Here is a 72089-nt window from a genome sequence, read left to right as displayed (position 1 = left end):
AGATTAAATTAAATGTTTGAATACTTGGTAAATGTGTAAATCTCGAGGTGATACTGCTAGTATAAAAGAAAACAATTATGTCTGCATGTTGCACTGAAAGTAAGCTAGTATTATTCTGATTAAGGATCGGTAATTAAGGTATGTTCGGTTTTGCAAGGAGAATTCTGTTCAGATTTTGAAATTTTGATAAGGAAGAGTTTTGTCAAGAACACTTATTCAGCTGGTTAAAGTCTAGTAGAGGAATCTTATTCCTATAAAAGATGCTTGATAGATTGAAAAATTGATGCAAGCACAGTTTTCACATTTCTTTAACTTGGGACAAAATTTCTTTTAATGAGGGGAGAAATATCACCACCTCATTTCAATGAAAAAGTAAAAATAAAAATATAAACCAATTTAGTTAAATTTAGGGGTTAAATTGCAAGTTTTCGAAACTTGCAATCCGTTTTAGAAGCTATAGGAAATTCAGGGATCTAACCCTGAATTTACCCATTTTTTGTCAGCAGAGAAAAAAAATAAAGAAACGAAATTGGTACTGCAGAGTGTCAAACTCGTGTCCCTTGGGTAAGGCTGCCCATGCACTAACCGTTTAGGCTAGGGTACTGTTTAAGATATTTTATAATTAAAATATATTTTAAGGCTTAAAATCGGGTTATAACCCAAACTCTTCTCCAATTTCCATAAATCAAATCCCCAATTTTCCCCAAATCCCAAACCCTAGCCACCCATCGCCTCCCTGAATTCCCCGTCGTCTGACCTCCATAACTGCCGCTGCCACCTCTGTCTGACTCGTCCTTATCCAGAAACCAAAAGCCCCCTTACCTCTCACCAAAAATGGCCACCGTTCGTCCTAAATAAGCTGAAGAAGCTTCACCAGAAAAACCCCTCATCACCTCAGTTTTTCCTTGATTCCGGCCAATCTAGACATCGGCTTGCCTCATTGCCACTGTTGTTAGGTTCGTTATCACCGTACACTTGAAGCCCAACCGGTGGGTTGCGTCATTGCTGTCTTCATCCCCATTCATCGTTGGAGTAAGTTCTGAATAAATTTCGGTGACTTTGGTTAAAGTTGTTGAGATTTTGGCTTGAAATTAATGTAAATGGAGTGTTTAGCTGAACCGGGGTAAATCGGTCGTCTGAAATGAGCTCTGTCACCGCCGCACGTGCCGCCACACGCCGGCAGTGCGCGTGGGGCTCTCTTACTGATCCAGGAGCCTTCTAAAACCGGTCCAGTCAAACCGAACCAGTCCAGTCAAACCAAGCTAGGTCGAGTTGAGTCCACTCGATGAGTCAACTCAAATAGAGTCAACTTGTTACCTTTGACTGATCGTTGACCTGACCGTTGACTTTGACCATAGTTGACCGTCGACTTTGACCAAAAAGTTAAATTTTATGAAAAGTTATATTTTATGTTTTTAGACATCCTAAATCCGAATCTAAAGTCCATTTTTCCAAATTCAAACTCGGTAAGCTATTTTTTGGTATTTCATCTCCCAATTCAATACGAGTTTTCACATTTAAGTTTTGTTTCTAATGTAATTGGTTTTTTCATGTATTCGAGACATTATGGGACTGGAATTAAAGTTCGAAGGGTGATGAAATGAAGTTTATTTGGTTAATCAATATGGCTCGTAAATCGAGGTAATACTCTACTACCTTTTGTATGTTTTTCGAAACTCATTGATAATTGGTAAATGCATGAATGAAAATGATTGTTCAATTAGGTGTATTTAATTATTATTGGACTCAAATTGAATATGGAATAAAGGCATAACATTGTATACAACTCAGACGGTTCGCAAAAGAAATTGGTAGACCAATCGAAAATAATTCTAAGTTCAGTGATTAATTAGTAAATAAATTAACCTCAGCATCCAAAATTATGATTAACTTCTTTAATGGATTAAATGTCGGAAATACTTGGTTAAGAAATTAAAAAATAGCTCCATGGAGTAAAATTACAAAAGTGCTCTTGTATTGTAAAAAGACCAAGATTGCCCCTGAAGGTGAAAAATAATTCAGAAAGGGCACACTTGACCGAATTACCATAAAAAGTGCATATGTTTAGATTGAAAATAATTATCGAAATACCATCGAGCTGTGAAATAACTAAATAACCTCGATTTTTAAATGATTAAAATACCTTTAAACCCTAAAGGATTAAAATACCTTTAAACCCTAAAGGATTAAAATATCTTGAACTCTAAGATGACCGAAGTAACCTCGAGTGTTGAAGTGACCTAATTATCCTAACGACTTGGAATAAGTGAATATATTTAGATGAATTCTAGAAACACCAATACTCTTAAATGTTGTGTTATCCCTAAAGGTTATAGAGCATAACTTAAGTATGCTGAGTATTCTTGATACTTATACATCACAGAAATATATAATACCATCGAATACCTGAACGTCTCCCCTAGTTCTGTTCAGTGGTGATTCTGAAAGTGACCAATTCAACCAGTGTATTCAATATTAAGAAGTGATTATTCGTGAAGTATATCAGTTCAGATTATTGACAAGTTTTTCAGGGTGGAGATCAGTTAGTACGATTTGACTCGAAATCATGATAATTCAATATAAATTCAAAATAATTCAAATTATCGTTTTACCCTTATTGGATTAAGTTACTAAGAATCCATCAAAAATTAAAATGTCTAAAATACCCCTATTTGCTTGAAAATGGAAATACTCATGTTATATCTAGATCTTCAATAATTCTGATGTAAAGGTTTCTGAGTACCTTTTTAATACACTTGAATCGTAAATTATTTTTGAAATATCAATTTCTGAATGTTGATTAGATCTGCTAAAGAATGGAACCTTTTTATAAGGACCTCGATTCTGATTTTGTCAAATCTACAGAAGTAATACATTTTTCCTTCCTGGTAATGATAAATTATCTCTGAAAAATAACTAAATCTTCTGGTGTGTTCCCTATATACTACCTTATCATTTTATTTGTATTGAAATTATAAATTGACATCTGATTGATTTACGATTGTTTTTACTGATTGAAATAATGATTTATTGGTTATTTGTTTTTATTGGAAAAATAAAATATGCCTGAAATTTGGATCATGGAACTACTGGTTACTACTTGAACTATTTTATTGGGACACTATCTGGGTAGGCTAGAGTATGGAGGTTCAACCCTGATCAAGCTGGTAGTTCCTTACGGACCTAAGGTGACCTTTGGGTAGGCTCTAAGGCCCCAAGGTAATCCCTTAGTATGGGGATTGTATTTTGGTTTATAGGTGGAGGGCATTTATATGATTTAAATAATTACGTTATTATTTTTACAACATTCTACTGGATCATGATTTTTATATTAAAATTATTGCTCAATCTGAATTATATTAGATACTATATGGGTAAGAGTTTGGAGTACGAATATTCAGTTTTGATCAAGTTGGTAAATCCTTGCGGACCTAAGGTGACTCTTGGGTAGGCCTATAGGCCCCAAGGTACTCCTTTAGGGTGGCTCATTTGCTGTGTGGTTAGGGTAAGTCATTATGAATGCAGTTATGAGGGACTGCATATGGAGTATTCGGGTGGAAGGTATTACAATGATTTTTAAAATTTTGTTTTATTGAAATAAAATGCTACTATTTTTATTCTATGATTTCAATTATTCTGGTTTAGTGGGAACACACTAGACATTCTATTTCGATCTCCTAAATGTCTTCCTCTGAACTGTAAGCTTCCTGTCTAATTACCTAAAGAAATATAAGTGGAACCTCCGCTCATTACTAATACATGTATATGCTTGAATAACTAAGGAAAAATTTATGCTTTGCTATTTATATGCTAGTCCTTTAGCATCATATGGTAGTTTTGTATCATTGATCTTCCCAAAGCACACTTTTTACTCACCATTTCAGGTTAAAAGAATCGATCCAGTGCAGCTAACAACTTCCATACTGGGAGTTCCTTCGGCTTTGCATGCAGAGTACGGTACAATGTGTATTAGAGGGTGTAACCCCCTAGACCCGGCTTGGACGTTATGCCCAGGTCTAGATGATTACGTATGACATTCAGAAATTCTTTTTATATTTAAACCAACGTTGAAATCCATATCTCAGTAATATATGAAATTTATCCATAATAAGGATTTATACGATAAACATATATGAATACATATTTTAGAAAACCGTATAAAACACATACATATCAATATACCATAAATATAAATATATAATGACGGTAGTAGCACATGTCACCAAAATATAGCAGAATGACATATAGAAATATATTGTTTTACAAAAGTATCAGTAGTCAATCTCCCCTGATGCCAAGTCTGCTAGTTTACAGTCTACAGCTATATAAAAAGGTTAAAATTTATAGAATGAGCTAAAAAGCCCGGTGTGCTCTTTGCGGTGTATAAAAACATACATATCAAAGTAATTTAGAAAAAAATCAGTTTATCAAACATGTTTTAAAAACATGAACACTACCTCATCCAATCACCAGAATGTGTAGGTTCCCCTAACCGTACACCCACATGTACACCGATAAGGGTTTACCCTGTGCACAAAGCAGAGGAGCCTGGGAAAAACTATAAGGTCTTACCCTTGCACACAGCAAATGAACCTGGAGAAAACTGTAAGACTTACCCTTGCACACAGCAAAGGAACCTAGGGAACCTGCAAGGCTTACCCTTACGCACAGCAAAGGAACCTGGGAAAACTGTAAGGCTTACCCTTGCACACAACAAAGGAACCTGGGGAATCCGTAAGGCTTACCCTTGCACACAACAAAGGTACCTGGGGAAACTGTAAGGCTTACCCTTGCACACAGCAAAGGAACCTGGGAAAAACTGTAAGGTTTACCCTTGCACACAACAAAGGAGCCTGAAATACTTCCTCCAATCATACCCCCAATGACAAAAATAAAAATATATGTATTGGAGTGAAAACGGTAATTAATCTATTAAAATATGAAAATGTTCTATATTTAGAAAACAGGTACAAAAATATCGTAACCATAAACCATATCAAAAATATGTTGTAAATCATATATCAAATAAACAGTATTTAGAACATCGGGTATTTTCTCATAAAAATATTTAGTATCCTCAAAAATATAAAACAATTCATATAGATAGCTTAAAACAGTAAGATAACACCGTTAGGAAACACACATGTAACAGTTTGAGTAATCGGATAGGGAAGCCTACTACTGAGTCTATCGATCACGATCAGCGACAGCGCTAGATCCTACGAATCAGAAAAATCCATATCGGAATCCTAATATGAATAATTTTAACCTTTATTTAAATAATTTACGAAAACCTACGAGTAATTCTCGTAGAACACGGATAGGGAGGACCTGAAAAATGGAAAACACCGGACCTAACTAACCCTCGTTCAGGTGAAACACGAGTACCTTTATAAAAATATCTTATTGGATTAATTCCATAACCATATCTCAAATAAATAAGCAAAACTGCTAAAAATAATAAGCATTTTTGGGTTAATGAGCTTGATTCGGGGTTTTTGAGTCAAAATTTGGCAAAACAGACTTCGAAATCGGACTCAGGACGTCAAAATCATAAAATATGACTTTTTGAAAATTTTGACTTTTTTGCCAAAGTCAACGGTAAAGGGTCAATGGACAGTCAAAGGTTAACATTGGACCGGGTCGAATCAGGTTGGGTCAACGGGTCTGGTCGGATACGGGTTGGGTCAGCGGTTTGGGTCGGGTCAACAGGTTTCAAAGTTATCCACCGCGCGCAAGGGCGGCGCATGCGGTGGCCTAGGGGCTTCGAAAAATTCCACAAAAATTCTTACAACTATTTTAAGGGATTTTGAGACACTTTCCAAGCTCGGTTCACAATTTTGAATGATGGAGAGCTCGATTCTAAAACGTCAAAAACTTGATATTCCTCACCCCTTCACACGCCGACGACAACGGAGATAAGAATGACACCCGTGGACTCAGGATGATGCAAGGAATACAATGGTGCAGGAGGTGTCAAAACGGAGCAACAATCGGCGACAGATCGACAATCAAAGATTCCTCTTATAAATGAAATTATGCTGGAGAGAGAGAGAAAATATGTTCAGATTTTCCCCATATTTGGGATTATATTAACCCGTTAAAAGAAAAATAGCAAAATTATGCCATAGGTTCTCCATATTTATTTACTTTGTATTTGAATCTGATATTAATCCAAAATTTCACTTTGGTCCCGAATTTATAAAAATTTATTCCTTGTTAGTCCCCATTTTGGGGTGTCACAACTCTCCCCCTTAAAAGAAATTTCATCCTCGAAAGTCACCTGATGAAAATAGATGCGAAAACTGAGCCTCCAATGTCTCCTAAGTAGCTTCTGAGGGGACACGGTTTCTCCATTGAACTTTGACCATTGGAATACTCTTATTCCAAAGAATTCGCTTATCCCTTTCTAAAATCTGAACGGGCTCTTCCTCTTATGACAAATCAGGTCTCAACTCTACCTCCTCAACCTGAATGATGTGACCTGGATCTGGACGGTATCGCCTCAACATAGATATATGAAAAATATCATGAATATGACTAAGCTGGGGAGACAACTCAAGCTGATAAGAAAATGGTCTGAATTTCTTCAGAATATGATACGGCCCAATAAATCTCAAACTCAGCTTACCCTTAAGTTCAAACCTCAATACTTTCTTCCAAAAAGATACCTTGAGAAAAACCCGATCCCCAACCTCAAACTCGATATCCTTTCATCGTTGATTTGCGTATGATTTTTGCCTGTCAAATGCCTCTCTTAGGCGATCACGGATTAATCGGACAGTATCCTCAGTCTCTCGAACCAAGTCTGGACCTAAAGTTTTTCTATCATACAACTCTGTTCAACATATAGGAGTATGACATCTACATCCATACAGAGCCTCGTACAGTGCCATGCGAATACTTACCTGGTAACTATTATTGTAAGCAAACTCGGCTAATGACAAGAAATCTTCCCAACTACCACGGAAGTTAATCACACAACCTCGTAGCATATCCTCCAACACCTGAATAACTCGGTTATTCTGACCATCAGTCTGTGGATGAAAAGAAGTACTGAAATTTAAACGAGTATCCAAAGCCTCGTGCAAAGCCTTCCATAACCTGAAAGTGAACCTCGGATCTCGGTCAGATATGATAGATAACAGAACACCATGAAGTCTAACGATCTCAAAAATGTACAATCTAGTCAGTTTGTCCAAAGAATAATTAACCCGAACAGGGATAAAGTAAGCTGACTTGGTGAGTTGATCAACAATCACCCAAACATAATCCTTTTTTGAAGGAGTCAGAGGAAGACCAGTAATGAAATCCATCGTAATACGCTCCCATTTCCACTCAGGAATCTTAATTGACTGTAACAATCCAGACGGAAGCTGGTGCTCTGCCTTAACCTGCTGACAAGTCAGACACCTCGGTACAAAATCTGAAATATTCTTCTTCATACCAGTCCAAAAGTAGCGTTCTTTGAGATTCTTTTACATTTTGTCCCCGCCAGGATGCACAGGATAAGGACTACTATGAGCCTCCTGAAGAATAACATGTCTTAACTCATCATCTTTAGGGACGTAGTAACGACCGTGAAAGCAAAAAATACCATCATGATCCAAAGTATACTTTGAAGTCAATCCCTGCTCAACTTGTTCAATAATGGGAAGCAATGAGCTATCAATGAGCTGTTTGGCCTTATTCTCCTCGGCCAAAGTGGGTTTAACTTGCAACTCTTCTAACAGACTATCTTCATCAAATAAACTCAAGCTGGCGAACAAGGCTCTCAGATCAGATATCGTCTTATGGCTCAAGCTGTTATCCACCGCATTAGCCTTCCCAGGATGATACTATATTTCACAATCATAGTCCATTAGAAGCTCCAACCAGCAACGATGTCTCAAATTTAATTCTTTCTGAGTAAGCAGATACTTCAAACTCTTATGATTAGTATAGATATAACATTTTTCTCCGTAGAGGTAGTGTCTCCAGATCTTTAAAGCAAAAACCACAGTAGCTAACTCCAGATTGTGAGTGGGATAGTTACGCTCATACGAATTTAACTGACATGACACATAAGCGACAACCTTCCAATTTTGCATTAAAACACATCCTAATCCAGAGTGAGAAGCATCACTGTAGACAGAAAAATCTTTCCCAGACTCAGGTTGAATTAGCACTGGGGCTTAAGTTAGAACAATCTTCAGTTTCTCAAAGCTAGCTTGTTGGTTCTCATACCAAATAAATGGAACATCTGTCGTCAATAGTTTAGTTAGAAGAACTACAATAATGGAGAACCCCTCAACGAAACGACGGTAGTAACCAGCTAAGCCCAAGAAACTATGGATCTAAAAGACGTTCTTGGGTTGCTTCCAGTTCAGAATAGCCTCTACTTTGCTCAAATCCACCCAAATACCCTCAACAGAAATGATATGTCTAAGAAAAGTCACTTCGCTGAGCCAGAACTCACACTTGCTCAACTTGGCTTATAACTTATTCTCCCTTAGAGTCTGCAGAATAATCCTTAAATGTTCATCATGTTATGCTTCAGTTCAAGAATACACCAGAATGTCATCGAGGAACACAACTACAAACTGGTCCATATAAGGTCAAAACACTCGATGCATCAGATCCATAAAAGCAGCAGGGGAATTAGTTAACCTGAATGACATCACTAAAAACTCATAATGCCCATATCGAGTACGGAAAGTAGTTTTTGGAACATCGGAATCTTTCACTTTAAGTTGGTAATAACCAGACCTCAAGCCTATCTTCAAAAAGATAGAAGCCCCTCAAAATTGGTCAAACAAATCATCGATCCTGGGCAGAGGATTATTTGTTCTTAAGCGTGAGCTTGTTCAGCTTCTGATAATCAATACAGAGTCTCAATGTTCCATCTTTCTTCTTGACAAAGAGAATTGGGGCTCCACACAGTGATACACTGGGTTGAATAAATCCTCTATCCAATAACTCATGAAGTTGGACTTTCAGTTCCTTAAGCTTCTTTGGGGCCATACGGTAATGAGCCATTGAAACTGGGGTAGAACCAGAATAAACTTCAATCTCAAACTCAACTTCTCTGTCCAGCGGTAATCCAAGCAACTCTTCAGGAAAAATATCAGAAAATTCTTTGACAATTCAAATGCCTTCAATATCAGATCGGGAACTCCTAGTGTCCAAAATATAAGCAAGAAATGCCTCAAAACTCTTCCTAATCATCCTCTCAGCTACCAAAGCAGACACAAGATTCGAAAGGAATCCACGACGTTCCCTAATCATTATAATCTTTCGGTTATCTGGGGTCTTCAGAACAGCTCTCTTGGTTTCACAATCGAGATTGCTCGATGTTTGTTCAACTAATCCATGCCAAGAATCAAATCAAACTCTTCCAAAGGTAATTGCATCAGGTCGGCTAGAAAGATCTCCACAAGGATCTCTATAAGACACCCTCTAAAAATACGATATAACTTTATGGACTTGCCTAAGGGACATTCAACTGTCACCGAATTCTCAGTATTCTTAACATGAATATTAAGACCCTCAGAAATAGAATGTGATACATAGGAATGGGTAGAACCATTATCAAACAATGCAAATTAGGGAACTGAATAAATAGTAACAGTTCCTACAATCATATTAGGCATATCGCGATCTTATCGAAGTATAGCAGTGTAAACCAACACAGTTTGTCTGGCCTCAGATCTGACTGGACTCATACTCTGAGATGCTCAGCCTCTACTGGCTGATCCTGGTGGTCTGCCCTGACTATGCCTCCCTACTGGAGTCTGAACGGTACTATGAGTATGAGCGGGAGTACGAGCTAGTGTCTGAACGGAATGAACTAGCTCTAGACAATCCTTCATGAAATGGTCACGAGAACCACACCTAAAGCAAGTACTCAATTTCTTTCTACACTTGCCATAATGACATTTTCCACAGTGCACACATATCGGCAAAGGTTGTAATCCAGAAGAACCACCCTGACTAGGAGGCGCCATAGCTGACGAACCCGATGCAATAAGCCTAGCACTCAAACCTCCTCTGTGAAAAGACTCACCCCTTCCTCTCTTTCTAGGGCATGGAGAAGAGTCAACAGAATACCTCCTGAATTGGTCTCGGTCTCTATCTCTTTTGCGCTCCATACCCAATCGCTCTATTTCCTCAATAGTCTTGGCTATCTCAACCAAGGCATCAAACTTCCTCTCCCGGTGGGTAAAAACTCGACTCCTGGTCTTATACCTGAGTCCATTCTCAAACCTCAAGAACTGGTCCAACTCGGTATCAACTAGTCCAGTAGCATAGTGGCTCAACCGGATGAACTTCACCTCATAGTCCATAATAGACATGTCACCCTGTTCCAGGTTCTGAAACTCCTGGCATCGCTCCTATAGGTATCTCTCTTCGATGTAGAGACCTTGAAAACGTGTCTTAAAAATATCCTACATTAACTGATTCCCCAGAATACTACCAGAAATCGATTACCACCGTCTTAAACTCTATTTTTTCAGCATAGCTAGGGCTCTCTTTAACTTCTACTCCAGACACAGATCCATTTCATCCATAATTCTCTCTGTATCCTCCAACCAATACTCATCGTCGGTCGGAGGTCCACCCGTAATACCTTTAAATGGAACTACTCCAGCAGGTACCAAAGACTTCGAAATCTTGACCGCAGACATATTACTAGGGACTCTAGCAGCTCTCCGAAACATGCAAAAGGTAGTTCTATTAATGTCGTCTTCATCCATGTCAGTATCATCGTCTTCAGTGACTCGCCCTCGACCACGGCCTGGCTTACGACCTCTAGAAGCACTCATCGGATGGATCTCTAAGGCTCTATAGAAAGAATTTAAACATAAGTCAGACTAGCATCAAGGATCTCGAATAAAAAATAACTCATAAAATAAAGTGACACGTTTTTTTGAAAATATCAAAATTTCTTAAAAATCCAGAGTTTAGGACTCATCCACGGTCTGAGTGTTTAAAATCGAAGTCTCTGATACCACCAAATGTAACCCCTTGACCTGGCCTGGACGTTATACCCAAGTCTAGGTGATTACGTATCACATTCAGAAATTCTTTTTATGTTTAAAACAACGTTGAAATCCATGTCTCAGTAATATATGAAATTTATCCATAATAAGGATTTATACGATAAACATATATGAGTACATATTTTAGAAAACCGTAATAAACACATGCATATCAAAATACAAGAAATACAAATATATCATGAAGGTAGTAACACATGTCACCAAAATATAGCAGAAAGACATACAAAAATATATTGTTTTACAAAAGTGATAGTAGTTGATCTCCCCTGATGTCAAGCATGCTAGTTTACGGTCTACTGATATCTGAAAAGGTTAAAATTTACATAATGGCTAAAAATTCCACTGTGCTCTTTGCGGTGTATAAAAACATACAGCTCAAAGTAATTTAGAAAAAAAATCCGTTTATCAAACATGTTTTAAAAATATGAACACTACCCCCATACAAATATGAACTCCACCCACCTGTACACTGGTAAGGGCTTACCCTATGCGCAAAGCAGAGGAGCCTGGGGAAAACTATAAGGTCTTACCCTTGAACACAACAAAGGAACCTAGGGAAAACTGTAAGACTTACCCTTGCACACAACAAAGAAACTTGGGGAACTGTAAGGCTTACCCTTACACACAACAAAGGAACTTGGGGAAACTTTAAGGCTTACCCTTGCACACAGCAAAGGAACATGAGGAAATTGTAAGGCTTACCCTTGCACACAGTAAAAGAACCTAAGGAAATTGTAAGGCTTACCCTTGCACACAGCAAAGAAACCTGGGGAAACTATAAGGCTTATCCTTTCACACAATAAAGAAACTTGGGGAAACTATAAGGCTTACCCTTGCACACAACAAAGGAAACTAGGGAAACTGTAAGGCTTATTCTTGCACACAGCAAAGGAACATAGGGAAACTGTAAGGCTTACCCTTGGACACAGCAAATGAACCTGGGAAAACTGTAAGGCTTACCCTTGCATACAACAAAGGAGCCTCAAATACTTCCTCTAATCATACCCCCAATGACAATAATAAACATGTATGTATTAGAGTGAAAACGGTAATTAATCCATTAAAATATGACAATGTTCCGTATTTAGAAATCAGGTACAAAAATACTGTAACCATAATCCATATCAGAAATATGCGGTAAATCAGATATTAAATAAACAGTATTCCGAACATTAGGTATTTTCTCATAAAAAATATTTAGTATCCTCATAAATATAAAATAGTTTAGATAGATAGTTTAAAACAATAAGATAACACCATCAGGAAACACACCTATAACAGTCTGAGTAATCGGATAGGAAAGCCTACTACTGAGTCTGTCGATCACGATCAACGATAATGCTAGATCCTATGAATCAGAAAAATCCATATCGGAACCCTAATATGAATAATCTTAACCTTTATTTAAATAATTTATGGAAACCTAGGGGCTCCGAAAAATTCCATAAAAATTCCTACAACTATTTTAAGGGATTTTGAGACACTTACCAAGCTCAGTTCACAATTTTGAACGGCGGAGAGCTTGATTCTGAAACGTTAGAAACTTAATATTCCTCACCCCTTCACACGCCGACAACAATGGAGATAAGAAGGACACCGGTGAACTCAGGACGATGCAAGGAATACAATGGTGTGGGAGGTGTCGAAAATATAGCAACGATCGGTGACAGATCGACGATCAAAGATTCCTCCTACAAATGAAATTATGTTGGAGAGAGAGAAAATTTGTTTAGGTTTTTCCCTATATTTGGGGTTATATTAACTCGTGAAAAGAAAAATGAAAAAATTATGCCATAGGTCCTCCATCTTTACTTACTTTGTATTCGAATCCAATATTAATCCAAAATTTCACTTTGGTCCCGAATTTATAAAAAATTATTCCTTGAAAAAAAAATTAGGCCCTATTTTGGGGTGTCATAAGGGGCATGTAGGTCACATTTGATTTTTTTTATATATATTGAATATGTAAGTTATATGATTTTAATTTTGTTTGTAATATATGAATGGTTTTCTGAACTTGTATTTTATTTATAAATTGTTTTATGATTTTACACGTTTAACAAAAAATTTAAATTTTTCCTGATTTTAATTGTGGGTCGCTCTGGTACCCTAATATGACACGTCGGATCAGATTGGGTCACCTGCATCGGTCTAAGGGTGTTAAAATTTGGATTAATATCTTGTATTTGTCAATGATACATGCATATACATATATGCATATACATATATATATATATCAAACAAGATATCTCTATTTGAAACCTTCTAGCACAGACTTTACATTCTTAAGAAATTGGATTAACTTAGGTTTCTTATGTTATAATTCTTTTTTATTTGCATTTTGGAAGAAAAACAACACTTTGAAACGTTCCTAAAATTTTTAGGTGGGACAAAAATATAATATTAATAAAAATACGAAAAATATATGGAAATTTAAAATTTTAAAGAAAAACTATCCCACGAACTCCATCCATGTATATAGAGATTATATATATCATGTACTTGATCCTTAATAAACCTTATCAATAAAAGCTTTGTTACATGTTAAGAATATGTACTTCTCTAATAAATTTAATTATTCAATAATATGTAACAATATAATCACACTATATTTCAATAAGTCTTACAAATTTATATTCCATTAAGTCTTACAAATTTGTATTTAGGTTAAATCTTACATATTTTACTTTAAGTTAATTTCTAACAGGATTTTTATTTTTTATGCAATTAAATCACATTAAAATCTTGCAATTAACTTTAAGATCTTGTAGAATAAAAAACTAAAGGGTAAAGTTCACAAATAGTCCCTTGACTATAGGGTGTTGTTTTGTTGAGTCCATCGACTATCAAAAGTTACAAAGTGGTCCCTCAACTATAAGACGTTGCTTTGTTGATCTCTCGGCTATTAAAAGTTACAAAATGGTCATTTGACTATTCATATCTTTCAACTTATCCTTTTTCGTTAAAAAATTAACGATAATCTGAGTTGGAGGTTAACTTGCTGACTGAAATATGATAAAGTCTGATCTCAAAATCTGAAACAACTATCATATCACAGTTAGTAGGTTAATATCTAGTTCAAATGTCTGTCAATTTTTAAATGAAAAATGATGTGTTTGAAACATATGAATAGTTGGATGACCATTTTGTAACTTTTAATAGTTGAAAGGCTCAACAAAACAATATTCTATAGTCGAGGGATCATTTGTGTACTTTACCCAAAGCTAAAAGAAAGAACCCTATTTTATTTAATAGTTTAGGTTAAAGAAGAGATGAGGTGCACACTATGTTTACGTATTAAGATGATATGTAGGATTATTATGACATGAATTTTTCTTATTGGCTAAGTACGAATCGTTGTTATTCCTAGAGGTCACAAGTTTGAGCATCAGTCATTGTGGCAGGGTGATCGAGCGTTCATTGTCAAATGGTTGATAGTATTTAGGACAAATACTACTTTGTAATCACCTAAACTTATTCAAAAAAAATATTTTAAATTTTAACCATAATTATTTTTTAATATTTTATAAAATATATAATTTAAAACTACTTGATTGAAGGTCTTTAAAATATATTTTTTCATAGTTTTATCAATAATAAATTTTAAATAATAAAGAGTCAAATTTAAAAAAAAAATATGATAAAAAGGTCAATAATAGATGTTTTAAGTGGGACGGAAGTAGTATAATTTTGGCAAAAAGGTATGTAAGGCCCTAGTACTTTTAAAAAAAATTCAATGTAGCCCTCGTATTTTTTTACACCTAATGTGACCCTTAAACTTAGAAAATAGAACCAATATTATATTTTGACCAACATTTTCGTCATTAACCGTTATAGTGTTGATGTGGCATTTCACGATGTTGATGTAGCAATCCAAGGTGGCTAGTGATGTGACAGATGAGGTAAAAAAAAATTGTTGAGTTTGAGGGTCAAATTGGTTTTTTTTCTAAAAGTTTATGGACTTATTTGATTTTTAAAAAAAATATAAAATACACTATGACAAATGACTAATTTAAAATACAAAATTATTCAAAAAATAAATATAAAAATATAAAAATAAATTAAAAAATTAAAAATATATTTTTTATTTTACCTCGAATTTAACTTGATTTTTATTTATATAAACATGAACTTGTCCATTCTATACAAATTTTATTTTGTATATTTTCCTATAATTATGTTAAACTCTAAATTTCTTTTCTAAATCCCTTAAGCAAGGATAGGAGTTTGAATCCTTGCAATTGTGAATGGAGCAAACTACGTTGAGAGGTAATCGGATTAGTTGATCAATAGATCGGAAACCGGTGATTATACCAAAAAAACTCTAAATGTCTTTTTAATTCGATTTCACTATATTTTTATAAAATTGAACTAAATATTATTATAAAGTCTTATAGAAAATAAATTTAAAAGTTATAAAATTAAAATTATGTATAAATTATCATAAATATATAATTTAAAAATATTATAAAATAGTTATACAATTAAAAAAGTATTTTAGTGAATACAACATGATAGAGAAGAGTAAAATTCACTAAATATGGAATCCATGAGTTTTATATTTTTTTATTGTCTCTAATATTTATTTTTAAATTTTTCAAGGAATAAAAAATTTATCTGTATAAAATAAAAATAAAAATAAACTCACATTAAAATTTATGTGTATGTCAAGCCCGTGTAATTTACAGTAACAACAACAGAAAATTCAATATGCTAATACAGACCTTCTTTTCACTCTCGTGCATCCATGAAGATTTGGCGTTGATCCATCATCACTGTCAGTGTTGTGTAGGTGGAATCTTAGATAAGGACGAATACGAAATTGTATGCTAATAAGATAATTTATAATGTTTTAAGAGACGAGTTTATAATATTTTAGGAAGTGAAAACATATTATTAATAAAAAATACAAAGAAAATATATGTAATATATGAGAATTTAAAATTTACAAGAAAATGATAACCACATTAACCTTCTCTGTCTATTCCTAACTGTTGTACCATAATTTTGTTTGAGTAGTTCAAATTAATTGAGAAGCGACCCACAATAAAAATCCAAGAAAAATTAATTTTTTTGTTAAAACGTGTAAAATCATAAAACAATTTATAAATAAAATACAAGTTCAAAAATCATTTATATATTAAAAATAGAATTCAACCTACATGCCCCTTAATTACATGACCGTACTCCCCAAGCAACGTCGGTGGGACTCCTTTACTGATGTCGGTAAAAGCATAGGATCAAATTATTTAACCTAAAATGGTAAGTAACAGAGTGAGCTTTGGAAAGCTCAGTAATACAGAACTACCAGATGAATGCAATAAGTCCTCGGGCATATGATAAAGTATAGCTTTCCTTAGTGGGATAGACATCATCAGATTCTATCGATGATTTTAGATTCCATTAATCTTCAGTTACAAATAGGGATTTATGGTCCAAAGGAAGTATTCAGAGGGACATATTCAGAATATTAAATTGGGAAGTCTAGTGTGTTCCAACAAAACGGATAAATGTGTACATATCCTTTAAAAACATTAGTAGTTTAAATTATATTTTAAAACCATAGTAATACCCTCCAACCGAACACCTATATGTAGTTTCCGTAGAACTGCATCCATAAGGACTTCCCCTAAGACTACAGCAAAGGCGCCACCCTAAGGGAGTACCTTGGGGCCTATGGGCTTACCCAATGGTCTCCTTAGGTCCGTAAGGAATTACTAGCTTGATCAGAGTTGAACCTCCATACTCCAGAATCCTACCCATACAGTATCCAGTAGAAATCAGATTGAGCAGTAACTTTAATATCAAAATCATGATCTAGTAGAATGTTGTAAAAATGACAATATAGTTATTTAAATCACATGAATGCTCTCAATCCGTACACCAAAATATAGTCCTCATACTCAGGGAGTGCCTTGGGGCCTTAGAGCCTATCTAAGGAATACCTTAGGTCCGTAAGGAATTAACAGCTTGATCAGAGTTGAACCTCCATACTCCAGCCTACCCAGATAATGTCCCAATAAAACAGTTCAAGTAGTAACCAGTAGATTCCATGATCCACAAATTAGGAACGATTATATTTTCCAGTGAAAATAGATAACCAGATAGTACATATAAGGTATCCATAGTTCATAACTAGTAAACCAATACATCATTAAATCATAATATCGAACAGTTAAAAGATTCAGTAAAGCAATAACTTCAGTAAATCACATTTCAGGCCAGATAAAATAATCATCTAGCACATAGGGAATACACTAGATGATCTAGTTATTTTTTCGGAGGTACTTAGTATTTATCAGGTATGGAGCCACGAAATTTCTGCAAACTGATTGAATTTAAAAACGAGGTCCCTATAAAAAGAGAGTTTGATATCTAACGGATTCATTAGTCATTCTGGAAGTGATTTATCAAGATCATAGTATACAAATATTCTTCAGAAGCACTAAGTAATCAGGAAGGTATTCAAAATATTTTACATCAGAGTTACTTGATATTTCATATATGACATTAGTGATTCTATTATTCAAAAAATTAGAGGCATTTTAGGCATTTTGGTTTCTTGAATAATTATTAGTAATTTAACTCAATAATAGTTAAACAACAATTTATATTATTTAGGATTTAAATCGAATTATATGGATTTCGAGTCCAATTAAATTATCCAATCCCAACACTGCGATACTTGTCAATCATTCAGACTGAGATAATTCACCATTATTCACTTCTTAATATCGATTGCTCTAGTTGAATTGACCACCTTCAGAATCATCATTGAATGGATCTTAGGGAGATGAACAGGTAGTCAAATGGTATTTATTTCATGTATGTATTGTAACGGTATCAAGAAATGTTTATGTGCTTGATTCAGGGTTTTTTACCCTTATAGACTGTACAACATGTAAGTTCATCAGCATTTCTAGACTTATCCAAGTCATCCACTTAATTCTATGTCATAAAGGGTATTAGGTCATTTATTATTCAAGTTTATCCCGGTCATTTCGTAGTTTCTAGAGTAATTTGGTCATTTCAACGATTCAGATACGTTTAGTAATTCCATTCAGTTCAATTTTGTCATATAATATAGTCATTTCGAGTAATTCAAACGTGTAAAATACTTTCGGTAATTTAGCCTCTGGATGTTCACTCAGAAAATAGAAATTCTAGGTCATTTTGGTATTCGAGGTTGATTTATTCATTTCGGAGCTTGAAGGTATTTAGTCATTCTAGGGCTTGGAGGTACTTTGGGTCATTTTACACTTTAAGGGTATTTTGGTCATTTCCTTCAATCCAGTTTTTCCATTTAATTCAATTTTCTGAACAATTCAAACATAAATAATACTCATTGTGCTTTAATCTTTAATTGTTTGTTGATAAATTAATAATTCTAGGTCATGTACCTTTTCGGATGTTAGGATCTGATTATCAGCGATTTTTCGAACAAATCAAAAATTTAACAGGTGAATCAGTAGTTTGTCGGATTAATTACGAATTCATATGGTACTTTCACTATCAGGGTAATTCCAAACCATTTTTACCTCTTAGGGGTAATCTCTTAATTTCTTAATCAAGTATTCCCGGCATTTAACCTTTAAAGAAATTAATCAGAATTTTGGATCATGAGATTAATTTATTTACTAACTAATCCATGAACTTAAAATTTTTTCTGATCAGTCTACCAATTTCTTTTGTGAGCCATCTGAATCTTATATAGTGTACTGCCTTTATTCCATATTCAGTTTGAGTCCAATGATAATTAAATACACCTAATTAACCAATCATTTTCATTCATGTATTTACCAATTATCAATGAATTCCGAAAAGCATACAAAAGGCAGTAGAGTACTACATCGATTTGCGAGCCATACCGGTTAACCAATTAAAATACATTTGATCGCCCTCGAACTTAGAATTCCATGTCACATAATGTCTTGGATACATGGCAAAACCAATTACATTAGAAACGAAACTTAAACGTGAAAACCCGTATAGAATTGGGAGATAAAATGCCAAAACATAGCTTACCGGGATTGAATTTGGTAAAACGGACTTCGGATTTGGACTCCGAATATCGATAACATGAAATAGAACTTTTCGAAAAAATTTGACTGTTTGGGTCAAAGTCAACATCGACTCCGGTCAAAGTCAACAGTCAATTCCAATCAAAGTCAACGGTCAATCAAAGTCAACAAGTTGACTATATTAGAGTTGACTCAGCTTGACCCGGTTCGGTTCTGACTAGACCGGTTCCAGACTGCTCCTGGACCGGTTCCAGACTGCTCCTGGACCGGCTGGAGAGCCCCACGTGCACTGCGAGCGCGTGATGGCGTGTACGGCGATGACGAGGGCCGTTTTGATCGGCCGATCTTCCTTGGATCAACTACACACTCCAATTAATCAAATTTCAACCCAAAATTAACCAAAACCAAGCCAACATATTCCGAAACACCACCGAGACTTACCATAAACAATTAGCGTCAAAAACGAAAACAACACGATGACTCGTCGGTTGGGTTTCGAGCGCCCGGGGACAACGAGCATAGTTACGGTGGCGGTGAGGCGAAATGACGATGGTGGTTGTCGAATTTTGCAATTAACCGAGGCGACAAGAGGGGTTTCTCAGGCGATGCTTCTTCAGCTTTTTCATGAAATGGTGGCCGATTCCGGTGAAGGGTAAGGGGGCTTTTAGTCGGAGCGAGGTGGTGGTTCAAATGGAGTTGACAACGACGTCTATGGAGGTCGAACGGTGGTGGATTTGGGGAGTTAGGTATTTGGGGAAAGTTAGGGATTAGGTAATATAACACGATTTTAAACCAATATATTATATATTTAATAAAAATAACATCAATAGTACCTAGCCTAAATGGCTAGGGCATAAGTAACCTTATATTGGAGGTAGGGGTTTGAACCCTACAACTAACAACTTATTTCTTTTTATTTTTTTCTCTTCTGACATAAAATGGAAAAATTCAAGATTAAGCCCCTAAACTTCCTACATCTTTTAAAACAGATTACAAGTTCCAAAAACTTACAATTTGGTCCCTAATTTAATAAAATATTATTTTTATTTTTATTTTAAATTAAATTTGGGGTGTGACAGGGTGATCAAAGACTGATTTAAAGACACTAGTACATTAATGTCAAATTGATAGGTGGCATTGGTGGCGTGATTTTGCTTAATTGAATTTATCTGGGTTTGGTGTGGAATTTAAAGTCCATATAAAACCTTTTCATTTAAACCAAGACCAAACTTTCCCAAACACCCACATTACTAAAACCATAACCATAATATATCACCCACAACTCCAACAGAAACTCATTATCAAACCCATCATCAAATAACATTTACAAGTCCAAGTCCAAGCCGACTATGACCCAATAAGTCCAAGTAATTTAGGTTTGCAAGAAACCCTAGCAAACACTCATTCACAGCAGTCGCCACCTCTCCTGATTCCAGTTGCCACTCCTTTATGGAAGCAACCGAGCCCCACCACTGCCTTCAGCTCCCAGAAGTTTCTTTAGAGTCCACGCCAGCTGGTCTTCCTCCCGCGGGCCCCTCTCCTTACCGGCTCCAACGGATCAACACATAGAGACAAACAAGAGAAGAAAATTAGATTCTTCGTTTTTTATGTTTTACATTTTTTTCCTCTATAACAAAGAGGGCACAAAAACCTTAAGCAAAATCAGTGCAAGAAAGGAACAGTCATAGCAATCAAAGATCGAAAGAAATTTTTAAAGGTATATCAATCTCTTTTTTTTCCTGATTTTTCGAGTCTCTTTGGTTGGCATGCAAACATTTTTTTCTTTTCAAACGAAATAAAAAAAGAAAAAACGAAAGGAACACAATAGAGAACTTTTTACAATAATTTTCAAGGGTATCATTGTTTCCATATTTTTTAGAACCTTTCTTATTCGAAACCCAAATACAGAATAAAGAGGAAAGGGGTCGGTTTCATTACCTGGTTTTGTTGGTGATCTCATCGGCGGAGGGGAACCATCGTCTGAAGATGAACGGCTTAGGTCTTAGGCACTGCGAGGGAGGTCGGTTTGGCCTTTTTGGGTTCGATTTTGGGTCTTAAAATACAAAAGGGAGGGGTTCGTTTAATTTAGGCTGCTTCGGTTGAGAAGGGAGAAAGGTTTGAGGAGGAAAACAGAGGCTTAGGTTCGTTCGGGATGGTCAATTGGGTTCCTTGACCAAAGGCAACGACGTTCGGAATGTAGTTACGCCGACTAACGACTTGTAAGTGAGGGTTCAGGGGCTCTTGGGGTCTCTCGGTTCAGGAGGAAAAGAAGGTTAGAATAAGTAATGCCTCGGGGCGGGTTACATGTATCTGACCTTCGTTAATGGCGGTGTAAGAAAGGAACAACACTGATTCATGACGTTTCCCGGCAAGGAGCAGCAGCCTTGGGTCTTGTGCGAGCGGTAACCGATTGTGAGAGTGGAAGCGTTGAGTGAATGAGAGATTTTTAGTGTTTAACATAAAAATGAAATATAAAAAAACGGGTTTAAAATAAAAATGGAATATAAAAAAACTTATCCTTTTAGTATTTAGGTTCACGTGTGCCAGAAAAAAGGAAAATCACGTTCATGCTACTCAAAGTTTGTAGCTTATTTACATTCTCGTCACTAATGTTCATGTTTATTTTATTTTTTTCGTATTGTCATCCTAAATCTACTATTGTCCTCATTTTGTGGCTGACTTTTTTTGATTTATTCATGCTTTAGTCCTCACAAGTTTAGATCATTTTTATATTTTAGTCATTGCCATAATGCTGATTTATTTAGGTTTAATTTCCATTTATGTCAATTTTGTAACCTGTTGAATTTTAATGTTTTATTGATTAGGTCCCTAAATTTATTTGTTAGCTATAATTTAGTCCCTAAATTAACTGTATTAATAATTAGCCCTAATACTTATTAGTTTATTAAATTTATACTTTGTAATTATTAATTTTGTATTGTTAATTTTAGCATATTAGACTTTTATGTATTCAAATACATATTTGTTGTTTTTATTTATATATTAGTTTCAATTACTTTAGATGTACTTTACTTTTAAGTTTAATATTTTCTTTAATTAGATATATTTTAGGAAAAAATCTTTATATTTAAGTCTCTTTAATTTAGTACATAATTAGAGCCTTAGACTTTAAATTTAGCCCATAGATTTAGATTTCTCACACTTTAGTCCCTAAACTCTTTTAATTTAGGGAATAATTCAATTTGAACCTCACATTAAAATGACCAAGGGTCCATTTTGATTTTTCAATTCAATAATTGTTTAAAATAAATTAGGATTAATTAGAGCTGTAATACCCCAAATTAGGGATCAAATTATGACTTACTGGAACTTTTGGATAGTTTTAGAAAGTTTATAAAATTTAGGGACTTGAACCTGAAATTATCTATTTTTAATACCTGGTGAAATTTATTCCCCCGATCGAGCTATCCTATTTTCCCCAAATATCAAACCCCTAAACCATAAATTATCTTCCATCATCGACTCCTTCACCGGCCAAATTCACCGCCGCCCGGCCACCCCAGCTCGAGCCACCACCATCAAAATACTCATGTCGAACGGTGATCAAAACCCAACCCCTGATTCGTCGAGAAACGACGATGTTCGTCGTGGATTAGTCGACGAAACAAACTCTGTCGTTGAGAATATATTCCCCGATTCCGACCGTTTCAACCGCCGGTAAGCCTCACCGCCATAGCCGTTGACTCCCCAACTCCGTGCGACCAAAACTTGACCAGGTTCGTCGCCCCACCATTGCCCGTTCGTCGTACACCGTGGGTAAGTCCCGATCTTGTGTATCCGGTGGATTAATGTGTTTTGGTTGATTTGTTTGAGTTTATTTGGTTATATAATGATGTATAATAGGTTGTGGAATATTCGACTGACTGCCCTAACCTCATCGTCGTCGCCACGCGCCGTCCGTTGCGTTTGGGGCTCGCCCCTGCCTGGAAATCTTCTAGAACAGGTCCAATCGGTCTGAACCGGGTCGACCGGACCCGCATGTCCAACCCGAACTGTTGACCTAACTCAAACCGTTGACTTTGACCCACCCGTTGACTTTGGTAAAAGTTGATCGTTGACCGATCAGACCGTTGACTTTGATCGGTATGACCGTTGACCGAAAAATTCAAAATTTTCGAAAAGTTCTATTTTATGTTTTTTGACGTCCTGAGTCCAAATCCGAAATTCATTTTGCCAAATTCGCACCCGGTAAGCTGTTTTTCGATGTTTTACCTTCATAATTCAATGTGTTTTTTCAATTGAGTTCAATTTCTTACGTAAATTCGGTTACTTTGTATCGAGGAATTATTGGACGTTGAATTCATGTTCGAGGGCGATCAAATGGAGTTTAAATGGTCGATTGATATGGTACAGAAACTGAGGTAATACTTTACTACCTTTTGAATGTTTTTTGAGACTCATTGATAAATAGTAAATGTATGAATGGAAATAAGTAGTCCATTAGGGTAGTTAGCTATCTTGGGACTTAGACGGAACACTGTATAAGACTCTGACGACTCGAAAAAGAAATTGGTAGACTGATCGGAAACAAATCTCAGTTCAATGAATAACTAGATAAATCAATCAATCTCAGAAAATGTAATTTCTGATTAATCTCGTTAAAGATTAAATTATGGAAATATTTGGATAAGAAATTACCAAGAATAACACTTTGGGGTAAAATTACAAAAATGTCATTGTACTGAAAAATGACCCAGATATCCCCTAATGGTGGAAATAACCTCCAGTGATTAAATGAACAAAGTACTATGAACACTAAAGGAACTAGAATACATTCAAGCCTAAGTTATTCGATGTAATTCCACTGTCATAATTGGATGAAATGACGATAATATCCTTAAAGTGTAATATGATTCGAAGCATGTCCAAGCCTTTGAATAACAAATACCCTCAGCTCTGAAATGAACAAAACAACCTCGTATATCAATATGATTATATTATATAATTAAATTAAACGAAATGGAAGTTCAATATGTATTCGAATTTCGAAAAAGATAGAATTACTCTGGAAACTCCGAAATGACCGAGGTAGACTTGACTATTAATGACCTAAGTAACTTCAATTACTAGGATTAAGTGAGTGACTTGGATAAGTTTGGAAACGCTAATGAACTTCCATGATGTATTGTTCCTAAGGGTTATGAACCATGAATCAAGCACATCGATATTTCCTAATATAGTTGAAATGTAGAAATGAAATAAAGACCATTGGAATATATGTTCGTCTCTCTAAGATATTCAACAATGATTCTGAAGATTATCTATGAAAAAGAGTTGTTGGTATTAAAGAGTGACTACCCTGGAAGTGCAACAAATTGACCTGTTGATATGCATTAGTGATGGGAGTTGTTCAGCTTGAGTTAACTCGATATTCCGATAGATCGACACATATCGTAAATGCTCTGAATCTTCATTTCTTCCTTATCAGCTCAAATCACTAAGAATTCTCCAAGAACCTAATGCCCAAACTGTCTCTGATTTTCTAAAAAATGGAATCACTCCTGTTACATCTGAAAACACGAGTAACCCATATGCAAAGGATTCTGAATACCTTTCTGGTCTCCTAATGTCTCCGAAAAATATATGAATACTATATGATCCTGATAAATCATGTTCTGAATAACAGATGATCTTGTCAGCTAATAAATTCTTTTAATAGTGATCCTAAATTCTGGTAATCTATTGGTATAATGAAGATCATTATTTCCTTGCCCTATAAGATTATCTAGTACCTCCGAATAATATTTGGAACCTCTAGTGTGTTCCTGATCACATGGATGTTTTCTCTAATTTTTGTTCTGATCTCTGGTCTGATTTCTGATACTCTGGTTACTGATTGAAAATGTTTTATTTTGGGTACTCGGGGATTTGGTATGAAGACTCTGGTATGTTCATTCGTTGCTGGTAATTCTTTTTATAGGTTCTGCACTGACTAGTAATTCCTATCTCTAGCAGGTTCAGTCGCTATTGGTAATTCCTATCTCTATCAGGTTCAGTCGCTATTGGTAATTCCTTTTATAGGTTCAGCACCGACTGGTAATTCCTTACGGATCTAAGGCGACCCTTGGGTAGGCTCTGAGGCCCCGATAATATTTCTTGGGAAGGCTCTTAGGCCCCAAGGTGCTCCCTTAGGTTATGCAGATCTGAGGAGCTGCATATGACGTTCGGTTGGAGGGACTACTATGGTTTTGAAAACATGTTTTAAATCGTTACCGTTTTAAAAAGATCTATATATTTTCACTAGTTTTGTGGGAACATACTAGACACCATGTTCTGACCTCCTGAACCTAATCCTCCGAATGTTTACTCTTAATGGAAAGTTTCCTGCCTTTTACGATTTGAGATACCAGTGGAACCACAACTCATTATGAAAACATGTATACATCTGAATCAACAAGTAAATGTTATGGCTTTCTATTTATCTACATGTTCTTCAACATCATCTGGTAGTTATGTATTACTGAGCTTCCCAAAGCTCACTCTGTTACTCACATTTTCATGTTAAAATGATCAAACCTATGCAACTATCGACATCGGTAAGGGAGATTCCCCGGCGTTGCTTGTGGAGTACGGTGTATGTGTTTAGGGGCATGTATGTTGTATTTTGTTTTTATATCTGAGTCTGGAAATCTACTTTATTCTGAATATTAATAAATTTTACTTTTGTATTTATAAATTGATTTTATGATTTTTACATGTGTTAATAAAATTTTTAAATTTTTCCGAGATTTTATGGTGGGTCACTCCGATGGCCCTAATGTGACACCTAGGATCTGATCAGGTCACTCGCATTGGTCTGAGGGGTTACAAGAGCCTTCACTTTAGCCTTATTTTTAATTTAGTCCCTTAATTTAGGGAATAATTCGATTTGGCTCTCGCATTAAAATGATCGAGGGTTCATTTTGATTATTCGATTCATTAAATGATTAAAAAAATTTGGATAAATATTAGAGCCTCCAATTTTAAGTTTAGTCCTCTAGGTTCTTTAATCTTCATAATTTGACACTTTAAGTTAGGAATTGCCTTAATTAACCCACCTAGCATAATTAGGTTTTTTAAATGGATGTTTGATTGCTTCTTGATTTTAAAAATAATAAGGCAAGGTTCTTTTATCAAGGAATTAATAGTGTATTCTCCGCTTTATGCTTAGAGGGTGACCACTGTTAATTCCCGAAATAAGTCGACATCATTTTCAAAACTCTATATCATGATTTCTAAAACTTTAAGACAATGTTCATTTACTTGGATCAATAACGAAGCTTTCGCATTAAATGCTCGATGGTGGTCATTATTGGTCTTAGTAAGCAAACATCCTTTTCCAAACTTGGCATTCATAATGGTTTTTAAATTAAATAAAACCTCAAACTCAAAATTTCTAATTTTTTAAATATAGGGTAATCGACTATGTATCAATTTTTGGGCGTTGTGGGGTGCTAATCATTCCCCACACGTATCTGACTCTCAAACCTAATTTCTGGTTTTCATAGACCAAAATTTGGTAATTTTGATAAAATAAAATGTTTTATTAAAATTATTCGATTTTAGGTGGTCCAATTGCACCTTAAAAATGATTAGTGGCGACTCCCAACATTTCACAAAATCCTTTCAAAAAAACCCATCGTCGTAACTACTTGGTTTTTCCCCCGAATGATCTGTTGCGATTGATTGGCGACTCCGTTGGGGACTTTTGCTTTTTAAAACAAAAATTGAGAATCGAGCCACAAGTCGATTACCATATATTTGGAATTTGGAAATTTTTGATTTCGAACTTATTTAATTTACAATTCATTATGTTCTTTTAAAAAATGATAAATATTTTCTCTATGGTTAAAGTTTTTACTTGATTGAATATATATTTAGAATTGTTGCATATCATAGCTCTATACCCGAGCTTTGTCTCATTTTACTTAATTAAGGGAAAACGTCACACCACCGAGGAACATTGGTCTATCTCGTGTAGGTCTGGTAAAGTACATCTAGAAATCATTCTAAGTGTCTGTTCGAATATCAATTATTTGACATACATTTGGTGATGTGATCCCCTAAACTGAATTCGATTCGCAAAGTCTGTAATGGCCAGATTCGAAGTTTTTATTAAACTTAATAAGTTGTAAGGATAGTTTGGGAAACTTTTTTAGAACCAAACTTCATATAGATAATTTAGTAAGCCTACCCCTCTAGAGCCATGTGGATAACCTACGAGAACTAGAACTTGTGTGGTTAGAATTTTAATCTCATTTGTGTGTTTTGTTTGTAACTTCATTTATGAGTTGCATTTAATTATTAATTTTTCCAGTTGACATTTCTTCGATTATTATTTCTACTAACTTGATTTCCTTGTCTTGTTGTGTGCTTTGTCGTGTTTTCATTTTTGCATGAAGATGACATCTCATTAAAGGTATTGATCTCTGAAATATTTGGTAATTTAGAAGGATCTTAAAACGATGATGTCTTTTGTTGGGTTAGATAGAATTTCAAAGATTCCTTCGTGGACAAAGAAAAAGCTACATGAATCAGAGGCATTCTACCTACTGAGAAGACAAGTTGGATTCAAGAAGATTCAACACTAAAGGTAGTAGCTAAAGTTTGCAAACCACCTTGACAAACCGTCGTTATAGGAGAGTAAGTAGAAGCTCTGAAGATTTTTGAAGTGCCAAAGTCTGTCAAAGAACGACAAAACATCCAACTACTCGTAGGAGTTGAACAACTAGAAGATGGACTAGATTTTATCTATAATATTTGGTTTTCTCTTTCTCATAGTCCTTAGAGATTGTTAGTTATTCAAGAATTGTTCTAGGAATAGTTATTTTCGGGAATAATACTTTTGTTGCATTTGCATTTTGCATTTACATTTGCATTGATATTTTGGTACATGTGCATTCACGTTGCTACATTATGCATTTATTTAAATATTTTTACATGTATTTAACCATGAAAACATGAGAGTAACTTGTGGAAGATACTGTGATAGAAGCTTTAAAAGCAAATTAAAGCCACTCGATCGTACTAAGGAAAGATAAAGAGCTATTGTTGTACCCTAATTTTTTCTGGGTAGCCAAAACTGAATTTCGGGGAGATCAAAATTGGTGGTTTGGTTGAAAATATTCACGGAGCTTTGCATTTGATCAGCAAGAGTGTTGAGGAGTTTTGGTGGCATGGGCAAAAATGGTTCGAGGGCTTCTAAATACTTGGATTTGAGCTTGATAATCTTGATTACTCATTTTGGGTTATAAGAGTTCAGTTTTTATTAAGCCTTTAGAAACTCAAAACATTTAATCCAAACAGTCCATCAAAGTCCACATTACAAAAAAAACCAAATCAATTCCAAAACCCATTACAATACCCAAACTTGAAACCCATTAAGCCAACAAGCCCGTTTGTACATTGGGTAACCCAAATTAACTCATTTACGATAATCCAATTAATTTATCATCATAGCTCATTTACAATTGAATCCAACCCAGACCCATTTTTTATGTTCAACACCACCAAAACCAAAATAACGGGCCCACTATCTAGCCCATATCCGAATCTGATTTGAGAGATACCAAACCCTAGGGTTCTCAATGCTTCAGTCGTTGCCCAAGCTTCCCCAGAGAATTTCAGCACTTTCCAGAACTTTCCAGTAGCACAACAGGGAAGCAATGCCAGCAAGCTCCCAACGCCTCCAACCGTCCATTCCAGCTATGCAATTTCAGGTGGCCCAAGCTCTAGTAATGTATGCACCCTGAAGAGAATCAATCTGTTATTGGTAATAAAAGGAGAATAGTAAAAACAGAAAAAGAGGGGGAATGTCATTTCCATTTTTTTCATTCAATTAAACTGTAAAAAATTGGGTTATAAAACCTAATCAGATTGTAGCAAGGGGATTTCCTTCGATTGACAAAGAGAAGCAATTCAAAGAACTTCATTTTTTCATTCCAAAAAAATAGAGGCCATTTCCAAAGGTGATTTCTAACATTTCTTCATTTCAAGCAATGTTTTTTTTTTTAATTTGAAAACAAATAGAAAAAAAGAGAAAGGTTCGAAACAGTATAGGGGTGGCCTGAGTTCCTCATCGGAGCCGACTTCAACGGGGAGGAGCAAAGTGGTCGGAAGTTGAGGGTACCCTTGGGCTTTAAGGGTCTCGTCTGGGTTATGGGGGGGCGCTTTAAGGGTAAATATAGAAAATGAAGGTTTGTTTTTTTTATTAGGTTCTAGGCTTCCCGACCACAGTTGAAGGTTGCCGGAGTTCTGGTAGAGCAAATTTCCAGCGGTTTTGGTCTTAAGGAGTCTCGGCCATGGTGATATAGAAGAGAGAAGAGGGTGAAGTGTTCGGTCTGATCGTGGTGGGTTTAGGTATGTTGATATAGAAGATTAAGGATAATATGTAGCAACATATCTCCTCAACTATTTTCCATCGATTGATCTATCAGATAGGGTATTTCTTTCTATATTATTACTTAATAAGTGATGGTTCCTTGTTATGACAAGCAGTGAGACCCGATAACCATTGCTACCGACAAAACAATAGGCATGCCAATTAGGATTCTTCCGATGAGAAGCGCCAAAAGATTGTCAATACCATCTCTATATCTCTGTTGGACCGGGTACATTACCATGATCTCAATGACCATTCCGACAACAATCGAGCAGATACAGAGGTTACCAATGGCTGCCAATGCCTGTTCCATTAAGGTGTTCGATAGCAATTGGTTATTATCACATAATCTAAACATGATTGATTTGCATCATCACATAGAAACACGACCACGATTATAATATTTGGTGGAAGTGACCAACATTGCTGGTGTTATCAGCAAGGTGAGCAGCCATACAAAAGAAGGTATGAACACCGGTGTCAAGGACAACAACCTCGATCTCACTTTTTTTGTCGGTAGATCCTGAGAAAACCTCGTCACCTGGATCCTTGGTTATAGGTAGGGACTCACCGATGAGGGAAAATTGATCTATCTTAAGTGCATCGCCTTCCTAAAGACGAGCTTCCGCCGATATGATATCTCCCAATTTGACACTAATTACGTCTCCTAGTACCAGAATTGCAGCTTCTTGTTCACCCCATTTGTAATTTGTTTTAAATACTTACAAAGTTAACTATGAAGTTGATGGAACATAGGAAATGAGCTCTAGACTAGTAATGGAGAAGCAAATCAATGTACCTTTGTTTTGGGAGACAAATCGGCCGGTCGCGGCTTTACCAATGTTGTTTTCCTCGATGAAATTGATGGGTGAGAAGAATTGCAGTTTCATTAACATGGCACATCACCAAACTAGCAGAAGTTTACATTTTAATGACTGAAACTTAATAAAATAATAATGTTAGTTACCGAAAATTAAATTTTCTGAATTTGACGAGAAAAAATGTACAAATATTAAAAGTAAGTGACCAATCGTGTAGTTTACCCTTTTATTTTTTAATGATGACATGACATTATCTTAAGGTGATTCAACAACATCGCCATTAATTTTTTAACGATGAGTGACTTAAATGGAACCAAAATATAATATTAGACTTAATTTAAAAAATAATAGTTCAGTCACCAAAACAAAACTAAAATGATAGTTGGGTGACTAAATACGTAGTTTACCCAGGAAATTAATAACATAATCAGCCTAAGAGATGAATATCTATGGGGTAGCACGCCTAATTTTAAAGTATCCAACCATGTTTTTACTTGAGCCCAGTCCAAATCATTTCAATTTTTTGGATATTAATTTTCCCTCCCACTTGCCGCCTGTCCCAAAGAATCACATTGGTTGGATCAGTTGAGTTCATATGTTACACGTAAATTATATATGAATTCTGGTTGATTCAGTCATTACGTTAAATTCAACCATATGACTAATCAGTTAGCTTCATTTGTCCATAATTTCATTGTTTAGGGATTAAGTGGGATTCCAATCCTGCTCGCTCATCTTCTACTTAATAAAAAACCTGACCTTATGCTAGGGGTGTGCAAATCCGGATACCCGGATTTTCGGGTACCCGATTTCCGGTACCCGAAACTTTCAAGTCGGCGATTTTTCGGTCCGTGTCTTGACCCGGATGTTACAGATACCCGGTAATCGGGTATCCGGATTTTGAGGGTACCCGGTAATCGGGTACCCGATACCCGGTTTTTAATTTTTAATTTTCAAATTATTAATTTAAAAAAATATATACACAAATTTAAATGTTCGAAACTTCGAATTACATACTCTAATATCCGAACATAAAATTTAAAAGTTCGAAATAAAAAATATAATAATCTATAATATAAATAATTCATTATATTTTATATAATTATATATAAAAAAATAAAAAATAAAACTAACCGGGTACCCCGGGTACCCGGAAAATCTAGATTTTGTGACTCGGGCCCGACCCAGGAAATGTCGGGCTGGGTACCCGACCCAGCCGGGTAATTTTTTTAAAGAATTACCCGATTTTTTTAGATCTTGGTCGGCAGATCAATAAATCGAATTAACCGAATTATATAATTTTGCAGACCTTTACCTTATGCAAATCCGGATCCCATAAGCTCATACCTCCTGTAATTAATTAACCAAATCCCCAAGGTTCACTCGATGCCAACACGCTATTTACAACTATAATTTTTTTTTCTGAATGTATATTATTTTGAAACATCTTTGACGTGACTCTTTAAGAGCGTAAATGACCCACACACCTAGGGCCAAGAGGGTCCCTATCCTATCCCTAGGAACGATGAAAGGAGGCGTCGGCATGACTTTGCAAGTTGATCCCTAAGGCTAAATGAGATTTGGGGGCCTACACAAAATTCTTTTTGGGTTTGTTGAATCCCAAAATCCCATGTCTGTTACTCTACCGACCTCAGATCTATAAAGGTGTGTAGGAATTTCAAAAGGATTGTCGTCTCTAACATGCATTATCATATGGACTTAATCTGCAAATGCAAAGCCATAGTGTTTATAGGTAAAACTTCTTTCTAATCTGCAAATGCATGACAAGAATCATGCAAACTTTAATTCTCTACCGTTCCCCGTGTTTTGAAAATTGAATTGGACCGGTCGGTTCAATCGGTTCAATCGAAAATTATTGTCTAGTCCGGTTCAATCTATACCGGTTAAACCGCTTTTAGTGAACCGGCCAAAATCGCTACCGGAAAAAATCGGAAAAAATCAGAAAAAACCGTCAATTTTGTTTTTTTTTAAAAAAAAAATTTAAACGACGTCGTTTGTTAAACTAGCCAAGTCGAACTCGAGTATTGTTGAGCTCGACTCAAACTTGAAAACGTTAAAAGTAAGCTCAACTCCACTCAAACTCACTAATTAAAAATTATCAAGTTCAACTCAAACTCGAAATATAATATTGAAACTTAAACTCAAAAAAAAATTTAGAAGCTCGATTGAAGCCTAAAATTCGAGCTTGATTGAAGTGAAAGAATAGTTCACTCAATGCTCACCAAAAGTCTTCATGATTTTGAATGCCAAATTACCTCTATTATTTATAGAAATTAGTTGTGATGCTCTTCTATGTTTCTTAGCCATGTGGGATTATTTTATTCTCATATTTTCTCTTTAGACTTTTGGGAATGCTCTTATATGTTTCTTAGTCATATGAGATTGTTTTTAAAAAAAAATTAAACCAAACAATATCATTTTGTTATGATTTTTTTAGCCCAAAATTTATTTTTTAATTATAGTTATATAATTATATTTATTATTTAATATGTTTTACCTTAAATATTATGTTGTAATTAATTTGAATCATTTTGTTTCACTTGATTTTATGATTTTTAACTTATATATGTTATGACTTGCTTTGAATATGACTTTTGATATAAAAAATTATTTTTTATTAAATATTTTTGGTATTTTTATTTAATTTTTTAAATAATTATGACGTCGTCCGATTCTTCCGTCCGATCGAACCGTTTCGACCGATTGAACCAGTGAACCGATAAGATGACCGGTTCTCTAACCGGTCCGGTTCTAAAAACCATGACCGTTCCTCACAAAACAAGCAAAAAAAACACACACAGCAGTATCGTGTACGAGCTTAAAGAGCTGCAGATTCATGAAACTGAAACAATTGAGCATTTTGCAGTCTAAACTTCAGCAACAGAAGGCAGAACCAAATGACAAGGACTGAATTTCGTTCAACAATTGTAATCAGAAGAGCCATTATCTTCTATTTTTTTTAAAAAAAAGATGTACTTGTCACCTTACTTTGTACAAGATTATTCGGCTCCATAAAGAAACAAAATGAACGAAGAAGATGATATAAAAACCAAAAATTGCATTTCAAAGCAACTGAATCTAACCAGAAAAAAAAGCCAAAATCAACTTTGTTGTGTGAAATTCCTAATTCACAAGACTCCAGTAATCAATGTATGCGAATCGAGTCACAATTTACCATCACTCAGACATTGTTGCAAGTTGAAACTCCCCCTTACTACATCTGCAGAAAGTCAGAATACAGAAATGAGAGATCTTTAATAAAACCCATTTCTTTCATTTGTTTGGTTGCTGAGAAATCATCAGAAACAGAGATAAAAGGTCCCAAATTTTTTGAATTAAAAAAGACAAATAATATAAAGAAAATTTACCTTGCCGTTTTCAACCAACTCCGGGACCTTGTAAGAATCCACCGTTACCTCCGTCAGCCACAATCCAGGAAACAAGTACTATAACCAAAACAAAAAATCAACACAAATATAAAAAAATAACGGAAGACATCAAAAACAATCGGAAAAGTAAAAGTTTGAAAAGAAGAAAGAGAAGAAACTTACATCCAATTGCTTCTGAACGTTACGCGTTCGTTTCTTTGGCCTTCTCGGGGGACGGTGGTGACCAACCATGGCCATGAAATCCTCCTCGATCTCTTTCTTTGATAGCGCCACCGAAAATTTTGGTCGGGGCCTTTTCTTATCGGCGGCGGCCGACGCCGATGCCGACGACGGTCCATTGTCTCTTATTCTTGGTGACCGAAACACATCATTTTTCATCGGAGAACTATAATTGTAGTTAGTTACTTCTCCGTCAATCGGAGCCTTACACGCGGCACGTCTTGTCCTAAGATTCCACGGCCTCTGCTCCACCTCTACCGCAGGTGATTCTTCCCTCTCTTTCTCTTCAAGTTTCTGCTTATTTTTAGGCTCTTTGAATTCTTCATCATCATCGTCCGCGTCGTCGTCCCCGGACACTTCGTCTCTAAAAATTGCAACTTTGATCTCATCCGCCACCGTTTTAAGATCCTTCATGATCTTCTCCCTAACTGCCTCGATTCCCGCCGCCACCGGCTCTCCCTTCGGTATCCTCAACCGCTGCTCCCTCGCACAATCGGTGTTCTTGCTGCTGGGAGACGACGACTCCGATTCGCGCCGCCGCATTCCACCAACCACCAAACTCTCAACCTTCGACGGGGGAGATCGGCGCCTTTGGACGAAACCACGGCGACGACAATGCTGGTATTGATCGGTGACGCCAGAGGCCGCTGTTGCGGTGGCGTTAGAAGCATCGTCGAGTTTCTTACACGTGAGATATCTCCGATTCCCCCACTTTAAACAGGGAAGGTCGAAATTATGAAGAGGTTTGGATCTCGGGGGTCCCATCTCCGTCTCTCTATCACCAGAACACACCATTGATCGCATCACAGAGCGAGCTCAATCTTTCAACACCAAGAAAAATAAAAAATAAAAACAAAAGCTTTTTTTCTCTCTGAATTCCCAATGAAAATTTTCGATTTCCTCTTTATTTTTCAACTGCTTTAAAGAATTTGTGTTTATTTTTGCCGCCGCCGCCGCCGGTAGGTATCTTCTTTGCTATGCCAATCGCAGGGAAAGCGTAGAGAGAGTTTTCGTCATATGATAGATCATATGGGAGTGAGGGAAAAGGTTGGATGGGGCGGTTTTAACGTTCAGGTTATGAGATTCTCAAGGGTTTTATTGTAATTTCATTTTAAGAGGGTATTCTGCTAAAATGCACCTAGGTTACCGGATTTGGGGTTTTCTTGGGTGACAGCGTCCTATTTCAGTTGGCAAAACTCCGCGTTTCTTTTTTACTTTTTACATCATTTGCTTCATATAGTCCCTTAGTATATATGTATGTTATATATATTTAGTACTTATACCTTGATTTGATCATTTTTATTTTATTTTTTGATTTTTAGAATTTTGAAATTATAGTCCTAATCTATTCAATGTAAATTTACTTCGTATTTTAATCACAAACCAAGCGATAATAGTGGTAAATAAATTGTTGTTAATCTTTGAAATCACAGGTTTCGAGCATAAAGAATGTCAATGGTGTGAGTGTCTAATGTCAAATGGTTGTGAGTTATCTTTAAATATATAATGCCTTTTACTTGCACAAGATTAATAAAATTTAATAAATTTACTTCATATTTTAAAGGCTTAAATACAAAATAAGTGCTTAAACTACAAGGTGGTGTTTGGTTCGCTGGAATGTTTATGAGGGAATTTGAATCTGTGAAGGAATTAGAATCTGTAGGAATTGGAATCCAATTCCATATTCTGTTTGGTTGGTAGAAAATGGAATTGGAATCTAATTCCATATTATGTTTGGTTTGCAGACATGTCAGAATTTGATTTCAGTAATATAAAATGACAGAATTGTCCTTCTTGTTTTTTTCTTTATTTAGTTTATTTTAAAACTTACATGTAGTAATATATTATAAAAAATTAAAAAAAATTAAATTTTCATTTTATTGATTGATTATTCATTTTAATAAATTATAAAAATCATGCTAATAGACATTATAAGTTAAAATCATCGCAATAAAAATATGTTAATAAGTTACCAAAAGATAGAGAAATATTTCGATACATTCTAATCGGAGTATGTTAATTAGTTACCAAAAAATATACCAAAAATTATTTTTATTCAATATATGAATTAGAAACTCGACCCGACACGACTCAAAATAATAAAAAAATTATTTTATTCAATAAAAACATTGACTTAATTGAAAAAAATTATATATATAGGGGTATTATTATAATTATTCCTAAATATAGAAGGTAAAATTATATATATTTTTCGGCTCGGTCCGGTTTTTTTCACCCTAAACCCGAACCTGACCTGACCCGAATATCACACTTAAAAAAACCCGACCGACTCGACCCGAATATCACACTTAAAAAACCTGACCCGAACAAAATAAAGTTTCATCCGACCCGACCCGAATATATGAATTAGAACTCCGACCCGACCTGAAATAATAAAAAATTATTTTTATTTAATAAAAAAAGTGACTTAATCCGACCCGACCCGAATTATATATATTTTCGGGTCGGTCCGGTTATTTTCACCCTAAACCCGAACCCGACCCGATCCGACTCGAATATCACTTTTAAAAAAACCCGACCGAATCGACCCGAATATCACACTTAAAAAACCCAACCCGACTCGAACAAAATAAAGTTTCATCTGACCCGACCCGAATATATGAATTAGAAATCCGACCCGACTCAACCAGAAATAATAAAAAAAATATTTTTATTTAATAAAAACAGTGACTTAATCCGACCTGACACAAATTATATATATTTTCGGGTCGGTCCGGTTTATTTCACCCTAAACCCGAACCCGACCCGAATATCACACTTAAAAAACCCGACCCGAATATATGAATTAGAAATCCGACCCGACCCGAAATAATAAAAATTATTTTTATTTAATAAAAACAGTGACTTAATCCGACCCGACCCGAATTATATATATTTTCAGGTCGATCCGGTTTTTTTCACCCTAAACCCGAACCTAACCCGATCCGACCCGAATATTACACTTAAAAAAACCCGACCGACTCGACCTGAATATCACACTTAAAAAACCCGACCCGACTCGAACAAAATAAAGTTTCATCCGACCCGACCGTAATATATGAATTAGAAATCCGACCCGACCCAACCTAAAATAATAAAAAAAAAATTTATTTAATAAAAACAGTGACTTAATCTGACCCGACCCGAATTATATATATTTTCAGGTCGGTCCGATTTTTTTCACCCTAAACCAGAACCCGACCCGACCCGAATATCACACTTAAAAAAACCCGATCCGACCCGACCAAAATAAAGTTTCACCCGACCCGACCCGACCCTACCCGAATATATGAATTAGAAACCTGACCCGACCTGAAATAATAAAAAAATATATTTATTTAATATATGAATAAGTTACCAAAGGATTGATGATGGTAGTATGGTCAAATTTCAATTCCCTCCAACTAGGGAATTGAATTCCATCCATTTTTTGATGGAATTCACTTTCCCTCATTTGGTGGAATTGAATTCCATCAGAGATTCCAATTCTCTTGAAAAACTTGAACCAAACATGGGAAAGTGGTGAAATTGGATTCCAGTTCCCACCAATTCCAAGGATTCAATCCAACCAAACGCCACCTAATATTTTTCACGAATAAATGCCTAAATTATTTTTTGAATGATCTTGGTGCACACGTTACAAACGTTACCACTTTAAGTGCCTGGTGCTATCAACAACATTAATTTTCTTTGTTAAGTAACACGTCTCACAATTTGATAATTTTTAAAATTTTATTAATTTTTAAAAAAAAATTAAAATTATACTTAAAAAAACACAAAAATTTTGAAATAACCAAAACCTTCATTTCAACCCCTAAACCGTGCGCTGCCCGCCGTCCTTTCGACGAAGCTCCACATGACCTGACCTCCCCTCGGCGACCAAAACCCGTATGAAATCTTGATCGATCCACGGTGAATTGACGTTTTATATCATGCAAACCCTAGCTGAAAATCGTGATCCCACGCGATTCTGACAACTAATCGGCGGCAACTACGGCAGTGTATAACTAGGATGATAACAAGAACTACATCGACGAAGGTGGTCGTGACCGAAAATGAAGACAACGACTAGTTAGGGTTATGATTTGGGGGTTTTAAGGATCTTTTATAATTTAAGAGAAATTAGGGGTTTTTATAAATTAAATAATAATTTTAATATTTTAAAAAAATAAAAAATAAAAATAAAAATTATCATATTGTGACACATGTCACTTAACAGATGAAATTAACACCGTTAACGACCTAGACACCTAAAGTGGTACGTTTGTAACGTTAGGCACCTATCCGTAAAAAACACTATAGTTTGTGCACTCATTTTATATTTAAGCCTATTTTAAATTTGATCATATTTAATTCATACAATCTAATTAAATTATCATGTTATTTGGGTTTAAATTAAAATTTCAAAATTTGAAAAAATGCAGAAATTAATTTAACGACAAGTTTATAATTTTTATATAGTTTAAGGACTTATAACAACTTTTGGCCAAATTTTATTTATTCTTATTGTTTAGAGAATTTTTTTATTATTTTAAGAGCTGAAATTTTGATGAAATTGTAAAACGTGAAGTTGTGTGACAATGGGCAAATGAGTAATAACATTGTCAATGTGGCTCCTAATCAGTAATCACGAAATGAATGCTTTGTTTTTTAAATAGAAATAGTTAATTTTATAAAAAAATATTTAAAATTATAATAAAATTTTAAAATTAGAATTATAAAGTAAACATATAATTATAATATTTTCTTATAATTATTAATATGAGAATTTGGCATCTTATAAGGAAAATATGAAAAATTTATCAAAAAACTCGAACAAAATGTATATACAAATATAGCTGACTATTACATCAAACAAATCACAACAATGAATTAAATTATTAAATGATCACCGAAAAACGTAAATTAGATTCAAATATCATAAGAACACTATCTACGAAAACATATTACATATTCAAATCAATTTTGAAGGTCTAAACTTCAAAACAAAGAAAATCAATAAGACAATAAATGAGGCTCTTCTTTGATTAGTTGCAACTATGTTAAACCCATTTTGAGAAAAATAAACAAGAACGATTAAAACAACAAATACATATCATAAAGATAGAAAAAATCGTACCCTAAACATAAAATTATTAAAACCAAAACAAAAAAATATGAGATAAAAAATAGAAAAAATTATATTTTTTAATTAAAAAAAGTTATTTATATTGACAACGACATCTAAGGTTGATTCCACCACGTACTAATCAAAGATATAATCAAAATAATTTTGAAAGTTTTGTTTTTCTTTCAAATGCATGTGCGTGTTTGATTTAATTGTAAAAAATTTATAATTATTAGTATTTTTTGTAAAAAAAAATATATTTTGATAAACATTAATTGGGTGAATTAGGTCGGTTTACAAAAAAGTCAACTTAGCTTTTGAGTTTATATAACTTTTTATTCTGTACAAGTGGGAAAAAACCACAACGTTTAGTAGTACACCATCTAAGCAATTCTACCCCGTTGATATCAGCTAGGAGTAAATGTGAAAGTTCTTCAGGAGCTTTCTCTAACCATTGAGTCCCTTCATCTCTCTCGAGTGTTAGGTTCGCCAATCGTTCAGCGCAATGCTTCCATTCTCCCCAGTTATGTTTAATATCGGTAACCCAACCTTCCTTCTTCATCTCTTCACAGTCTTTGAAAATGGTTTCGTGTTGTATATCTTCAGACTCTTCCTTCTTCAGAGCGTCGATGACCCACTTAGCATCTGCTTCAATGATAAGGTTTCTTGCTCCCAATGTCTTGGCAAGGATCATTCCCTGCCAAATTCCCCATAGCTCAGCCAAAGCACTCATGGTTATTCGAATGTTTACCATGAGGCCGTGGATCCACTTCCCATTCTCATCTCTAATCAGCCCGTCCACCGCCGCCATTTCGGTTCTCGATTTTCAAGCCCCATCTGGCCATCTGTATTGAGGATCCAGCTTCCTCTCGGTGATCGTCTTCACTTAACCCACTTGGGTTATCGGGTAATTTTTAGACTTGTGTTGTTTGTGGCTTGTGTGATATCCCTTTCTAGTTTGTAGCTGTTGCTGATAATTTGACTTGGACTTGTATTGCTGCTGTTAAAGATTTTTTCGTTTCTAGCTTTCCATATCCCCTATGTTGTCGAAGCAAATCGGTTTCCCCAACCTATTCCTTCTTTATCATCTTTCCTGGCATGGCAACTCCATTTTAGCCATTCTTCGAATTTTCTGGAAGTAAATCTATCATCATAGTTTGTAGCTTTAGATTCCCTCCATACTAAACTTGTCGTTTTGCACCGTTGCAAAATGTGATCGATGGTTTCAGTTGTTTCTGGATAGATTGGGCAATTAGCGTCTTGAGTCATATTCTTCTTCGGCCGGACTTCGTTTGTATTTACTTTGTTCAAAACACATAACCGGATGAAGTTTCTAATTCTCTCTGTCATTACTACCCTCCAAATCCAATTGAAGTTTTGTGTTTGTTGGCTTAAGAGATTTAGGCTTGTAATGACTTTGAAGGTTGATTTTACTGAGAATTTTTCATCCTTGAAATAACCCCAAACAATTTTGTCTTCTTTTCGATCCGTCTCTCTCAGAGAAAGAGGTATGCTTCTAATTTGGTTTACTATATCCCTCAGAACCATATCTTGTAGTCATGGAGTTTCCAAGCTCGATCTTCCGTGATAAAATTGACTACCTTATCATCTTGGTTAGCTATAGTCTCAGTATACGATTCAATTAACTCTCTTTTGCCAACCCACTAATCGAACCAAAAGTTTGTTTGTTCTCCGTAGCGAATTTGGTGTCTGCAGCCTTTCTTTACTAAAAATGATGTGCAATATTCCTCTCCATGTTGGCAAACACTTGGTTGGATTCCCAACTTCTATAAATTTTTCTTGCTTCAGATACTTAGAATATTTTACACCAAAGAGCCTCTTTATCCTTAATCATTCTCCGGCCTTATTTTCCATTAAGGCGAGATTCATGTCTTTTGTCTTCCTAAGCCTGATCCCTCATACCTTTTTTGGCATGCATACCATGTCCTAGCTTACTAAATGGTTGTGAACGTATTCAGGGTCCCCTCCCCACAAAAAGTTACGATTTAACCTGTCTAGTCTATTGCATATTGATGTCGGCAGCATGATGATCTGTTGGAAATCCTTAAATTAAGGAGATTCTCTACCTTAGTTCTAGGAATTTCCTTGTAAATATTAGCTATAATCTAATTACTAATTTTTAGGGATAAACAAATTATTAGAGATTATTTTCTTTTTATTCTTTTTCTACTATGTTAAAAAGAGTGTACTCCTATTAGAAAAAATAAGACTTTTTCTTCTTCCTAAATCTGTTCATGGTATCGAGAGCCATAGGATTCATTCGATCCTACTCATTTGTCTCTCATCTCTCTTCCTAAACAATTTTTTTCCTTCCCTCATGGGTGATATCCATGAAACTCTCTCTGAGACTGAGATCTCACAAATTACTCAAAATCACAGCCAAGGAATCCCTCAAACTAACCTTTAACTCCTCTCTTACAATCACAAACCATCGATTAGATGGAAAAAATTTCCTGCAATGGTCTCAATCTGTCCTTATGGTTCTTCGTGGTCGAGGAAAAATTGGGTACATCAATGGAGACATTCCCCGACCAGCATCGACAAAATTTGGTTATGCAATTTGTAAGCTTAACAACACAATATTCATGGCTTGGCTTATAAATTCGATGGAAGGTAATATAAGCAGAACTTACCTTTTTTTCAAAACTACCAAAAAAATTTGGGATGCAATTAAGGAGAATTACTCGGATCTTGGAAATGCTTCCCAAGTATTCGAGATCAAATTAAAGTTGAAAGATATTCGGCAAGCAGCACTTGAAGTCACTCAATATTACAACAACCTAAAGATCTTACGGTAGAAGTTGAACATGTATTATGAAGCTGATTGGGGCGAGGGCTCAGAACACACCAAGTTCATGGATCATATTAACAAAGAGCATCTCTATGAGTTCCTAGCAGGACTAAATCGTGATCTTGATGAGGTCCGAGGACGAATACTAGGCAGAACCACACTACTAACCATTGGAGAAGCATTTACTGAAGTAAGGAGGGTAGAGAAACGACGTCTTATTATGTTGGGAGACACAAGAGAACTAAAACCTTTGACCACAGCTGGTCATCGTCCTTCCGAGAACATTGCCCTTTTTCGAAAGGCTCACAATCTCAAAGGTACAAGGCTGGAATTGATTCCAGTTCAAATAGGCCATGGTGTAGCCACTGTAACCAGGTTGGACATACCACGGAGAAATGCTTTAAACTCCATGGTTATCCTGGAACAAATCAAAAAGAAAACAAGACATCAATGATATATACTATTGAAGAAGATGCCCAGGATGTTCGGCTAACCAAAACTCAACTTGAGGCTCTTCATAAACTCCTCGGGACTCCTACAACCAGTGGGTCACTAGCTATTCAAGGTACTGCCGTAAATAGTACACATGAACCCATCTGGATACTAGATTCGGGTGCATCCAACCACATGACAGGTAATCTAAGTTTGTTTCATACATATTTACCTTGTCATGATCACTCCCGGATTCGCATAGCTGATGGATCTTACTCGCCGGTGGCTGGAATTGGAACAATCAGACTTACTGAAAAATTTTCCATTGATAAAGTTTTATATGTTCCAAATCTTTTTTGTAATTTACTCTCAATTAGCAAGCTTACCAAGGATGAGAAAGTACTTGCTGAATTTTCTGCTTTCGGTTGTGTGGTTCAGGAACAGGAATCGGGGAAGATGATTGGCACTGCTAAAGTTGATGATGGCTTATATATTTGGAATAAAAACAGTTCACAAGAAAGGATGGCCTTATCTACATCGAAAGAAGAATCTATCATGCTATGGCATCGTAGACTAGGACACCCTAATTTTATGTACTTGAAGAAACTGTTTCCTCTACTATTCCTAAATAAGAAAATAAGTTCCTTTAATTGTGAAGTTTGCCAACTGTCTTAACATACCCGTGTCCCTTATCCTTTGAAACCTTATGTTCAATCTCAACCTTTCTCTTTAATCCACAGTGATCTATGAGGAGCCAGTCGAATAAAAAATGTCACAGGGGTAGGTGGGTCATAACATTCATTGATGACCACACTAGAGTTCGTTGGGTCTATCTCCTCAAAGAAAAAATCGAAGTCTCTAGAGTCTTCCAAAGTTTTCACTCAATGATTCGAACTTAGTTCAATTCCAAAATTTACACCCTTAGAATTGATAATGGGAGAGAGTACTTTAATTCTATCCTAAGCCTTTATCTTTCTGAGTAAGGAATCATACATCAGAGTTCTTGTCCCAACACCCCTCAACAAATCAGAGTTTCCGAGAGGAAAAGCATACACCTTGTAGCCCTGGCTCGTGTTCTTATGTTTACTATGGGTGTACCGAAGTATTTATGGGGAGAAGCTGTTCTCACTGTTTGTTATCTTATAAACTGACTCCCATTAAAAGTATTAAACTTTCAAACACCTTTACATACTCTTCAAAATTTTTTTCCCCTTATTTCGTGTTTCTAATCTCCCAACCAAAACTTTCGGTTGCAAAGCATTTGTCCACAATCACCGATCTAAACTTGATCCTAGAGCCCACACTTGTGTCTTTCTCGGATACTCACCTACACAAAAGGAGTACAAGTGTTATTCTCCAACCCTACACCGAATGTTTGTGTCCCTTGATGTTACTTTCTTCAAAAACGAGCCATATTTTTCAGCCTCTCATCTTCAGGGGGAGATATTTAGTGAAGATGAGACCTTGAACAACCTTCTCATTATACCTCAAGATCCTATTAGTCCTACCACCACTACAAAACCTGCTGAAATTCCTACAGCCATTGCTGAAATTCCTACAGCCACTGCTTAAAATCTTACAACCACTGTAATTCCTGATTTGGACCCCGTTTTACTCGACTCCACTGTGCAGCAACAAGAAACAAGGGTGATTAACTATACAAATGAAGAAAAACAACCCTCTCCTCTTGAAAAACAAGAAGAAAAAATTCAGCAGCTTCGTGTGTACTCTAAAAAACATTAGCTTTGTGTGTACTCTCAGAAACATTAGCTTCCAGAAACTGAAACAGCAGTGCCAATGCCATCTTTACCCGAGGATTGTCCTGAGGATGAAGTTTCTCCTCCTTCGCCTTCCATTTATCGTCCAATTGCAGTAAGAAAGGGCACTAGAAGTTGCACTCAATATCCCATTTCTCGGTTTGTATCCTATGGGAACTTGTCTAAATCTTACAATGCCTTTATTTCTAATATTGACCCTGTAGAAACTCCAAAGAACATAGAAGAGGCTCTTAAGTCAACCAAATGGAAGCAAGCCTTGTTGGAAGAAATAAAGGCTCTTGAAGACAATAAAACGTGGGAAATATCTAAACTACCTACCGGGAAGAAGACAGTGGGTTGTAAGTGAATTTTCACTACGAAATTTAAACCAGATAGGAGCATAGTATAGCTCACAACCTTGTACACCATGACCGCACCAAGCATGTGGAAATTGATCGCCACTTTATTACGGAGAAAATTAACAAAGGGGAAGTTTGTGTTTCATATCTACCTACTCGACAACAAGTAGCAGATGTGTTAACCAAGAGCTTGAGCAGAAAAATGTTCGAAGAAATTATGGGCAAGCTAGGTTCGATTGACATCTACACTCCAGCTTGAGGGGGAGTGTTGGAAATCCTTAAATTAAGGAGATTCTCTACCTTTGTTTTAGGAATTTCCTTGTAAATATTAGCCATAATCTAATTACTAATTTTTAGGGATAGACTAATTATTAGAGATTATTTCATTTTTATTATTTTTCTGCTATGTTAAAAAGGGTGTACTCCTATTAGAAGAAAAAGTATGAATCAGAATTGCAGTTGTGACTGCTTGAATTACGGTTTTCTGTCTTGCCATCGAATGTACTTTGCCTTTCCAGTCCATTATTTTCTTCATCAACTTTTTGATTAGAGGAGCATATATATTCGCATTTCCTTTTTTTGTAGAATCGGGACTCCAAGGTACATCCTTAGGTTGTTTGTTCGAGGGATGCCACTCTACTGACTCAGATAGTCTGTCGTTTCTTCATTAATGTTACTAGAAATAAACATCTTGAAATTTTGAAGATTGATTTTAAGTCTCGATGCTGAACTAAAAATCTTCAAGCACTTATTTGTTCTAATCACTTGTTTTGACGTAGCTTCCTAAAATAAAAGTAAATCATTTGCAAAAAAAACAGGTGACTAATATCAGTTCCTCCACTTCTTAGTTTAATAGGTTTCCATTTCTTTCGTTCTGTATTTTCTAAAATCATATAAGATAATTGTTCCATCACAAGAATAAATAGACAAGGTGATAGGGGGTCTTCTTGTCTCAGGCCTTGTTCCGGGTTGTAACTGTCGGTTCTTTAGCTATTCCATAAAGGTTCGATGGTGATGAATTTAACATAGAACAAAATGATTTCTGTAAGTTTTTCGGGAAAGTTGAACTCTTTTAGTGTCTCTTGTAGGAACTGTCAACACACTTTGTCATAGGCCTTTTGTAGATCAATTTTCATAATCACCGCCCCTTTTCGTCCGTGGAGGTTCATAAGAGTGTGTACTGCTTCCTGCATCAAGAGAATATTGTCAATTGTGTTTCTTCTTTATAAAAAAACTGTTTTGGAAAGGACCAATTAATCTTTGTAGTGTCGAGCGTAAACGTGAACTAAGGTTTTGGCTAGTATTTTGTAGGCAGTATTGAGCAAGTTGATAGGTCGAAACATCATTTATCTATCCGCTGTCTCATTTTTCGGAATAAGTGCCATGTAAATCTTCAAGATTTTAGTGTTGATTTCCCAAAATTAATGGTTTCGTTCTCAAACTTTAATAGGGTATCTCGGACCGTATTCCTATTCTTGTAAAAAATGGGTTGTACTCTATCGGGTCCTGGTGCTTTAAGACTTTTCATGGAGAAGACCATTTCCTTGATTTCCTCTAGAGAGACATCCTTTAATAATTCGACTTTCTCTTCCTCCGTCATTTGTGGTCTAAATTTGTCATAAGGCTCGTTAGGTGGTTCGACCTCATTGTGGGTGACATCTCTTTATAGTCTCAACGATGTGGTTGATAAGGATTTGTTTCTGTGCACCAATTTTCTCCTACATAAAGGTCCATGATTCTGTTGTGTTTTCTCCTGATTTTTGTGGTAATATGGAAGAAATTTGTATTTCTTTCCCCTTTTAAGGTCCACTCAAGCCTCGATTTTTGCAGCCAAAGAATTTCCTCGTGGTTTAGGATATTATGAGTTATGACATTCTTCATTCAAAGAGCACTCCAACTCACGTGAACGTTTTGAAGATATATAGTTAGGTGATCTTTGAATCCACTTGAGTCGGTTTTGGAGGATTCTCATATTCCTAGAAATATCATCAATTGATGTTTCCTTCCAAATTTATTGTCTTTTTCAGTTTCAGTGATCGCTTCCACTATACAATTCATCTTTCTTAGCCATGCCTCGTTGAAAATAGTGCTCAAATCAGGGTGGGTAAGCCAAAGAGCCTCGTACCTAAACGATCTTTTATCTCTCTCCATAATAAGGTTTAGATTAGTGTTAACCAGTATCAGATTATGGTTAGAATAAAGTCTCGGTAGATTAGTAGTATACAGGTTAGGGAACATTTCCAAAATCTCGACATTGTGAAAAGCTGTCTAGTCTTTCTTGTGAAATCACTTGTCCTCGTATATGTCTCATCCTAGTGAATTTTATACCTATCCAACCTGCATCGATAAGATTGCATCTATCCCATCTCTCTCGGAATTGAATAATACGAGGCATACAATCGGAATCACTACCTTCTCCTCTAAGGAGGAAATGTCATTGAAGTCTCCCATGACTAGCCAAGGCTTGTTTATTGTGTCAAAATAACTTCCCAATTCTTCCCAGAATTTCGTTTTTTATGGGCATGAGGTTGTACACAAGCAAAGGTTAATCACACCTTGTTGCCATCTTGAATTCCACAATATACCGTCTGGTCTGAACTATGTAAAATATTAACCTTGATTGTGTTTGTGTTCCATAACACAATCAATCCCCTTCGCCTTCCCTGAGCTGGGACTTTAAAATAATCATCGAAATTTAACTTCTCTTGTAACGTTTTACCCATACTAGTTGCAGCTTTGGTTTCCAAAAGTCCAATTATATCTGCGCTCTCATTCTTGATAAACATTCAACAATTACGAACAAAATCACAATTTCCCACTCCCCTGCAAATCCAAGAGATGTATTTCATTGAGACTCTAGTTGGTTTTCTGTTTTATCCTAAACAGCAGGAAACTCATTACCCTGGCCACCAGTATCGGTCGTAGTATTTTCCAAGTTGGTCACTAATTTATTGATTGAAAGTTTTATACCATTGTTGATCTCTTCGTGTTTCTGGTTTTGTTTTTGGTTTTCAATTTCCATATCTAGAGGCTTATCCCTTTGGTTATTTTAAGCTGTTTTGGTTTGATGATCTATTTCCATAACTTCAGTGTTGATTTTTTTAGTTTCATTATTGGGGCTTAATGCCTTCTTATTCTCCAAATCGACCCCAATTTGTAGTGCTCGACGCTCTGTTCTTTGTTTGATGATCTTTGCTGGTTTCTTGGAGAAAGCTGCCTATTTGAATGACCGATTTCATTTTGCTTTTACTCTTCTCACCGGTCATGTTTTTTTGGTTTCTATATTTGATGTTTCTCTCATATTTTGAGTCTGGTTCTCTTGCATATTATGTTTCTGATCACTTGATCTAGCTAAATTGTTGTTATCATTACCTATTTCCTCCTCCAATGATCTGAATCTGTTTCCATCTTGTTGCTCTTGAACATTATTGTTTTGAGCCTTGGAATTGCCTCTTGTCCCTCTTTGTTTTCTTTGAACCAACATCCACAGACCAAACTTGTTCTCTTCGATTGTCCCTGTTTCTAGTTTCTTCCTTTCAGTCATATTACAGTCTTGAGAGTCTTGACCACCTTGATTTGTATCTTGAGTGGCTTGCTTGCCATTTCCCCGTCCTTCTGAACATTATCTAAATGTTTCACTGGACATTGTTCCGTTTTGTGGCCCACCAATCCGCAGTAAAAACAAATAGAATACAAACCTTCATACCCGATGTTGAAAACCATATTACCTATTCTAATTTTAGAAGGCAATGCCTTGTTTAAATTTATTTCGACACATATACGTGTGAACCTTCCTCTCGTTGTCCACGTTGTACGATAATCTACTTTTACTGAGATTCCAACCATTTTCCCGATGTTTACGATTATGCCTTCATCAAAGTACTCAATTGGTAACCCCAGAATGTGAATCCATACTGCCGTAAGCCGTTGATGATACATTAGCTTCCTCAGCCAAAAAGTTCGGCCTCCATTTTTGTACCGTAAGATAATGGTCCATTATTTTCCATGGCCCTTCTTTCAAGACTTTTACTTTGTCGTTTTGGCTTTGGAATTTCACTATATAGAAAATCGATGCAGTCGAAATCACTTTCCAATTTCCATAAGGAATTGATCCTACTTATTCGAAGGTTCATGTAACACCTCAAATATGACATGGAATAATTGTCAAAGTCAATAATTATTAATCAAATTTAAACCATTTTTTATTTTTCAAAATTTTTTAGAATAAAGATTCATTCATTTCATTCAACAATATATATTGTATCAACTACAACCAAAGTCGAGATATGTTATAGATTCTTAGGCATATTGTTAGGCTGATTATTAGGCTAATTACCTTTAATGTAATATATTATGTTACCTAGTTTAGCATGATTATAGTTGTATATATACCCCTTTATACTAATCAATAAATACAAGTGAAAGAGTATTCTACTTCATAATTCTACATGGTATCAATTGTGTTAATTTCATTGAAGAGTAAGAAACGAACTGTGGTCTCAAGCTCTATTGCAGAAGTCGAATATAGAGCAATGGGTGTATCAACTCTTAAATGAAGTTGGAATTAAAAGCCCAGCTCCTTCAAAACTTTGGCATGATAATCAAGTTGTGCTTGACATTGTTTTCAATCCAATATTTCATGAATGAACGAAACATATTGAGATTGATTGTTATTTCGATTGCGAAAAGATACAAGGATTGATCACTATTGGATATGTGAAGACCGGAGAATAACTATGAGATATCTTCACAAAGGCTCTCAATGGAATTCAAATTAATTATCTATGTAACAAGTTGGACATGATTAATATCTATGATCCAACTTGAGGGGGGAGTGTTACAGATTCTTAGGCTAATTGTTAGGCTAATTATTAAGCTAACTACCTTTAATGTAATATGTTACGTTACCTAGTTTAGCATGATTAGAGTTGTATATATACCCTCTCTACTAAACAATAAAATACAAGTGAGTATTCTACTTCAAAATTCTACAAGATACAATTAGGAACATCACTAACAAACCAAACTGGTAAGCCATTAGAAACTACCCACTGATCAAGTTCTTGGGCCACTCTATTTACCCTACATGGCACAACGTTCACATAGAAACCAACTTCCTTTTCTCGTGTATGGCATAGATGGAGTCCTAACAGCGAAAAGTCGGGGGTTAATAGTGGTAAGTTTATTGAACTACCTAGGAGTCACCTTCAAAATCAGCCTTTCTCTAACTATTTTCTTTTGGCAATTCAATCTCCATAGTAAAGATAATCGCCTCCACCAACTCCGATGAGAACGTGCCCCCCCCAAGCTTTCATGCATACCCGTCGATGATAAGTTCATGTTGGTCCCTTATGATGACATTGATCTCCGCAGCATTACCACCATGAAGAAAGGCACCGTTCACATTGATCTTGATCCTGTCAGGGTAGGTTTTGTCATTTTTTTTTACTATGGTTATTGGGTTGAGCTTGGTGAGGCATATCCGGAGAAGTAACAACTAAATGGAATTCATCACTCCGCTTTCAAGCAAGGTCGAGTTTCTGAAGGTTTTTGAAGTTAATATTTTTATCCATGTGATTCCATGAGTTCCATAACAATAAGAGAAATCTGATAAACAAGAAATGGGTTAAAATCTTTGGTGCATTATCCATCCATTCCTTTAGTGAACTGAAATCACCCTTAAAAAACGATGATCAAGGCGTGAGAGTTGGAGAACTTATATATCTTTAGGACAACCTTTAAGAGTATAGAAGATTGTCTCCTGCTCGGTATTACACATCAAAAAAAGGCCATTGCCAATCTTTTCCACCCTTAGTAGACCTTCCAACCAAAAACCTTGACTATAGGAAATGTTTTGAGTTTTGGCCAGAATATTCCATATTTTGGAGGTATCTCTATCCTCTTGAAATTCCTTAAGAAGCCATGCATATCTAGATATAGTGTTATAGGTCCTCGAAATATGATGGCTTGTAATACCCCAAAAATTTAGACAATGACCAAAATATAAATTTTGAAAGTTTGATGGTCAAAGTAAAAAATTGGGAAAAAGAATAGGGAATTAAGTGATAATTTCCTAAAAAGAATTTTATTTCATAAATATATAGTTTACTCTTGAGAGTGGAGTTTTATAGAAATTATATTTTTGGATTTGGAATTTAAATAAAGAAAAGTTAGAAAGGGTTAAAGCCGATAAGGAATCGATAATTCAGATCGAATTGGAATTTTAGAAAATTTGAAGATGTTATAAAATGGTTGGAAATAATATTTTAATATTTTGGATCAGATAAATTTTGTTTGGAAATGTGCAATTTTTCAGATTTAATCGAAACAGTTGAATTTAGTGACTAAAACGCAAATTTAAAAAATTCAAAGGGGAATTTCGGAATTAAAAGTCAAAATAATTTAGCTTTGACTTTGAAATATGATAAGGATGAGTTGTCATGGTTTTATGATAATTAAGAAGATTTATTAAGGGTGATTTGGTCTTGTCCCAATTAAGTGAATATTTTATTCATTTAAGTGGAATTTAAGGTAAATTAAGATGAGATGTTCTCTACATTTCAACAAAATTTGCTCATCTTCTTCTCCAACCAGACGTGAGCTTCTTCAAAGGTAAGATCAAGCTTTAATTTCATTTTCAAGCAATTTCTTTAGGATTTTGAGTATGCTGAAAATAGAAAATTGTTATATGCGAAAAACGCTATCTTTTGGTACCAATATTGCATGCTATTGATAGTGTTCAAGTTCATCTTGAGTTGATGAAAGGAGATGTTGATTCTTGTTTTTTATGAGTTTTGAAGAGTTAAGTGATTTTAAAGAATTGGTTGTAAGAATTGATGAAGAACCTAAGAATGAAGTTAAAGAAAATAGTTTGGATTTTGAATCTGGCAGTAGGTTCGAAAATTCACCAGAAATTATATAAAAATAATTTCGAGGTTATTTTTATATATTTGTGTTCATATATTGATCTAGTTTCGTTTAAAACAAACGGGGATACATTTCAAGGTGTATACAAAAAGATATGAATTTTTAACCAAGGAAGGGTTCAGAAAATTCGGACAACAGATTCTACAAAACAGATTCTGTTGATCAACTTTGAAAATTCACCATAAATTGTACAGAATGAATTAGAAGTAGTTCTTTATATGGATAGATTCGTATTCGAGTCTGGTTTTCAACGGAAGAAACAAAATTAAATTCCAGTGTGTATATCAATATATAATACATATTCTTTGAAGGTAGTACGAATTGACTGAATATGGAAAATTGATGGGTTGTTGTGTAAGTGTTGTATAATTGATATAATATGCTGGAAAATGTTGTTTTGGAATTAAAATGAGAGTTAGATGTGATATATGACTGTTTTGGAAGTTTGAAAAGATTTGTGGTTTAAGTATAACATTTGTAGAGTTGGGGTACTTAAAGATAATTATGCTTTTGTAAAAGCATTTGAATGAAAATAGTTTCAACGCTGGAATTATTGGTATTAAGAATTTAAGTGGTAAAATGGTGAAGGACCATTTTGAGTAAATTGGAAAAATTAGTTCCAATACTAAAAAGAATTAATAAGTGTTAAAGTATTTGGTGGTGAATAGTTTAAAGTATATTATGGAGTTATTTTGAGATATGTTTATGCTAGTACAATACTAACATATGTATCGTTATGAAATTGTGAATTATACAGATTATGATTGATTTGCGATTGAAGCAAGTCAAGTGGGTTTATTGTGGACAATAGTGAGGCACAAATATTTGGAAATTATAAAGTGTCAAGGTGAGTGCAATACATGCATGAAATTATACATGGATGTTTTATACATCATCAGGAAGACTTGTTATAAGTCGACATTGTTTATATCGACATGATTTTATATCATTTTTATAAATTGACATTGATATGTCAGAGTATGAAATTAAAATGCATTGATCATGAAAAATGTGATATTTTACCATGAACTACCTAATGTTAAATTTGATGATATACTTTGCCATGGATGGATCGAATAAAATAGACTACATGCCCAAGTCAGGGCCGGCCCAGGACATGTGCCACATGGGCCTGGGCACAGGGCATCATATTTGAGGGGGGCATCATTCTAATATTTTGCCTTCCCAGTTATTACCTCTTTTGCTTCTACCAGACACGACAATGCCCATTTTGCTTGTAAAATTGAATCTGAGATTGAGTTGTTTCCAGTTTCCGGTTGTTCGAGATCCTTCGCACTATTCTCTGATTTACTTCGTGTTTGGATGCATTTCTGCTTTTCCGGTTCTCGCATGTCAGCTTTCTATAATTTATGTAGTGAGACAAATTTCTTGGATCTACCTGGTTGATCTATCCAGTCCTCTTCGAAATTCCCTCCTTTGTCTACTATATAATTCCCATTATTTATGGATTTTAAAGATATTATGGGTTTTTGTTGAATTGATTAAATACCTTATTGTATGATCAGGATTTTTTTATCTGAGTTTTGTTTAAATCAGGGGTTTATTTTTAAATGTTCAATATGAATTTCCTGTTTGGTCTTACCGTCTTAGCATTGAATTAAAGCGATTCGATGTTTCTTTTTAGTTGTCCTTGTTGATTTTGATATTAATGAATTTCTGGCACTCCATTATCAAAATACTTTCAAGGAATCTGGAATGTGCCTCAATGTTTTTTTTTACTTTGGGACTTGTTTGTCCAAAGAATCATGTTCGCTTTGAAGATTTTGGAAATGGTATTAGTTTGTTCTTGCATAATGGTTTTATGTTAGCCATTTGGTTCGATCGGGTAGGGCTTAAACCGATTCATGTTTTTGGAAAACGAAATGCAGTAGTCTGTATGCCATTTGATTTTATTTTTTGAAACGAGGCTTGACTAGTGAGTGCAGAAATTTAAATGCAGCAAATTATAGTTATGGAACCCAATTATTTTTCAACCAACCGGACCCAAAGATTAAACGGATTAGCAATTCTAAGCATCGAAAGTCAATTTTTACAAAGTCTTGATTATCGTAAAATAATAGAGGTTTTTGCTTCAAAAAATGCACGAAGATATCATTTTAGGTGATATTTGTAGCATTGTAGGTTTTGGTTTGTATTAGCATTGATATTGTTTGACGATAATTTTTATTACATTTTTGTTTTTTAAAAAATTATATTTTGTCTATTATACGTTACAAGTATAGGGGCATAAAATTATTATCTCGCCCAGGGCATTAAAACTCATTGGACCGGCCCTGGCCCAAGTAAGTCATTGAGGGACAGGGTATAGTTGGCATGCCATAGAGTATAGCAGTTGCAGGTTTATATTAGCACTATAGTGTGTAAGGACACTAAGTGCAAGTTTATGTCCGGATTAGCACTATAGCATAAGCTTTGTGTAGGTGGTGGGCACGACCTTATGTGTATTGTCCGGATTAGCACTATGGCTTAAGCTTAGTGCATGTTTAGCACTATGGTGCAGATATTTTACTCGAATACCCAGGGTCCTCAAGGTTTAATATTGGGCTATGGGCTATGGATTATGGTTTATTGGTTAATAAATGGTAACCATGCAAATAAGCTTATGAGCTTACGGAATAATATCAAGTATATCGGTAAAATAAGCTTACGAGCTTATGGAATAATGGTAAGTATATTGGTAAAATAAGCTTACGAGATTATGGGATAAATGGTAAGAAATTTTATATTATTTTTTGATCATGGTATTGGATATGAAAATAACATGATTTTATGGCATGGTGAAATTGACATTGAAATTCATGCATGAATTGTATTGCACTGTTTATTGTTTTAATTGCCTCACTAAGTTTATACTTAGCGTGTGATGATTTTCACGCGTAGGTAAAAAGAAAAGAATAAGAATAAAGAGTTCAGAACGACATCAAACATCGAGAGGTATATTTCAACATCAGTAAGACATCCTATTATGGAAATTTGATTTAGATAGTGGCATGTAATTAATAATGTTCAATTTATTTTGTTAAATGAATTTTGGAAATTTTTATAGTGATGAAAGGTTTATTTTTATAAGATTTATATGTAATTTCAGAAGTTACTGTAGCAATGAACAATAACCGCGTTTTAGAAATTTTTTACAGAATGCTTATGGGGTACCGATTCCCCCATACAGGAAACCGATTCCCACACTGTTCACAGGTACTGTTCAATGTTACTGTTAACTGTTACTGTTCACGGGTATTGTTCACTATTCATAAAAGAAAAAAATCTTTCGAATTAAATTGGTTACAACGAAACATGATTTATATGATATGATATTTTTATAATATCATTTATCATTTTAAGGAAATAAATTTTAAATCGCTCACAAATTGAGAAATGGTTTTAAAAACTCAGATAACATCTATAATATGTATAGATATAATTATACGGGTTATGGGTGTTACATGGCTACAAACCAAGCAATCACCTTCGTGTGGGGGAAAAAAGGGCAGTTGAGGATCGCAACAACATCGTCCCTTGAAAGTACTCCGATGACCTTGGCAACATCCTATTTTGACTCGGGAGACCATAACCTCTTTGCATTTAAAGGGTTGGAAGGGTTGTCCACATAGGTAGAGGAAAAGGCCACTAGTTGATCACCTACCCAACGTGACGCATGCATATGGGGTGTTGCTGTTCAGGCCTATTCTCTAATGAAAACCTGGTTTAAAATTTTCCTTGGTTTCATAGATGCAACTCTAGACATAAGAATACCTCTCACTTTTTCTCGTTGAAAGCAAGTCTCCAATTTTTTGGTTGGCAAATCTTTGACCATGCCACATGAGCCCATCTTTTCTTATGTTTTATAGTCCACCAATACATACTCATTTTTGAGATGATTACATCAACAACACCTTCATGTATGAGGTAATAAGCCATCAAATAGGTTAGGAGGGCTTGAGCAACCACCTTGTGGAACACTTCACGTCCACTCGTAGATAACAAGTTTTTTGTCCAACCTCGAATTTGTTTGATTACTTTATCTCGGAGGAAACTAATCGAGTTCATCTTGTTCCTCCCAATAATCAACGGAAGCCCTAGGTAAATACCGTGTTCAATCCCCTCTTGAACCCTAAGAATTTATGAAGTTGCCTATCACTCGTCCTCGTTTTAAGCTGAAATATATCAATGATTTGCCCAAGTAAACTTTTTAAGCCAAGGTAGTTTTATATTCATTGAGAACCATCTTTAGTCGTTGAGCCTCTAGGTTAGAGTTCTTAATAAACGGAAGGCTGTCATTGGAATAGAAGATATCGTTGATCTGAGGCCCCCGAAAACTCGCTCTCACGTCTTTAATTTTGCCATTTTTTTATTTCGAATAAGGGGTGTCAAGAGCCCTTAAGTGTAGAAAAGGAACAAGTATGGCGAGAGAGGATCACCCTATCTAAGTCGATGCTCCGTTTTGAAGAACCTTGAAACTTAACCGTTAATGTGCCAACAATATGAAACAATGCAAATACATTACATAACAAGGTTCACAAACCGATCAAAACCCAACCTACACATAACATCATAGAGAAAACCCTATTCAACTATATCATACACTTTTTCCATATCAAGGTTATAGCCGTCCCTTTATTCGGACAATTTTTTGAGCTCTTAAAGTAATGGAGCAATTCATGGGCAACTACAAAATTATCTGAGATTAAGTGACCCAGGAAAAAGGCACATTGATTTTAAGAATTAAAAAGAGACATAATAGACTTAAGGCAGTTAAAAATAGTTTTGGACTTAAGGCAGTTAAAAACAGTGCACAAGCTAATTGACCGAAAATCTTCATTAAGATCGGATTGTCAACTTTTGAAATTAAAACAATGATTGTTCTATTGACTTCATCTAAACTAGCTGAGCCATTTAAGAGATTAAGACAAAGAAATTACATCATCATGAAGAATATGCCAAAAGAAACGAAAGAAACTTGTAGGTAAACCATCAATACCAGAGGCTTTTGTGGGGTAGATTCGAAGAAAGGCATCGTGGACTTCCTTTGCTATAAATTCCTTAAATAAATCTACATTGATCGTAAGGGTGATGCACATTTTGATGGCATTAAGGATCAGTTCTGAGGCCTCGTTCCTAGAAGAAAAGAAGATACTAGTGAAGAAATCAATAGCAACCTCAAAAACCTCATCCAACTCCCCCTTTAATTTTTGACCGAATCTGTGATACCCTAATCCAGTTTTACTTCCTACGACCATCAACATGAGTATAAAAAGAACATTGTGTTTTGTCCCCAATCTTTAATCAAGTAACCCTAAATTTCTAGAGCCACAAAACTTCCTCTTTATTAAGAAGATGCTTGGGTTCCTTTCTTGCATCTACAAGGCATTGAAAAGTCCTTTCATTGAACAAGATCCTTCCATTAACAAAAAATTGTTGGAAAATAAAAATATATGACTTGAGAGGAAATAAAATTGAATAACATTTATAAGAAGAGTTTCTTTTATTTTCCACATTTATAATGTGCATTACAATAGGTATTTATAGAATCACGGGCATGATAACTTAAGCTTAGCTTTTAATATTAATTAAACTTATATCCATTTAATAATATGAGTTTATTAACTCAACTAAACTCCTAAATTTAATTAATTTAACTGAAATTGTTATAAATAATAGTTAATATGGATGTTTCATCTTTCATACTTAAATGTATGATAACTTAAGGTGTAAATGTTGTAACATATAGTTCTAATAACTTAAGGTGTAATTGTTATCTACTCTCACAGTATTATATATGTATACTATAATTTTATAACACGTTATCAACACGAGGCTCTATCCAATTACGACAAATTATCTATCTTTTATTAGTTTTTATTTTTTAAAGTTCATTCCATTGAATAGTTTTAAATAATAAATATAATTTAAACATCTCATGTCGTTTAACTTGCTTTCTTTAATATTCAAATCATTGAATAGTTATTATGCTTTTGATCAATTTATCTATTGTTAAGTCATTAGCTTTTTATTTTACTAAAGTTTACATGAATAGATAGTTATTAATAATATTTATCATTTATTTATTTAATTTATTAGTTTTATGATAGTATATCAATGAAAAATCTTGCAAAATTAGAATTTGTGGCTCTAGATATTTTCGGAAAGAAATATTTGTCATGGATTTTAGATGTCGAAATACACCTAGTGCAAATGGTCTAGATGACACTATTAAGGAAGGACATAAAGAATTTGTTCAAAATAAGGCTAAAGCAATAATATTTCTTTGTCGTCACCTCCATAAGGGACTAAAATATGAATATCTAATTGTTAAAGATCCTCTTCTTCTTTGGGATAATCTAAAGAAAATGTATGATCACCAGAAAACTGTTCTACTTCCTAAAGCTCGATATGATTGGTTTCATTTAAGATTACAAGATTTTAAATTAGTAAGTGAATATAACTCAACTATATTTCAAATTACTTCACAATTGAAATTATGTGGATAGAGTATTACTAATAAGGATATGTTAAAAAAACATACTCCACTTTTCACGCAAATAATATTGTCATGCAGACACAATATCGAGAAAAGGTTTTTTAGAAATATTATGAGTTAATATATTGTCTTCTTGTGGCCAAGCAAAAGAATGAATTGTTAATGAAAAATCATCTTGTCCTACTGGTGCCAATCCATTCCTTGAAGTGTGAACTGTATTGGTTCAAGGATTATATTTCTCTTTGATTAAAATTGTTAAAGATAAGAGTGCCATCTTTTAGATGATAAAAGAATATGAGTATTGTAATTTGGATGAAGATGGTACAATTAGTTAGAATTTCGTTATAAGTTTTATTATGCCTCACTAAGTCATAGACTTAGCGTGTGAATTTTTCACACGTAGCTTCTGAGAAGCAAGAAGAAAAGCTAAGAGGAGCAAGTCAGGTCAACCCTCCCTCACTAAGATCAGATCAGACAAGAGCTTTGAATCATATGTATTTTTTTATTGAAAGTAGTTGGCATGTAATTAGTATTTTGAATTGTATATGCTCTGATTAGTTTTGAAGATATTATATTTGTAATGATATGAATTATGAATTTTTTTTAATAGAAGTGGAAACTTTTCATATTTATATATAAGTATAAGTTTTGAAAAGTCAATGTGACACCTCGGACTCGGATCCGGGTTGGATACGAGTTGGGGGTGTTACAATCCATATAAGCAAGGGGTTCTAGATAGTAACTAGACCTAATCTAACTTTAAACGTAAGGCTAGGATTTTAATCAATTAAAAAGAGTAATGCTCGGGTGAGAGGTTAGATGCTAGTGCTGACACTAAGTGGTATTGCCGTGACATATTCTGTTAAGCTGAACCAATAGGATCCCTACACCTGTTAACACCGAGAGGTATTGCCATGGCATCCTTAACTTGTCGAGTCCCTTGACTAGAGATAGCATATGACACATTTTGTAAACTCTGTCGAGTAAGTATGGCACAGAAGCAAGACCATCTTGAGAAGTTAGACTTAAGTTTCATAAGTGACTCTTATCATTCATTCCCATAGTAGCTTGTTCTTTGAGGATTGTCAAGTTATTTTATTCAAGTCCAGTTTTTACATTTTTTTGTCTTTATATTTTCATTTTATTGCACTAAACACAATTTAATTTGTCACGACATATCTATCCATTTTGCCACGACATCTACATTTGATTCTACATCACACTATCATTTCATCTTCACTAACATACATTTCCTTTTACCTCAACATTCTCTTTTGTACATACAATCACTAACTATATTTAGGTAAAGTAGATAATTGCTTTGATTGAACTTATAAATTTCCTCCAATCACTGTGGATACGATACTCACTCATCACTATATTACTTGTTTGATTGTATATAGTTACACATATTTTGTTACCATATTTAGTAGTCACAATTCACCGACAAGTTTTTGGCGCCATTGTCGAGGTTTGGCAACTGGAAGTTAATTATTTTTGTCATAGCATTTTTATTTTACTTGTTCATTTTTTGTCTAGTTTTACTTGTTATTTTCCTTGTCTTTTTTAGGTTTTATTTTATGTATCAACGTGCTCAAGCAAAGATGTATCAAATTGGAAATCAAGGAATTGGTCAAGAGGAAGTTCAGAATGCCGAGGCAATTCCTAATACTGGGAATGCATCTAGGCCTCGTACTATTCGAGATCACTTAAACCCTATTTTGGATAACCTAAATCCTAGAATTGTGGCACCCAAGATTCAGGCAACCCACTTCGAGTTCAAACCGATTATGTTTAACATATTGGACTTGATTGGACATTTTGTTGGTGCTCCCTATGAGGGTGCAAGGCAACATGTTCGAACATTTTTGGATGTCTGTGCCTCCTTCCAACAACAATATGTACATAAAGATGCATTGAAATTGAAGTTATTTCCATATTCTTTGAAAGATCACGCCAGGGCATGGCTTGATGGTGTACCTTATGGGTCGATAAGGTCCTGAGTAGACTTGCGCAAAAAAAAAAAAAAATTCTATGGCATAATCTACCAAATATGAACAACCATCTTAGGAATGTCATTGCATATTTTTCGATAAGGCGATGAAGAGTCTATGTATGAGTACTATGACCGATACAAAAGTTTGCTTCACAAGTTCACCAATCATGGATTCCACGACTGGACTTAAGTTGTGATGTTCTACAATGGAGTCAATGCACCCACGAGGATGATGCTAGATGCCTTGGAAAATGAGACATTACTCGATAAATCACCATGAGAACGAGTGTCCAACCAATCAGGAGTCCATCAACTATGTAGGGAACAATACTCGAGGCAATAACAACCCCTATTCTAACACCTATAATCTTGGATAGTGTCAGCATCCAAACTTCTTTTGGGGAAATCAAGAAACCACCAATGCTAGTCATCCCTCTAGAAAGTATAATTTCAATGACTCCCAAGGTTTTCAAACGAATATGCTATGGCATAATTCTAACAAGGGAGTGCCATATTCATCCAACAAAAGTTCTTTGGAGGCCACAATGCAAGATTTTATAGCAACCATGAAGACCATGCTACATGACCATGCGACCTCTATAAAAAACCAAGAAGCTTCGCTTCAAAGCCATAGCTCATCTTTGAGGGCCTTGGAGGGCCAGGTTGGCCAAATTACCACGTCATTACATTCTTGCCCACATGATAGTCTACCTACTTATACTGAAGTCACTAAGGCTTAAGATATTGTGGTATATTCACCTTAAGGAGTGCAATCAAAATCTACAAAGATGCTAAGTTTAGGGGGAGACACTCAGAGATCCCGATCATGAGATTGTGTACGAAGATTCGAAGATGCAAGAATATCACATTCGATGTAAAACAAGGATAAGGGTTCAAATAGTGCAACCAACGATGACAAGAAAAACTTTTCCCTTGCAAAAGAAGAGCCCCCATCAGTAGGAGTTGATGACCAAAGGAAAGCTATAGAATTTTACTGCAACAAATTTTTATGCATTGATAATCACTTGAGGCTTGATGAAGAAAACGAAGAGGAGCTCAAGGATACTCCAAAGGAGATGAGTCAGTCTAGCTTTGAACCTTTGGATTCTATTAAATTTACTCATCCTAAACCCCAAGTAACTACCCATTTATCTATGCTAGAAATTATAAAAGAATTAAGGAATGAAATGGAGATTAAGGGAAAATTCTCAAACTAGAAATTATTATTTGTCGCGCCAATTTTGTGGTATATTGACATTGTCAATTTTCTTGTTAGTGTTATTTTGTTTCCTTACTTGAATAGCCTAGGAAAGAACAAGGTCATACACGATGGTGGCTATTTTCATAGGGATGACCCCAACCTCTTCAAAGAATTTGCTGCCCAAATGATTACAAGTTGCCGAAGCAAAAAGGAGAGAAAAGAGATCTCATTCCACTACCATTCAGCTTCATGCAGAGTGCACTTTGAAGGAGAGAGGACTACTATAAAGGTCCTACAATTAAGATGTGAAAGGCATCAATGCCATGGAAAAATATTTTGAAGGTAGAACTGTTATATATGTGGGGCATTTTGGTTTATAATGGTGCTCCGATTAAACGCGAGAAAACTGCCATAATAATTTAAAATGTTTTGGAAAGAATAGACTCCTAAACATGTGGACAATGGTAAAGTCCCTACAACAGCTGCATCCACTTAGAAAGAAGACTCAATTGGTGTTGGCACAAACGATGACATTGCTGATGATGTCCACCCATATGCACAAATGCCATGATAAATTGCAACGCTTCTGGTAAAGCAAACCTTGGACCAATGATGACCTTTTTTTGCCTATATCAAGAGACGATATGAGGATGTGGCAACAACCTTCATGGAGCTTCTTCCACATGTAGCTTTTGATCTTCCAGTCTTCCTGGATGCACTTTTATGAACATCTGTGAATACCATGGCATCCTCAACAACCAGATAATGAGGATGAGCTAGAAGATTTTAACCCAATCCACCTAGTGACTACAACCGAGCGACAAGAGACTGAGTCCCAACTACTAACTCTGATAGCACTACCGAAGCCCACGAAGCCACACGATGTAGGACAATCAGAAATACCACAATAATTCCCTTTGTACAGGAGTCAACTCCTTTTGAAGAGGGTGTCAGAATATGAGGGGCCTCAATTCACCCCAATCCCTGAAGGCCTTATGAACCCCTACTGCACCACTAACAGATTTTGAACACTCCAACCTACACCATTGCGCAAGCGCCCGCGTCGCATAGTCGCATGGCAACCATAACACCACCACCATAAATAGTCAAGGTACCTTTCTGATAGGGAAGCAGTGGCGGATTGATGAACGTTGCTCTTGTTGAAGAATCAAACCAAGAAAGCTCTAGACTCGATGAAGAACAAAGGGGATGAATAGGGGAAGGTGGCGATAGCAGCTAGGATTCTTTAGGGTTTCTTTTATGTGCTGGAATCAAGGCAATAAGATTAGAATAAAATAAACAAAAGATAAATAAACAGAATATGAAATAAGATAATAAAGAAATCAGAAGATCTCCCTTATGAAGGTGAACGGTAAAGATAATTGATAGTGCGAATGGATTTGTGGATAATAGATGAATAAGTGTCCTATCGAGCCCTCCTAGTCGCAATGAAAAGGCAAACACGATAAATGGCTCTAACCAACCCTCCTAGTCGTAATGAAAAGGAAAATTGGAGTGTGAAGATTAATCTCCCTCACAAGAACTTGAAAGAACTCAAGGGAAGAAGCTTCAAAGGCACAAGGCAATCAGCACTTGCAAAAACGAACTCTCGTTGTATTATTAATCAAAGAAATCTGATTTACAAAGTTGAATGAAGCCTCCTTTATATAGGGGCTGAATTCTAAAGGTCCTAAATAACTAAAGAATAAAATATTAATAAACTAAACATGTTTTAACTCTAATTCCTAATAAAATAATAATAACTAAAAATATTGTTTTAACCCAACCTTAATTCCTAATAAAATAATAAATCTAATCCTAAAAGATAATTAATCATCTTATATTAAATTATATTACAAATAATCAATATAAATATTGAAAATTCGTAATATTTACAAAATAACGTATTAATCCCGTATAGGATTTCCTGCATGCACCGTCTTTAGTAAAATGCCATATCTTGAGTTCCCGATATCGTATTGATACGATTCAAGAACCGTTGGAAGGATAAGAGACATACGGTTGTATCTTCAGAATACAAGTCGACCAAATAAGATCAGGATCCCATTCAAAAAGTCTTTGCAAGTCTGCTGCTGTTCTGGTCTTCTTTTCCAAGGCTTGGACGAGTGGATCATTTGGAAGAGTTATTACTTCTTCCTTTGATGCGAGCCTTGTGATGCATGTATCATCCTCCCTTTCTTCAAAAAGATTCGACCTCGAATCTGAAACATTAAAGGGAGAAACATTAGAATCGTTTAATGATTCATTCACATTATGCTTACCGAATAAATATGCTTTGAATCTTCGAGACTTTGTTCTTCTAATAGGTTCGAGTAGAAACATTAGTCCAAAGAAGCATATATTATGGAATCTGGTGCATGTATCATTCCCCCACTCCTTAAAAGGATTCGTCCTCGAATCTGAAAATCCAAAAGAAAGAGAATTAGATGTGTTGAACGAAAAACTTGTGAAACATTTACCAGGATCAATGTGATGTGTCTTTATGCGTTTTAGTCGAGGTTTGTTCTTTGTAGGAATTGGTTTCTTGTAGTCTTGAAATCCTATTTTGTATACAAGTCTTTTAATCTGATGTTTAGGTTGAAGTTCAACATGGCGCCGACCACTGTTGGCTTTCTGTATGATTGCTTCAGATAATTTCTCCATGGTTTTATTCTTGTGTGGCGAGAATGAGTGTTTAAAAACCATGTCAACTGGTTTGTTAAAGTAATCCATTAAGTCTCCTAAGTGTGGTTCATGAATTAATAATTCTCGGGAGGAGATTTGTGGACTGTAAAACCTGTTTAGTTGGCAAGGAAACTCATATACAAGATAAAGCTCATAAGAAGCACTTTTAAAAGTATGGGTAGAATTATCAAAAATATCCGAGTTATTGTGATATACATCTTTGATATGTTCAATTCTCGGAATAATAGTATGCGTTTGATAGGTAAGAGTATACCTTCGTGGTAGTGCATCATCTACTGTGTTTTGCTTACCTCGGTCTGTTACGTACTTAAAGGAGTTGTGTTTAGTATGGATGACAACTTCACGAGCCTTACCTTGTAAAAAGGAGAAGAAGTACGTTACAATTTAATTAAAATGAGTAATAAAATACTTACATTTGGAATCCCGTAAATCGTGACTCTTCATTGATATGACATAGTGATTAGGGCTTTCAGGTGGTAACCCATCAGGAGGGTCACCTAGCACTATTCGACAACTCTTGGCGATGAAAGATGGTGTGGGCCAGTCTCGTGTTAATTTTAATTTCTCATCATTTATATGGATTCCCTGTGCACGAACTATAAAGCATGTGGAGTTGTTCAAGTCATGTTTCATCATTAAGATGACGTCATGACTAAGGCTTTCCTGGATGTAGCCTTTTTGTAACAAATCTAACTCTTTGGTTTCTTCGAGATTGTATGTTTGACGAGGTATGATGGAACCTTGAATTAGATTGGTTTGGTGTTTTTTTTCCTTTTTCCAATGGTAATTCGTCAGGTGGATCACCTAACGCTTCTCGAAAATCCTGTAACAAAGATGAAAACACACTAGGCAAATCCTTGTTAATGTTAGAAATCGAAACAATTGATTCTCTAAAGCGAACAAGGATAAAAGGTTGTTTGTAAAGAAGGTTCTCTCTCAATTCTTTTGTGCTCACACGTAGATTTTGAGTCACTCTTTTCTTCTCACAATTAGGTTCACTTACCTCCCATGAGTCATTATTCTTTTGGCTTTTGTAACTAGTGACCTCTTTTTCTTTTGCCTCTTTCTCAGCTTTTTCTTTTTTTGCTTTCCCTACCTCCTCACAAATTATCATTTGATCTTTAGGGGCGGAAGTGTGTCATTCTTTGCTGGTCGTTCTTTCTCCTTGTCAGGTTTGTCATCTCTTGGCTTTTTAAGAGAAGATGGAGCAGAAGATGAGGAAGGATTTGAGGGATTACCTTGGTAAGAGGATGAAGTACCTTGGTAATGTTCTCGGAATCTCCTTTGGATTTGTACTTTGATTGTCATTGCTTTCTTTAGTGTATCTTCAAGGTTTTCGTACCCATGGAGGTCAAGAAGATCAGTGATGTTTGAGTTCAAGCCGACGACGAATCTTGACACGGTGACCTCTTCTTTTTCGGTTATGTTAGCCCTATTGAGTAAGGACTGCATCTCCTTGTAGTAGTCTTCAACCGAACTTCTACCTTGTCGAAGTCGGTGTAGTCGTAGTTTAACTTCTCGTGTATAATGTGTCGGTAGGAATCGTTTCCTCATGGTTTGTTTGAGGTCGATCCAAGAAGTGATTGTTGGAATTTGGAAGTTTTGGATCTTTTTCCTTGTTTGCATCCACCAAGTTCGAGCATATCCTTCAAATTGCATGGTGATGAGGTGAACTTGTTTAGCTTGGGGGCAGTCATGGTATGCGAACATGAGATCAACTTTCCCTTCCCAATCGATGTACATGTCTGGATCGTTGTCTCCTTTGAAAGACAGGAATTATGAACTTTGGTTATGTAAAGAGTTCGGGTGCTTGGAAACGTGGTTGTTCTCGCCTAGGTACCAAAAGTTCAACATTGTTTGGTCTTGGATTCTGGTTTGGTAGATCCAGTTGTGGTTCTTGTCGTTTTCTTACGATATTGGTAAGTTCATCAAATCTTTCAACTTGAGTCGTGAGTCGTGCAAGTGCGGCTAAGATAGCCGTAAGTGTCTTGTTGTTATTGTCGCCCATCCTGAAATCATAACACTCGAAAGAAAATTTTAAAGTAAAATAAAAATAAAAGAAAGAAAATTCAACAAAGCAAGAAACCTCACAAGTCACTCCAAGAAAGTAACACAACGAGAGGCAAGTAAGACGATCTTGTACTCTTTAAAACTCACTTTACCAAGTAGTCTTTCACAGTTCGTATCGGAGTTTGATTACTAGCAAAGGTGATAAGAAAAACCTAAAAGCTCTAAGAGGCCAAACAAAGGTTAGACTCCAAGAGAACGAGAATGCAAAGACGGAAGAAGTATGCAAACTCTTTAGTCCTACTAACACAAGGAAGATAATGTGTTAGATAATGCAAAAGAACAATAACAGGGAAAAAACAAAAGAACCTAAAGCACTAAGAGTCATAGAAAAAACGGACCAAACCAGAAAACCTGGAAAACGCTGGATCAACTTGAGAAACGTTTTTGAGGGGGTTACCGGTATCCAAAAATTCTGGAACAATTCTTGAATGTATTTCGATGCGTCAATCAACCACCTGTAAAATTTCAGAACCAAATACCTTCAGTAGTATCCAGTAGACTCTGTTGAACGGTGAGTCCTCAAACAATCTGTTTTTCTTGATCACTTTGTTCAAAGTTGTTCTTGATCTCAAAAAATTCTGATTTTTTGTATTAATTATCTCCAATATATGAAGTTTCAATCTGGAAATTTTCACCACAAAATTCCTTCTGTAGAATTTTCAAGAAATTCGACAATATTCTAGACCGAATCTGTCGATAAACCTTGAATGATGTATTTGAAGGCTCTAATGAACTCTGATTGAAGTGAATTTTGGACTGGAAATTACACTTAAGATGAGTATGATATCTGGAGAAAATCAGCCCTAAATACCTTCGTTTGCAATTTGTTTTTGAAATTTTTGTTTTTTTGGCTTTTTGTTTTGTTTTTTTTTTGCCTTTTTTTTTGTTTTTGTTTTTGAAAAAAATAGCAAACTAACAAGAAGGATTTGAATCTAAATTAAAATTAAATAAAAATAACCTGAAATGATGAATCTTCTCTGAACTAGCTCCGTTGGGGTACCTTGACGGTGTTGTGTGCAAGAACAAGCAAAATTGCTTGCTTCTTTCCAAGAATCGGCCCAAATCTGATACCAATTGATAGGGAAGCGGTGGCGGATTGATGAACGTTGCTCTTGTTGAAGAATCAAACCTAGAAAGCTCTAGACTCGATGAAGAACAAAGGGGATGAATAGGGGAAGGTGGCGGCAGCAGCTAGGATTTTTTAGGATTTCTTTTATGTGCTAGAATCAAGGCAATAAGATTAGAATAAAATAAACAAAAGATAAATAAACGGAAGATGAAATAAGATAATAAAGAAATCAGAAGATCTCCCTTATGAAGGTGAACGGTAAAGATGATTGATGGTGCGAATGGATTTGTGGATAATAGATGGATAAGTGTCCTATCGAGCCCTCCTAGTCGCAATGAAAAGGAAAACACGATAAATGGCTCTAACCAACCCTTCTAGTCGTAATGAAAAGGCAAATTGGAGTGTGAAGATTAATCTTCCTCACAAGAACTTGAAAGAACTCAAGGAGAAGAAGCTTCAAAGGCACAAGGCAATCAGCACTTGCAAAAACGAACTCTCGTTGTATTATTAATCAAAGAAATCTGATTTACAAAGTTGAATGAAGCCTCATTTATATAGGGGCTGAATTCTAAAGGTCCTAAATAACTAAAGAATAAAATATTAATAAACTAAACATGTTTTAACTCTAATTCCTAATAAAATAATAATAACTAAAAATATTGTTTTAACCCAACCTTAATTCCTAATAAAATAATAAATCTGATCCTAAAAGATAATTAATCATCCTATATTAAATTATATTACAAATAATCAATATAAATATTGAAAATTCGTAATATTTACAAAATAACGTATTAATCCCGTATAGGATTTCCTGCATGCACCGTCTTCAGTAAAATGTCCATATCTTGAGTTCCCGATATCGGATTGATGCGATTCAAGAACCGTTGGAAATATAAGAGACATACGGTTGTATATTCAGATACAAGTCGACCAAATAAGATCAGGATCCTAGTCAAAAAGTCGTCGCAAGTCTGCTGCTGTTCTGGTCTTCTTTTCCAAGGCTTGGACGAGTGGATCATTTGGAAGAGTTATTACTTCTTCCTTTGATGTGAGCCTTGTGATGCATGTATCACTTTCATTGCATTGCATTGCATATCATGTAGTCTAGTTTAAATTAGTTTTTAATTAGCATTGAGGATAATTTTTCTATCAAGTTTGGGGAAGGTAGGGTTCCCAAGTCATTGCATGATAGTATTAGTAGAAAAATATACCATGACATTAGTAAGTGTTTGAGTTAGTTTTTGAAATAAATTAATGATGTTCGATGATAATGAACTCTTTATGGCTAGAACTGAATGTACATGACTGTTGCGAATAATAGAACCAACCCTAAGACTTGTTTCTTTGTAACTTTTTGATACACGATTGTATGTTTTCCATGCTTAAGGAACTTAGAATTTTTTTTATAAGAGAAATATTGCATGTCTTAGCATAAAACTTTGACAATGTCCTTGAATGATGAAAATCCCACATGTTCCAAAAAATGAAAAAATAAAAAAAATAATAAAAAAATTGCAAATAAATGCTTTGGCATAACTGTATTTTAATACATGACAGCCATGTCATATAAGTGAATGAAAGTAGTCATGGGATGACTCTACCTGACTAGCTCGGGGCTGGAAGGTGTGCTCCCTTTCACCCAGAGTGTGGGATGGCAGGTGTGATGGGCTGATTCCCCTCGTAGCAGTTAAAAAAGGAAGAAGAAAATAATGTGGGAGTAAACTTGTAAATGTTGTGAAAACAAGAGAGCTTGCTTAGAAATTTTCTAGATTTATTAAGCATGAACTTGATACAATCACACACATACACACAAAGGATTTTGGCCTAGGGGACATTACTTGATTTCTCAAATCAATCTAGCATATTGAAGCCAACAGTTCTTAGGGATGAAATTCTATCCCATATGACTATCTTGAACATGAACTAGCCATGGTATTTTTATTTTGCTTAATACTATCAATTTCTTGAGGACAAGCAATAACTTAAGTTTAGGGGTGTGATAACTCCATAAAAGGCTATATTTAGGGCTTTTTCACTTAAGTTATGTATTGTTTAAGATCCCATATAGGATCATATAGATGCATTTAGGAGCATATAGTTGCATGTGGTGGAAATATATTTTCCCGTGACATTTTAATTGTAATCGGTGTTGTGTTATGGGGAAAGTGTTTTGTCTGATGATATGCAGGATTTGGGAGCAAGGATAAGCGAGGAGAATTACTGTGACAAGCTAGGAATGCTGGCATAATGCAGATGCCAACTCGGACGGCATTTCAGAAACGAAAAAGACTAAAGAAGATATTTTCAAGAGCCAATTATCCAATGCTTCACGTGCCTTCAGCTGCCAGACATCTAGGAGGGAACATCTGGCATCTGGTTCAGCTGATCCTATCGGCACGTAAGCCTAGCTGCACGTCTCCAAGGTGGACCACTGCCAGCTGCCCAGGAGGGGACCATTGCCACCTCCGCAACACCCCTCACATGAAGGAAACCAACTCAGGACATCCTAGGAATTTTAACACAAATCCCTAGGTTTATTCCCCACTATAAATAGGAGATGAATCCATCATATTAGGAGACTTTATTTTTGAGAAAATAGTGAAGAGGTGGCTGGAAGAACAAGATCCCTATTTTTTTTGTCATTCACTTTTTCCGTGGCTTTCCTCCATTAACAAGCTATAGGGAGTGGCGAGCTAGACATCCGAGAGTAGCTAGCAATCTAAGGTAGTTCGTGGTGGTCGAAGGGACCTCCGACAGCGCGTGTCGAAGGCTTTTCCTCTATCCCTTTACTGTTTTCTTTCATTATCTTAGTTGGGTTATATGGAAATAATGATTTTCATATTTTATTTCATGGAATATTTGAACTCCACCATGAACTAGCTTTATTTGGTGGGAGTTCATTATGGATACATAAGTTTTATTTTAATGGATGGTTTTTTTTGTATGCTGTTATTTTTTTTGCTTATGATGCTTAATACATTAAGGTTGTAGGAGCTATGAGAGTAGCCATTCCTTAGGAGAATGCTTAGTGTTCGAGAGAATGAATAAGTAGTATATCTTTAGTCTTCGAGAGAAACTAGAAAGGATCCATATAAGCAAAGGGTTCTAGATAATAACTAGACCTAATCCAACATTAGACATAAGGCTAGGATTTCAATCGACTAAAAGGAGTAGTGCTTGATTGAGATGTTAGATGCTAGTGCTGACACTGAGTGGTAATACCGTAACATATTCTTTTAAGCTGAACTAATAGGATCCATGCACCTACTAACGCCGAGAGGTATTGCCATGGCATCCTCAACCTGTCGAGTCCTTTGACTAGAGATAGCATAGGGAACCTTTTGTAAACTCTGTCGGGCAAGTAAGCCATAGAAGTAAGACCATCATGAGAAGTTAGACTTAAGTTTCCTAAGTGACTCCTATCATTCTTTCCTATAGTAGCTTGTTGTGTGAGGATTGTCAAGTCATTTTATTCAAGTCCAGTGTTTACATTTTGTTTTGCCTTTACATTTTCATTTGATTGCACTAAACAAAATTTAATTTCTCATGACATTTCCATCCATTTTTCCACAACATCTCCATTTGATTCCACATCACACTATCGTTTTATCTCCACCAATGTACATTTCTTTTGCATCAACATTCTCTTTTGTACATACCATCACTAACTATATTTAGGTAAAGTAGATAATTGCTTTGATTAAACTTATAAATTTCTTCCAATTCCTGTGGATATGATACTCACTCATCACTGTATTACTTGTTCGATTGTGTATACTTGCACATATTTCGCGACCATATTTAGTAGTCACAATTCGCGAACAACAAACTAGTTATGTATTTACATATGGTGGTACTACAATTTCTTAGTACTCTATAAAGCAAACAATTATTTCCACTTCTTTTAATCACGATGATATTTTAGCTATCCATGAGGCTAGTCGCGAATGTGTGTGGCTAAACCCAACTTAAAGAAGGATACATAAAGGGCGATCGAGAAAAACACAACTCATCAAATTTCTTTTTCACTCATGATCTACAAAAAATTGGAGAACTTAATGTCCAACAGATTCGTTCAAGCAAAAATTTAGTAGATCTATTTACTAAGGCACTTCCTATGAGTAAATTTGAAAAATTAGTTTTCAACATTGGATTGCACCATTTAAGATATCTTTCATGATGCATTCATGAGGGGGTAAATACGAGTTGTACTCTTTTCCCCTTATCTATGATTTTGTCCCACTAGGTTCTCGTGGAAAGCTTTTTAATGAGACAATAAGTCATGCATATTAAAGGATGATGTACTCTTTTTTTCACCGGGTTTTGCCCCTCAGAATTTTCCTAGTAAGATTTTAATGAGGCAAATATTTTTAATGATGAACATCTAAGGGGAAGTGTCATAAATAATATTTAATATGGATGTTTAATCTTTCATACTTAAATGTATGATAACTTAAGTTGTAAATGTTGTAACATATGGTTATAATAACTTATGTGTTTTACTATAAAAGGATATACCTACAAACTTGTAAGAAATGCTTAATAAAAGATTTTTTATATACTCACATAGTATTCTATATGTATATTATAATTTTATAAAAGAAACTCGTTTAATTCTTTATTAAAATAAGTTTAATTTCTAACGTCCCCCATTAAACTTGATTTTTACCAACTCCTAACAACCTCAAGAACTTGCAGAATACATCATACTTTAGGGGTTTGTGAAAATATTTGCAACCTGGTCAAGAGAACTTACGTAATCCAGTTTCACTTCTTTCTTTTCAACACATTGACAAATAAAGTGATATTGTGTGTATATGTGTTTGCTTCGATCATGAAACATTGGATGCTTTACAAGAGCTCAAGTGGACTTATTATCAATTAAAATTGTTGTAGCCTTTTCTTGTGAATGCTCGATTTCTGTCAATAGTCTTTGTATCCAAATATCATGACAAACACAAGTTGTAGTAGCAACATACTTGCCTTCACAACTAGAAAATGCCACAATTGGTTGCTTCTTATAACTCAATGAGAAAATAATATATCCCATGAAAAATACTTACCCACTCATGCTTTTTCTATCATCTTTATCTCCTCCAAAATCACTATCGCAATATCCTAAAAGCTAAAATATATTTGAAAATCCATAAAACAAGCCAAAATTAAGAGTGCCTCTGTGATAATGAAGAATTCATTTTGTTTCTAGTAGATGAGAAGATGAAGGATTTTCCATGAAGTGAAAAACAAGTCCAACAAT

At 35.2% G+C, this 72089-nt stretch overlaps 3 protein-coding genes across 4 annotated transcripts; all 3 read right to left on the bottom strand.

Moving 5' to 3' along the window:
• Positions 1 to 29547: 29547 nt before the first annotated feature.
• On the bottom strand, positions 29548 to 30334 carry LOC120187646 (plasma membrane ATPase 4-like). The gene is made up of 3 exons (XM_039191319.1): positions 30244 to 30334; positions 29867 to 29985; positions 29548 to 29748 (listed from the first exon to the last, which is right to left on the bottom strand). The coding sequence occupies exons 1-3, from the start codon at positions 30332 to 30334 to the stop codon at positions 29548 to 29550; spliced, it is 411 nt and encodes a 136-aa protein (XP_039047250.1).
• Positions 30335 to 33280: 2946 nt separating this feature from the next.
• LOC120187496 lies at positions 33281 to 34949 on the bottom strand. 2 transcript variants are annotated; one of them, XM_039191208.1, is made up of 3 exons: positions 33838 to 34948; positions 33655 to 33732; positions 33281 to 33506 (listed from the first exon to the last, which is right to left on the bottom strand). In XM_039191208.1, exons 1-3 carry the CDS (start codon positions 34696 to 34698, stop codon positions 33501 to 33503), a joined length of 945 nt encoding a protein of 314 aa, XP_039047139.1. In that variant the 5' UTR covers positions 34699 to 34948; the 3' UTR covers positions 33281 to 33500. The 2 variants fall into 2 exon arrangements, with proteins under 2 accessions (XP_039047139.1, XP_039047138.1); XM_039191207.1 differs by lacking the exon at positions 33281 to 33506 and having other exon boundaries at positions 33551 to 33732; positions 33838 to 34949.
• Positions 34950 to 39311: 4362 nt separating this feature from the next.
• On the bottom strand, positions 39312 to 39812 carry LOC120187645. Its single transcript, XM_039191318.1, has one exon. The coding sequence runs from the start codon at positions 39810 to 39812 to the stop codon at positions 39312 to 39314; it is 501 nt and encodes a 166-aa protein (XP_039047249.1).
• Between the last annotated feature and the right edge of the window lie 32277 nt (positions 39813 to 72089).

This window comes from Hibiscus syriacus, unplaced genomic scaffold (genome assembly GCF_006381635.1).
Source record: "Hibiscus syriacus cultivar Baekdansim isolate YM2019G1 unplaced genomic scaffold, ASM638163v2 tig00113725_pilon, whole genome shotgun sequence".
Taxonomy (NCBI): Eukaryota; Viridiplantae; Streptophyta; class Magnoliopsida; order Malvales; family Malvaceae; genus Hibiscus; species Hibiscus syriacus.
Note: the sequence above shows the minus strand (reverse complement) of the source record. Positions and strands in the feature narration are given on the sequence as shown.

What these genes read in the sequence shown, in the direction of transcription:
- LOC120187646 (XM_039191319.1), bottom strand. Translation starts at nt 30,334, where the DNA reads ATGAAACTGCAATTCTTCTCACCCATCAATTTCATCGAGGAAAACAAC. An exon ending in ATTTGTCTCCCAAAACAAAG is followed by an intron (nt 29,986 to 30,243) that starts GTACATTGATTT and finishes CCAAGGATCCAG; the next exon opens with GTGACGAGGTTTTCTCAGGA. An exon ending in TTGCTGATAACACCAGCAAT is followed by an intron (nt 29,749 to 29,866) that starts GTTGGTCACTTC and finishes TTAATGGAACAG; the next exon opens with GCATTGGCAGCCATTGGTAA.
- LOC120187496 (XM_039191207.1), bottom strand. Translation starts at nt 34,698, where the DNA reads ATGCGATCAATGGTGTGTTCTGGTGATAGAGAGACGGAGATGGGACCC. An exon ending in ACGTTCAGAAGCAATTGGAT is followed by an intron (nt 33,733 to 33,837) that starts GTAAGTTTCTTC and finishes TTTTGGTTATAG; the next exon opens with TACTTGTTTCCTGGATTGTG.
- LOC120187645 (XM_039191318.1), bottom strand. Translation starts at nt 39,812, where the DNA reads ATGGCGGCGGTGGACGGGCTGATTAGAGATGAGAATGGGAAGTGGATC.